Source organism: Diabrotica undecimpunctata, chromosome 8, assembly GCF_040954645.1.
Source record: "Diabrotica undecimpunctata isolate CICGRU chromosome 8, icDiaUnde3, whole genome shotgun sequence".
Lineage (NCBI taxonomy): Eukaryota > Metazoa > Arthropoda > Insecta > Coleoptera > Chrysomelidae > Diabrotica > Diabrotica undecimpunctata.
The window spans coordinates 84,824,928-84,897,016 of NC_092810.1; the positions used below are offsets into that span (position 1 = coordinate 84,824,928).

The window sequence follows — 72,089 nt, forward strand, 5'->3', positions numbered from 1 at the left end:
GTATATATATATATACATATATTTATATGTATATATATATATATTTATATGTATATATATATATATATATATATATATATATATATATATATATATATATATATATATATATATATATATATATATATATATATATATATATATATATATATATATATATATATATATATATATATATATATATATATATATATATATATATATATATATATATATATATATATATATATATATATATATATATATATATATATATATATATATATATATATATATATATATATATATATATATATATATATATATATATATATATATATATATATATATATATATATATATATATATATATATATATATATATATATATATATATATATATATAAAGAACGTCCAACCAACCACTACTGGCACTGAAACCATTTTTGTGGAATTTTTATGTACACTTTATATAATGGGAATAATGGGAAATTAAAGACTAATTGAAAATACATTATATTTGACATTTCAAAGGGCAATGGACTGCCTAAGCTCTGACGTTACAATGTGCGGGGATTTTAAAAAACCTTTCCGAAGAATAAATAAGAACTTTTGGTTGTGAACATTCATTCTCTGCGATTGGTATTATTTGTTGTTCGTTAATTTGTGAGGTAATAATATCAAAGTATTAAGATATTTACTATGAATGTTCATATTTTAAGGTTATGTTACGGTTTGATTAAAACTTTAATTATTTTTTTACTGTATTTCAAGGAATTTTGTTGTTGTTTTTATCAGGGTTATTTCAAAATTCAATTTCAAAGTTGAAAAATATTTAAATTGATGTTTTATTCTTTTTTAAGTGTTAGTGATTTTATCCCCTAAAAGACTAAATATATTCGTTGTCTCGTAGTTAATAGTAGTTTTGTTGTGATTACTGAAAAATTCAGTAATACTGAATATCTTCAACATATTTACTAACCAAGATCCAGATATAAAAAATAAACTCAAAAACTATTATAACGTTCAAAAAACATTATTTTAAACACTCATTATGGCAATTTGATAAAAAGGTTTTCACAGAATGTTATATTACAACATAAGCTACGAGAAAACGAATATCATTAGTCTTTTACAGGATAAAATCACTAGCATCGAAAAAAGAATAAAACATTAATTTAAATATTTTTCAACTTTGAAATTGAATTTTGAAATAACCCTGATAAAAACAACAACAAAATTCCTTGAAATACAGTAAAAAAATAATCAAAGTTTTAATCAAACCGTACCATAACCTTACAATATGAACATTCATAGTAAATATCTTAATACTTTGATATTATTACCTCACAAATTAACGAACAACAAATAATACCAATCGCACAGAATGAATGTTCACAACCAAAAGTTCTTATTTATTTTTCAAACAATTAAAAAAACCAATATTTCCAACTTGTTTTGGGACAAATACACATAAATTAGAAATGTTTGGAAAGGTTTTTAAAATCCCCGCCCATTGTAACGACATACTTAGGTAAGCCATACATGCCCAAAAACCTGGAAGATTCATAACGAGAAAAATACTTTTACTTAAAAGGAATAAACATTTTACTTAAAAGGAATAATAAACGGATCGAAGTTCTGCACTTAGTAGAGAAATGAGTTTGTGATGGGTAGCTCTTTCGGGGCGACAGACTCAGTAAAACACAGGTTTGAAATAAAAATAAATCTATTAATTTAGTAAAGTATATTCGTTTACCAAATTCCCATCAGTAAACATGAGCACGTGTTGATATTCGCCGTCTCATTCGTCAAGAGGCTATAAAAATTAATTTATTACCGTAAGCGAGACATATTTTCATGTTACAGATCCTAATTTGCCATCATTTTAAATTCAAATTGTATCGTGTTGATTTTTAAGTTAATTATATTGTGTTATATTTATGTTATAGTTATTGTTAAGTTATTTACTGGTCGTGTTATTTTTTAGAGTTTAGTTTAATTGTGATATAATGATTAAATTTCAAGAAATTCTTACACTAACAGTTTCAAAAGTAAATATTTTTAAAAATCATATGATACATAGGTCGTACATCAGTACGACCCTGTTTGGCTTACACGTGGTTATGTTGACGATTGGGAATTTGTAGAATGAATAGGGTTTATATATACAATAAATAAAAATAAAAAGGAATTCTACGTTGTATACTTATAGAACTAAAATGAATTCTACGTCCCCGTTTGGATCCCGCGATGAATGAAGTCCCCGGCGAACGTCTATAAAAGAAAAGAAATTAATTAGTACTAATAAGAAATGAAATGGGGGAAATCGATCGCGCGCAGATTTATACTCGCTTTCGCTTCAATTCAGCGAAAGCTCCGAATACACTCGAAAACAAAATATTTAGCTGTGCAGACCCATGGCAATGTTTAATACACAATACCGATGGGTTCCGCTTGGCTAAGGACAGAGTATGATCCTCAATACGGAAATCTCTCTGTCCGGGTTGGCTCGCAGGTTCACTACACCGGCGAGTCAGGGAGCCTAGAGCGCTAGCTACAAGACTGTCTAATTCCGATATTCACACGCCTTAAATAGCCGTTCTGAATCCCACTTCGCCGTCACGTTGTAGAAGTGGATGCGCAAATATTGACACTCCCACGGTTCGAACTGTTAAACGATCAGAACATCGTTACACGTTTGAAGGAATACGTATTTTGGTATAGTCGACACGTAATTTCGTGAGAAAATTTATAGGAACCAGAGGAGTAAAATACTAGTAAAATGGCAACACTGTTAGAGTTACCACCACTTTATTGAACAGCAGCGTAGATATCTAATTTTTAATTAAATAAAAGTTTTTATTTTTATTTAATTTTATTTAAGAAAAAGTTTCATTTTCTATAAAGTTTAAATAAAAAATATTGGTGTTGTTAACTTCTGTGATATATCTAGGAAATGATAACACTAATCGACTCGGCTAAATAGAACTTATTGTAAAATAACAATACCTATAAAAAATTGTTAGTAAAAGTAATTATCACATACAATTAAACAAATTTTTTATGTACAAGTATTTTAGTGGCCCAACACCGAAAGGTACAAATGGGTCTACTGATTAAGTAAGTAAGTAAGTAAGTATTTTAGTATACAAACGTTTTAATAACACAACTGCTCATAAGTTTAAAAACTTATGATCACATTTTATCCCTGATAACTTAGTTATTGTAATAAAAAAAAATAGAGAATTAATTTTTTAAATTATATACAGGGTATTCTATTAACAACTTTGGTTTGACACCGTGTGAGAGAAGACTTAGTACCTCAATAATTTAAAAATGGGTTAGAGGTCTAAAACTTTTATGAACATCTTTTTTTATATATCTAGCAGGTATTTTATAATAACCTAACCTGTACTTTGATTATTTTAAATTAAATTATGTTGTATGTTTTTGTTCTATCATGAAGTGTATTTGTACTCTATTTTCAAAGATATATAAGCAAAACGAGAATTTGTACAATTACAATAAAAATAAAGGTTTCAACTAACACCTAGTTAGAAATAACTTACTAATCTACTCAGAATCACTAGTATCAGTTGTATCTTCTATATTTATAGTTAATTTGGTTAATGCTGGTAAATATTTAACATAGTCATTTTCCACTGCGATTACATGTTTGATTACACTTTTCCAGTTGGTTGCTGTGATCTTTGTGACTTCTCTTCTAATTAACTGGAGAGCAGTAGACAAAAATTTAGGAGCCACGTTTCTTCTTCTTCTATTTCCTTTAAGTTGTGTCCATATTAACTCTATTGGTGACTTCTCTTCTAATTAACTGGAGAGGAGTAGACAAAAATTTAGGAGCCACGTTTCTTCTTCTTTTATTTCCTTTAAGTTGTGTCCATATTAACTCTATTGGGTTCAATTTACAATAGTAAGGAGGAAGTATTGTAAATTGTAATACTGGGCATACCAAGCACGGTATGCCCATTACTGCGAGTACAGTTATCAACAACATATTCCTTCTGGTACTACTGTAAACAACCTCCAACAATTGCTTTTTACTATATGATGCCTCAAAGTACAAATCTTTCTCAAATAAAAATTCTTGAATTTGTAATTTTTTTCAAGTAATATTTGGAATTTTCTCATTAATCTTGAATAATATGATACGTTGTCCATGATAATCACACTATATTTAGGTAATCTCGGAAGAAGAGGTTCTTCAAACCATGAATCAAAAATTAAACTTTCCATATCCTCATGATAACGCGTCTTTAATATTTTTTTGCAGATATTAATAATACATCATCGATCCATCTATTTTCTCCACCGCAGTGTAAAATTATAATTCTCTGTCCTGTCATGAGTATCACACTAGGTCTCATCTAAATAAACAACATTTCGTTTCATTTTTTGATACTAAGTTATCTATCTGATAGAAATGTTTCTTAAAGAAATAATTATTCTAGTACTTTCCATTATTGCGCTTGTCTATAGTTTTTTACTTAAAATTATGGGTTTTAAGAAATCATCAAATCGTTGTTGCTGAATATAAGAGAATATCCTTTCGAACCAGTTCGCTTCGAAGGCTTTCAATAGTTGAAAAAATATTAGCCGCATCCATTTTGTATATTGTTCTGATTATAGGTTTCTTTAGGTGCGGTTTTATTTGTGTGAATTTGCACAATCCTTTCTCCTCTGTCTAGAAGATGTTTCGCCTATAGTCTTGTAGCAGATTGCTTTGGACTCTGATAAACATGTTTCTACAATTGCTTCTGATTTAGACAATTTAGAACACAATTCTTCATAAACATGTTTCAGCATATGTTTGGATGGTATCATCAGAGAGGTATTGAAAATGTCGCTTACATTTTACTACACGGCTTTGTAAAAATATTCCAATTGATTAGAGGGTTCCACTGGCTCTTCAGCTGCAGAATTATTATCACATCACGGGTGCCACATTTCAAAAGTATTTTCGTAAAATTATAAGTTTACTGTCAGGGGCGGCTCGTGATAGTACAAGATGGTGAGGCACACTACACTTAAGGAAAATTATTATTATTATGGTTAGCTTCTCTTTGCTCCAGTCATACCCGGCTAAGGAGGCATTGCTCGCGCCAGCAAACAATGACTTGGCGTGAGAAGGACTTCTGACGATACGCGCGCGGGTCAACAAAAGTCATCCTCACCTCAAAGCTCTCCTAAGCCCTCCTCCACCCTCCCTTATGTGCACTGAAGGTGCAACATAAGGGCTGACTGCTTTTTGAAAAAGTCCGCGATTGAGCTGTATTTATGAGCACCATGTGTAATAGGGTGCTCATAAATGTAACTTAAATGATACCCAAGGTGTCGTTAAGCGACTTACTCCGGTTTATCATGAAATCTCGTATCGTGAGATAAAAGCGAACGAAAAACGAGGGAGCTCTAATCCTCGAGCCTGCACCTTGGTTAGCGGCCAAGTTGTAGCCTCAAGGATCTAGGTGGCCTCTCCCGTGGCCTTTTTTTATTTTTATAATTTTTTTGTGAATTTTTATTATTTTATATTTTTTTTGAATCTTTATATTTTTTATTAATTTTTTTGGGATTTTTATATTTTTTTGGGGGTTAGTAGGTATTTTTTATCTGGGAGATTTGTTAGTAAGTGTTATAAATGGCGACTGCTAATCTAGTGCCATCTTCTTCACGCTCTCACATATCCCTTCAGTTGAAGCTTCGGTCTAGCATATCTCCATTGATCGTTCTCGTCGTAAGATGTTAGTCGGAAGGTCGATTTTGTGACATCATAACGTGAGGCCGTTTACGTTAAATAAACTTAAACAAAGGGTTAAATTTTGTTTTTTGGTTTTTTATTTCACGATTTTTAAAAATTATAATTATTTTAGAAAAACTTCAAAAAATATAAATTCTAAAAGGAAAACTGAGTTCTAAAATTTAAAGTTTTTTATAAATTAAAGGAATTCTGCGAGACTTCTGTTCTGCAAAATGATCTATTACATCGTCTATAAAAACGTTCTCATCCTGTGATTTTATAAATGATTTTTCAATTGAGATTTTTGCCATATTACTCAATCGTGTCTGTCCAGTTGTATTTCTGATGTAATTTTTAATCCTTTTTAGCGCTGAGAAACTTCTTTCTGCAGAAGCACTTGTCACTGGCAAAACAACACAAATGCATAATAATTTAAAAACTTCTGGCATACAAAGTTTTAAATCATAATCGTGAAAAAAAGTTAACATTTCATAAGGGCTTGCGCAATTTTCTATTATATCATTCCCGTACATAGCGGATAACTCACTTTTTAGTTGATTTATATCAAAAATATTATACTGCGTTGTCAAGTTTTTTAATAGATCATGAGGAAATTCTTTAGCAAAAATGGGAAATTTTGATATATTCAACAGATCAAAGAAATGTAATTTTTCAACGTCGCAAAACCTAACCTCTATTTGGGTTGCTATAATGTCAAGAATTTCAAAAAAAATTTGCCTTAATTGTTGAGTTTTATCAGTCATTTCAACTCCCTTACGACGACGTTTCGAGTGTAACGCAGCGGTATCCAGTTTTTCATAAATTGTATCAAAATAAGTACTGTTACTCCTAAATTCACGTATTTTACTTAGGGTATTTTGAAGTAAATTTCTGGCCTTAACAATGTCTGTATTTCTATTTTGTAGAATGGAAAAAACAGTATCAGTTTGATGAAAAATCAACGAAAATATTTCTAAAAAAAATATGTTCTGAGGATCTTCTAAAAAAGCTTTTAAACCTACTGCTTCTCTTATTGTTTTGTCATCAAAATCGCGACTATTAATAATAAAATCAAAGGTCTCAAGTAATTTATCCTTATTATTATTATTAACTGTGAGAACTGCGCGTGAAGTAAAATTCCAGCGAGTTGCTACATTAGAAGGTATACGATTTCCTCCAATGTGTTCTAACACTTGGGTACGCTTTGTAGATTTAGAAAAATATGAAGAAAAACCGGATAAGGTTGAGAAAAAAACTTTAACTTGTTGAATTGAACTGCATGCGTTACTTAAAACTAAATTAAATACATGTGCATAGCAATGAATGAACATGGCTTGAGGCGCTATAGATTTAATTTTTGCCTGTAGACCATTCACTTCTCCCGACATTACAGAAGCTCCATCGTATGTCTGAGCCACTAATTTACTATGCAAGTTGAACTTTCGAAATTTGGTAGATAAAAATTCAAATAAATCTTGAGCAGAACGCCCGGAACTTACATCGTAAAATCCCATGAATCGTTCGACTGGTTTATCGTTTATTACGTATCGAAAAATAACGGATAGTTGTGAATGGCAGCTTATATCAGTAGTTTCATCCACCTGCCAGGAAAAGAATAATGATTTTGAAATTTCTTCCTCAATTTTTTTATTTATAACAAAAGCAATTGAATCGATTAATTCATTTTGTATGGTTTTAGATGTCCCAGAAAAAACTGATCTAGAGTCATTATCATGTTCTAAAAATGTTTTGAAATTAGTGTCAAATTTACTATCAAGAACAACTAGCTCTTTGAAATTCCCGCGATTTAAAGATTCATTAGATTCATCATGCCCCCTAAACGGTAACTCTTGCATACAGAGGTGTAACGTAATATCTATAAGGCTTTTTAAAATTTGCCGATTTTCTTTAACCCTAGCATTGAAATTTTCAATATCTATTTTACGCGAATTGTCTAGTGCTGTGGCGATATTTTGCTTTTGTTTTCTCATAAGAGTAAGCTTGCAATTCGATGTAATATGTTGAGAACTTTTATTGTGTAACAATAGACTCCGAGACAAATTTTTCAAATCAGTATAACCACTTTTGAACCAAACTTTGTCGCTAGTATTAGCTGTGGCAAATAAAATGCATGGCCAACAAAACAATTTATTTAATGTTATACTACCCGTAAGCCAGTCAAACTTTTCGTACCATGCATTTTGAAATCCCCGATTTGGTTTTCCGACGCCACCGATAGAAACAAGATGTTTACTTAAATCTGGAATAGGTCGTTTTACGACTTTAACTATATATAATTTATCTTCATATGAATGACTTGAAAAATTCTGCTGATTGACTAAAAAATTTACGAGATCACAAGTATTACGAATATTTACATTTACCTGGGAAAGTTGTGACGAAGTGCTCGGTGCTAAATCCATTTTTCACTAAAACCGAAAATCCTGCAGACAAAAACAAACCCACCAAAATTATTAAAAAAACTTAATTAGAATTGCACTGCACTTATTATATAACATGTAATCTTACTGTTTTTTTAATGAAAAACAACACGAGATACGTCAAACGTGATCCTGCCGCACAAAGAGGTCAACAGGAAGTAATTTAACTACTACTTACTCTTACTACAATTTTGCAGAAATGTTCCAAAATGTACCAATGTTGCCAATCTGGTAAATGCATAGAAAAAAAATATTTTTTGTTAAATCGGAAAACAATAGAACAATATGTATAGTACCATCTACTAAAGGAAAATACTCTACTACAACATAACACTGTTGTTACAATTTTCAAATAAAAATCTGTTTTATTTAAAATGTACTTTTATACCCCGAGGGAAAAAATGTAGCGAATTGGGTACCTTTGTACCCAAACGGCAACGCTGCTAATTAAAAGAACTACACCAAACCAGAGCGGCATGCCTCTCTTGTTCGGTGAAATCGTGGGCAGAAAATAAATAAATCATGTTGAATTTGGCTAGATAATGTGATGTCTAATATGTCAGACAGAGCAATGCCGTGAGGCTTGCCTCGGCGGCTATAATTTTTAAAGAGAGAATGAGATGCACAGATGATATATTAGAAGCTGGCGCGGAAAATGGAGCCGTTGTTTATTTAATATTTTGTGGTTTAAGCTTGTCCCTTGTCCGGCCCGTAGATTATGAAGAAATATACAAAGATAAGACATCAGGGGTGTACATATTTTAATTTTTTATCATAATGAAAATAAAGTTATTTAGAAAATTCCAAAAAGTTAAATTGTAGTTAAAGAACGTAAATAGTCGATTGATACTGGTGAGGCACTGCCTCACCTGCCTCATAGGACCAGCCGCCCCTGTTTACTGTTCTTTTACATATTTTCACGTACTTCCGTTCTTTGTGAGTTTTATAAAAACTAACTTCTGTTTTTTTTTCAAAAAAACATTAAACGTTTACATCTATGGTTCCTGAGTTGAACTTTTTTTATTCATTTCCATCATATTGATAGCTGAAAGCATTATAATTGACGCTCGAATATATATATATATATATATATATATATATATATATATATATATATATATATATATATAATTCTGGAAGAAGAGATTTTTCAAACCATGTCTTTAATTTTTTTTTGCAGATATTAATAATAAATCGTCGATGCATCCATTTTCTACACCGCAGTGTAAAATTATAATTCTGTCCTTTATTGGGCGGTACTGAATTAGAACACTTTTTGTTATTATTCGTCACAATTTTTTTTAACGGAGTACCATACCAGGTTTCATCCAAATAAACAATATTTCGTTTAAAAATAAAGTTTAAAATAATATAAAATATTTTACCTACCTACCCAAGTGTAAACCACTGGACGGTCGAAACAACATTTATGGGGATAAACTACTTTATGGTTTCGGTTGCTCAGGCAAAAATTGTTATCTTACGCAAAGAATGCATCGATGATAACTTTATCTGAGCGACTGTACATATTTTACCAGGCTCATCTAAATGTAAATATCGATGAGAATATTAAAACTTTGTATTATTATACATCTCAGTCATTGATAATTTTGCAGTTAATAACTACTCCTGGTAGAGTACTTTTATTTTAATTTTTATTGCCTGCTTTTATTACAGATAAAAATATTTTTACACAGTCTCACCGAAATACGAGGCGACTATATATAAATAATCAAGATTTTTTATTCCAGTAACGTATTCTGATCTAAACTTTAAATTGAAACACTTGCGTCTTTCAACCATTCCCCAGAGCCAATCAGCGCGTCTTTTGTTTATATACCTCTCTAAATTACAGACAAAAAGAACGTAGATTTTGTGCTCAATCCAACAAATAATATCAAAATATTCTTGACTTGTTGATCATCTTTTTAAAAAATATTTAGTTTGTTAGCAAAATATCATTTTCAGTGGACAATTGAAATAAAGTAAGCAATGTATATTTTAAATCGAAAATTATTTATTTTTATCACAATAAGAATTGTATTATTTATTTTTAATACTATAATAGTTGTTATTGAACTAAAAATAAAGTTTTATATATTTGAAACTACTTATTGTTTTATTCAAACCCACCATCAACGTTCTACTGTTGGGCGGAAAAATATTGAAATTAAAAAATTAGGTTAATTAGAAAGGTTAATAAAATAATGAAAGAAGTATTTATTTCTAAAAATAGTTTATTGTTAAAATTTTAAGTTAACAAAGAACAATTATAATTATTGAGTCGGAACAAACGGGTGGTGAGGATGTCCAAGAGCCCTGAAATAATAATTAAAGGTAAGAAACTACTGTAATATAGTAATATCGTAAATAATGTTACCATACCAACTTTTCAAGCATCTCCGATACAAATTTTATATGAACTTTCGACTGCATTTTCTTAGAGAAAATAGCTAAAACTTAAAACTTCAAACCAGTTTCGGAACAACGACAGAACTTGTTCCTTTTCTACTTTTTTTAGCAAGCTAATGCATAGTGTAAATGAAGTAGAGAATTACTTATTAAATTAATACCTCTTTTACGAATAATGGTTACTGAGACAATTTTTGTATTAATATTGGCAACATTTTTGTTACTTACGCATCAAGACGGATCAATCTTCCGTCACAATCGAAGCTCTCCAGCGTTGATAAGTCTTCTTTACTCAAAGAAAAATCAAAAATGTCGATATTCTGTTCCAATCTACCCTTGTTAACTGATTTAGGAATTACTATGACACCCCTTTCGACTTGGAACCTCAGTAAAATCTGAGCTGGGCTCTTGTTGTGTTTGGCAGCTAGATCTTTGAGTTTAGGATCGTGTAAGAGCTCTACATCGCCGGGTTTGGCGAATGGGCGGTCGGGAGATCCAAGAGGGCTGTATGCGGTGACAGTGATGTCTTTGGATCTACAGAAATCGATGAGTTTCTTTTGGTTGAGGTAGGGATGACATTCGACCTACAAATATAAAAAATACAAAAGTTTTATTATTTTCATTACAAAAACGTGAATAACAACTAAACTTACTTGATTGTTGACTGGCTTGATCTTTGCGATTTTTAGAACTCTTTCGATCTGTTTTTCGTTGAAGTTGGACACGCCAATGGACTTAACGAGACCTTTCTGATGTACTTTTTCCATTTCCTTCCACGTGTCTACATAATCTACATCGCTAAAGATGATTGAACCATCTTCTCTTCTTGGAAAAATGTCAAGGTCTTCCTGAAAAACAATTTAAATTATCTAAATTTGAGTTTTTACCAAAAAATACATGAGAATGTTACATCAATATATTTTTATCCTAGGAAGGTTGCTGGCCTGACCTAGGAATTCAATTCCTTTATACAAGTTTGGGTCTAGCAACTGTGTTTATTTTCGTTTGAGCTGCACATGCTAGTTATAAATACATCAATACATCAGGAAATGTGTTCTCAGAACCTGCATATACAATTTTACAGTCTAAAATCTACAATTTATATACATATACCTACCTTGTATGCCATAGGCCAGTGGATCAAATACAGATCCAAGTATTGTATACCCAAATTACTTAAAGTCTGTTGCAAGCACTTTTCAACCAAATCGGGTCTGTGGTACGTGTTCCACAGTTTGCTGGTGATAAAAAGATCTTCTCTTTTCACAGTACCATCGGCGAATTTCGCGGCCAAAGCTTCACCTACTTCTTTCTCGTTGCCGTAGACAAAAGCACAGTCGATGTGTCTATAGCCGATGTCGATGGCATCTTTTACGGCTTGAGCTACCTCACCAGGTTTTGACTGGAAATAATAAACAAAAAAAAAATGAAAGAATTGTTAGTGAAAAGTTCACTTCTGAACATGATTATATTATACTTAACAAGTCTGTATTTAATTTTCGATATATTTTTTTCTAATTACATAAAATTCCCGATTAAAATATCAAAAACACACAGATGCGTATAATAATATGATAAGCCGTCTTATATTAATTATTGTCCTTGAATATGTTACATAATATTATTTATAATTCTCCTTTATATCTATTAAATTAAACACTTCACAAATATTATCAACGATTGGAATGGTTTACTTTTCAATTAAATTTTATCAGATATCAATTTATATTAAAACATGAAATATGGCCAAAACTTAAGTTTTTAGAAAACTTACTAAATTTTTTTAAATATATTGGTAGTGCATTTTTATTTTTGTCTGCCTAATTCTTGTTTTTGTAAAACTGGATTGTTTTGAAAAAAGATTCGCTTAGCTTACACAAGTATGTGAGTTTTGAATCGAATTTTGAATTGAATAGCTAGCAAAAGACAGAAACGTAAAAATGGGGATATCAATCTAAAGAGATGTTTAAATGAGGAGGTTTTTGTAGATGCTTTTGGCTTGATTGGTCCGGGATGCGAGAATGTGCGTGAGTTAATTGATGGTCTGAGTGATACACAGGAGCTGGCTTGTGTAAGATCAAATGGGAGGTATGAAAGAAAACAACCATACTGGTGGAACGAGCAGCCTGAAAATCTGAGGACAAATTGCATGCGAGTGAGCGCTCAGCAATTTGAGTGAGCAATTGCTGTGAGCGACGGCTGGAAGTCACATGTGAGAACCGGCCTGACTAGCCCAGTAAACCCAGTACATCAAATAAGTCTACTAGCGATTAGGTACCCGTGTGCCTACTATCGTGACACTTAATGTATATATATATATATATATATATATATATATATATATATATATATATATATATATATATATATATATATTTTCCTCTTCTTCTATGGCTTCCTTTATTTTTTGCCTCCACCCTTGCTTGTCTGTGGCTGATCTTCTCCATACACGGACTCCTAAGAGGGCAGGGCTTGTGCGTCGCTGTTTACTATGTCTTCTCAGCGCTTTCTTGGCTTTCCAACCGGTCTATTTCCCTGCATTCTAGCATTCAGTGCTCTTTTTGATAGCCTATTCTCTCCCATTCTTATCATATGCCCGGCCCATTGCAATCTTTGTATTCTAATGAAGTCTGGCAGTGGTGCTTCCTTATAAAGTTGATAAAGCTCGTTGTTGTATCGACTTCTGAAGATTCCGTCTTCCCTCGCAGGTCTTAATATTCTATAGAACAAAACAACTTAGAACGAGATCCTACAGCATATGCAAGGAATAATACGAGGAAAATAACAATACCATACATAAAAGGATTATCGGAAAAGCTTAAAAGGATAGGAAATAAATTCAACATTTCAACAGCATTCAAAACAACAAACACGTTGAGATCTATTTTGTCCAAAACCAAACCTAACAATGAACAAGAAAGGACAAAGAATTGCATTTATAAAATACCTTGTGAATGCGATCAGTTTTATTTAGGTGAAACATCAAGACCATTAAATGTTAGAATAAGTGAACATCAATCCTATATTAAAAATAGAGAATTTGATAGATCTCAAATCTGTTATCACGCATGGGATAATGAACATAGGGTTCAACGGAATGATTTAAATATAGTCCTAAAAGAAACGGATGGTAAAAAGAGAAAAATCAAAGAAGCGGCTCTAATTATGCTAAATGAGACCAATTGTGTCGCGAATTCCTCGGCAGAATGTAGTAGGATCTGGTTACCCATATTGAAAGAGGAAGTTATTAAAAGAAAAATACCAGTATTGGTAAGTCAGTAACATATAGAGAATACATCATTTATGTTTTTTAAATAACAAACATATAAAATCGGAATTTGGTGTTTATTGAAGGTAAACTAAATGCACGATCAAATACTTACCATGTCGGGATAGTATTATGAGGTTTTTTTTCCTGGTTTTTCCCTCATAATTTACTATGGAATCACTAACAGGAGAATTTTACTGTCATCATGGCATGTATTTGTCTTTTTAAAGACGAATTACATGTTTTGATCTTTTCTGACGGATATTCTTAAGTTAAAGTTGATTTCATGTAATCGAATGAACTATCTTATAAGTAAAGTCGTCCCAGGAACGCAACTCAACAATATTGGCAATATCATTTTAAAGTCGTCTACTTTAAAATATATAAGGTATGTCTGAATTGTCAATATAGATGAGTCAGATAAAATTAAATTATTAGAATTTTTCACTAAGTAACAAAAAAACAAAATTTGTTTAATTTACTAATGTTTGTATTTTGAGAACGATTTCCGAAGTGGAAATTGAAACGTCAATAAACGTATTTTAACCTTTAATTGTGGCTTATTCCCATTTAAATATAAATTAATTTAAAATGCCACAAGAAAATAGCTTCAGAACAATATTAATTCTTTTTTTGTTCTAGTCATTTCGGCGCTTGTTTACAGAAACCTCTAGACCTGAATTATGATGAGTCATCCACGACTCGAGGTTTCCAAGTAGTTGAAAAACTAGTTTCAGCCGTCGACCGCCTTCTAGTTCCTTCACCGAAATACCAGTCTATTCAATGGGGTCCCGTTCTAATGGGGAAGGTCATCGATCCTTCTAGATAACGGCATTTTATATAAATGGGACATTTTATTTGGAAAACAGTTAGTTAATATCTGAAGATCGCGCGTCGCGTTTTTAATTGTAAAATAATTGTAAAATAAATTAGTACAAATAAAGACTTTAATAAATTTGTGAGTGTTATAAATAGAACCTTTAATAAATAAATAATAAATAAATTAGAATTTATAAAAACATTACAATATATATATATATATATATATATATATATATATATATATATATAATATATATATATATATATATATATATATATATATATATAATATATATATATATATATATATATATAATAATATATATATATATATATATATATATATATATATATATATATATATATATATATATATATATATATAGATCATTCAGAACGGATTGATTAGATAAATGAGAAATGCCAGAGAATTCTCTGATAATGACAAAGAGTAAAATCAATAAGAATCATTAGGTATATTTAAAACTTTTTGGGGGGTCTCACTAAGGAGATACAATACCAACCTGTTTTTTTATATAGGACACCCTATACAAGGTGTTTCTAACAGACTATATTTCAGAAAGTAATGAATATTTTTATTTGAAAATTGGGAAATACAATACTATCAATTGACGTATAAATGGATCATGAAGGTGAAGGTTAGGTCAAACGAAAGTCTTTTTTATTCCAAATGCAACGCTTATCACAATGAGGGTAAAAATGTTAACAAACAAGCTAAATTTTTAATTTAATGGCGCATTTATCATCTACAAATTAACCTGAAACTAGCATGTTTATAGTTTTTACACATTCATGAGAAAAGCAAGTTGTCCATGAGATTTTATTTAAATCATTTTTTGACAACTACAAACAGTAACAGTTTATGTCATTTCTTGTGTTCACACACTAATGCGTGATTTGTAGTTTTAAAATAGAATTTGGAAATATCGTGAGTTCATACAGTAGTAAAAATGCTCAAGCCTGGACACGGAATGCTTTCCCGAAAGAAGAACATCGTCTTATGTAACTTGTGCTATAGTTGAGCAGAAGATGCGGCAAGGTTTATTTATAGGAAACATTTTATGTTAAACCAATACAGGCCGAACAAAACTTGGTGAATGTTTTAACATATCGTCACCTGAGAATTATGTTGAACCATGTCCCAAAATGTTAAATGCGTAGAATTTGAATTAGAAGGTTTATGTACTTTTCTTTATTTCGTGTAAGGGACTACAATTGTTTACAATGTTTTGTAGGATGTTGTTACGGGTAAATAATAATGTGCTTGTATTTTCCAGGAAAAAAATATGTAATTTGACTTTTGAAAGATGGACATGGTTTAAGATGATTTCCAGTTTTTTTTACAAATTTATCTGCAATCAAAATTATTAAACCATGTCCACATGACTAATACTGATAATACTGATAATACAGACTTTTAACGAATGTACAGTTCATAGAATTGTTTATCCACCTGTGGCATATACTTTAACATTGAGATGATGTCGGCCTTCTTCTTCGCTTCCAGTGATGGCTGTTGGGTGATCTGCTTTACATTAACCATGTATTCAAGAGTATTATTACTGCTTCTATCGGGATGGGTCCGCTGATTTCTAGTAGTTCCATCCACTCTTACTTTGCTCAGATTGCCCGTAAAGGAAGTTTTATAGCTAACATACATACTAGAATCAACTTCAATAAATTTAACTTTTGTGTATGGGATTTTACTGTATCCTAATTTCTTTGCCAGTATCTGAAAATTTAAAAAATCTGTCGGCTTCATTTGCAATACAATAATTTTTTTTGAATGACTTGCAATCTGCACTAGGGTTCTGAGCAAAGACACTGGACTGTATAATTCTGAATAGCGCATTTTTCTCTCAAGCAAGCTATGTACAGCATCTACTTCCTGTACATTGCTGTGCCCGGGCTCTGAAAATTTTTGTTGGATCAACTGTATTTGAGGATGTTTCTTGATGAAATGCTGTAATCCAAAAGTCATGATGCTATTCCTATTTTGGGGGATACAGGAATCCGACCAAATTACCAATTTTGTTAACTCAGGGAAATCTGACACAATTTGATCCAAAATTTTTAGAAGACTACTGCAAATGTGATTTCCAGTTCTTCCGGATATCATTTCATGCCATACTCCGCAGTATGTCTTGTTATTCTTTGAACAATATCCCGTTAAGTTGTAAACACTGAATTTACGTTTATAAAAAAAATTTGATACATTTGCTTTTGGTAGTGAATACACATTCTGCAAATCAAATGATATAAACGCAGTGTTTTCTTCTACTGTTTCCCTATCCCGGTTCTTTTCCATTTTGCTTTCTTCTTTTCCTTTCACATGGTTCTGGAATTCTTCACGCCTTTTATCTGTCACATCAGTATAATTTTTTATTTCTTCGCAGAAATCACATCTATCTTTTTTAGGTTTAAAGAACGAAATGTTGAAAGATGTATTAAAAACATTTCGATATACATTTATTTTGATCTCAGAATCGGGGTGTTTTTCCTTATAGAGGTCAAACATTTTTTGTAGGGTTAAATCTTGTTCTAAATATTCTTTACTTGTATTTGCTCGGCAGTAATGACTTTCCATTCTCGGAAACGAATTAATATGCTCTTTAATTTTGTTAATTTGATCCCCACTGGTTACTCTTTTCACATGTTTTCCATGTACGTTGCTTTTCGGTGTGCCTGTTATTTGGTACTTATTTTCAAAAAAATAGGAAATCCGCCGAGAGCTAATATGCAGGGTATTTAAAAAAAAAGTTTTGCAAACTTGTACTCTGTTATTATTTAATTCGAAAAAATATTTCAGAGTATACTTTTTGTACGCGTCTTTTGACTGTGGCTGTGGAAAAACTCTCGGTCTGCTTCTATTTTTTTCAGTTTTTTGTACAAACTTACTGTAAAAATGTGATTTCTCTTGGTCTTCTAGTTGCCAAAAATGTTTATGTATAGATGTCTGGTCTTCAATGCTTATTTTAAGTTTACATTTTAAACGACAATCACACTGTCCCTTCACTGATTTCATTTCCACAGGTTCTCCTTTGGTATTAATATAATCCAACCCAGCTTGTCTACGCCTTTTTCTTACATTTTGTTTCCATTCATTAATATCCTTTTTTCGCTTTCGAGAACGCTCTTTATTTATTCTGTTAGGCTCCGCACTATAACAAAAACACACTATTACTTATCGAATGTGTAATAATGTGTGTGACTTGTGCTAACTAAACTCGTTTCCCTCAAAAATACAAAAAACACTTACCTCTGATTGCTTTCGGCATCTGCAGTATCATCCTGTAACACATTATCTGACATCATGTCATCGTCATGAATGTGCTGATCCAAATTAAACAGAAGTTTATCAACGTCTGGCCTATAAGTTGGATCCTCTATATCGCTTAGATCACTTAACTCTTCAAGTAGACTATAAAATAAAGGTTATGTTGTATTTTTAATACTGAATCAACATCATTTCTAAAATCAAACAACACTAACAACTACTATTTAATCATTATACTTACGTCAATTGTGATGGATTCATATATTAAGAACTGTTTTTCACAATTTTTAAAACCTTTAAACACCTTTAAAATGTAGATTAAAACATTCACTAACGAACACGTTCGTTGTTTTGTTTAAATACGTTGGAATCATGCTGGAATGCGATATTCGATTATTATTATTGTGTACCATGTCCTATGACACGTGTTAAAATAGCCCTTTATTATTGGCTGTGGACTTGATACAGAATAATTCTCAAAAGTAGTACACTTTGGGACTTGGTTTAATATAATTGTTCGATTTTGTCAATGAAAGAGCTTTATTGAGTACATCTGAGAGCTGGACATGGTACATTTTAATACCTAAAGTGTGTTGTGATTAAATCTCACATTTTCAAAAAAGTGGACTTGGTTCAACATAATTCTCAGGTGAAGATATGTAACGATTAATCCACTTGTGTTGATAAGGTCCATTGCTGCAGAAATTTGAGTGTCTTCAACTACAGTTCAAAGGTCTAAAACTAAACGTTACACATTTAATGTATAAATCGATTGATAGTATTTTAGGTCCAATTGACATTTCCAAATTCTCAAATAAAAATATTAATTACTTTCTGAATTATACGCTATTAAAAACATCTTGGAACACATTGTATATTTTAATATTAATAATAATTTTAATAAAACGTTAGATGTGTTATTATTAGATATATTATATGTTATTATTAGATATTATAGATTATTTTTGTTTTTTTGTTGTTTTTCTCTTTTGCGAGATATGCCATTACATTTTACTTTTATTATTTACTCGAATTAACCTTTTCTATTTGTTTTAAAGGTTTGGCATTCCTTTCCTCAGGTAGCTGTAGCTTCCTCCGTGGTTACTGTTAGTTGTTGCCCTGGAAATCATCAGGGTTTTCTAACTCGAATGCCATAAATTCCTTTCCTAAGTTAACATGCTCCTTTTCTAACTTGACTGTACCGTACTGAATATGAACAATGGAAATACGTACATACGGTGGCTTGGTTGAATCACATCGATTATCATTGCGCCGAGTTTTCGACATCCTCTTCGATGTCTTCTTCGGGGCTTCTGAGGTTTCAGTCTCCCGAGTCTCCAGACACTACTACACTGATCACTAACCAATGCAACACTCAGTTGCAATTCATAAACCTATGTGTGAAAATTTCCAATTTCACACATAGGCCAAGAATAAAAAATATTGTATGATAATTATGTAATATTATTTTCTTATTTAATACATGACATATTATATCTTGCTACAATAATTTTCGTCCGTTGTTAAAATAAATTTTGAAATATTTCCGTACCTCTTTAGCCTCTCTTCCATAGTGTCTGTTGTGATTTATTTCTAATTGTACAAATGATACCTCAGAATTTCGCCAGTCACCTTGGGTTATAGTTCTGTTTTAAGTATCTTCAATATCTAAACTTTGAACGGGAGTATACGTTTGTCTGGAATTTCTACGTAAAAAATTAAGCAAAACGCAAGATTTTAAAACGGAGTCTTTCATGATAACAGGTTTTGCATTTATTGATGTATGATAAATTCGAAATCTTGCAGCTAATATTCCAAATGTATTTAGTATTATTCTCCTTGCACCGCTCGGACGATAATTAAATATATAAATATATAAAAAGGTTTCATTATGTTCTTTGACAAGGGAAAAACATCACCTGCTACAAAGATACACGGAATCGAAGTTTTATCGCTACATTCAAGTAATGGTTGTGCAGTTGGCAAATTGATCTGGCCTGATTGTAGTTTTCTATTAAATGTAGTGTTTTCCATAATACCATCATCACACACTCTGCAACAACAATTAGGAAAATAACAGGATTGTTGAAAATTTCTGGAAACTGTAATCCACTCTTGTTGACATGTTGAAAACTGAATCTTGAACATGTAGGTTTCTCAAGAACCACAGCAAACAGCGACGACTAAAAAAGGAAAATAGAATCGTAAAAACAAATTTCTATTTTGCAGAAGGCCTATGAGGTGATAAACCAAGTGGATGACGAGTATACTGGATTTGGAAACCACAGCGCATCAGTTAAGATCTATGGCTAAAAACCAGCAAACTAAGACAAAAAATATTAACGAAACTTTGTTTTTTTGAAGAATGAAACTAAATTACTTTTGTAATAAATACAACCAATATAGTATATTCAAAAGTTACCTGTAAATATACATTTTTCTTAAAGACTGGTTAGATATAACACAGCTAAATTTTAAATCCTCATAAGATATTCCTATCGCAAGAAAACTTAGCTAACTGTTAATCTTTACTTAGCAGTGATCGCTTGTCTCATTATAGTATTTTGTTTTGGTATTCGATTAATTTTAAAATAAACCTAAATTGGTACATTACATACGTAAATAATTTTTTAAATCAGATATTTCTAAAACCCTTAAACATGTTTTCACGATTTCACGTCTAGGCGACCAACTTTCTACTGACACTGTGTTCTATTAAAATCTAAAAAATATATTAAAACCATTACGTACCCTACATTATTATACATATCTGCACAAATATTTCACTCAATCTTGTCACCATACACTTATCATTATGTGTAAACCTTCGATTTGTTTTTTCAAAAATTATATGTAGTATTTATCCCTATACATTCAAACTTTGTTGATATACCACGTTACACATACATTTTTTATAGCAAAATGAACTGTGTATGGGACCAACTTGTATATCATACTTAACTGTACAAACTGCTTAGTTGAACAAATATGTTTCTAGACCCTCTTAAAAAAAGTGTTTTTTTTTAATTACTACCAAAAAACCTCTCCATATTTATTGGTTTTGACTACAATATAAAATGATGATTTTAATTATTTATTCACAAAAGGGCTTTTATTTTCATGTACATGGCAGATATGAAATTTGATACATAATTTAAAAATTAACAAAATTAATTCAATATTCTAAAAAAGTTAAAATATACATTTGTAAATAAAGCTTTCATGATGGAAAGACTTAGCCCGACACAGCGTCTAGAAATTATTAAGTTTTATTTTGAAAATGGGAGTTCTGTGAGGAATGTGTTTCGTGCGCTTAGAGCAATTTATGGTCCACATAATCGGCCTACCGAACGTACAATTCGCTTTACGATTAGTAAGTTTGAAACCCAGTTTTCATTATTGGATAACACGCGACCAAATAGACCACATTCAGCACATACTGAAGAAAATATAGCGGCGGTAACGGATAGTGTACTCGAAAATAATGAAGAATCGATTCGTCGCCGTTCTCAACAGCTTGGCTTGTCATATGCAACAACTTGGCGTATTTTACGTAAGGATCTTGGTTTAAAAGCATACAAAATTTAATTAGTGCAAGAGCTGAAGCCGGCCGACCTTCCGAGTCGTCACCGTTTCAGTCGATGGGCTCTTGATATGCTTTCAGACGATCCACTGTTTTCGAGAAAAATTTTGTTTTCAGATGAGGCCCATTTTTGGCTTAATGGGTACGTTAATAAATAAAATGCCCGTATTTGGGGTGATGAACAACCCAAAGAGGTTCAAGAGTTGCCATTACACCCTGAAAAAAACAACTGTTTGGTGTGGTTTATGGGCTGGTGGAATCGTTGGTCCATATTTCTTTAAAACAGAGGCCGGCCAGAATGTTACTGTGAACGGAGACCGTTATCGTGCCATGATAACGGAGTATTTGGTACCTAAAATTGAAGCTCTTGGTCTTGGCGACATTTGGTTCCAACAAGATGGCGCCACATGCCATACAGCTCGTGAAAGCATGGCTTTACTGCGAAAACGGTTCGGTGAACAAATTATTTCACGCTTTGGACCAGTGAATTGGCCGCCTAGATCCTGTGACATCTCACCTCTAGACTCTTTCTTTTGGGGCTGCTTAAAGTGCAAAGTCTATATGAATAAACCAGATACGATTGAGGCATTGGAGGCCAATATTACTCGAGTGATTGGTGAAATACCAATCGAAATTCTGGAACGAGTCATCGAGAATTGGAACTTCAGAATGAACCAACTTAACCGTAGTCATAGCCAACATTTAAAAGAAATTATCTTTAAGAAGTAATTGTAAAGAATGGTTCTTTTGTATGATAATAAATATTTTCAAATAAAATTTATTTTTTCATTGTTTTTTCTTGTTGAAAAAAGTACCTCTAAATGAATCACCGTTTACAAAGAATATAAGTAAATTCAATTAGGTAAATCTTTAATTCTCCCTCAATTAGGAATATTTTGACATAATAGGCATTTTTACCTTAGTTCAGTCTTAAGTATTAATTTCTAGCGCAACGTCAAAATAACAGCAAAAGTTAAAATACACATTTCAAAGTCCTCCGCGAATTTTTGTGAATTCTTCTTCTTCTTCTTCTGGTTCCTATCCGTTTCGGATGTTGGAAATCATATTGGCAATCATGACCTTGCTCGCTGTGGCTCGAAACAGCTCCGTTGAGGTTTTCTTAAACCATGTTCTTAAATTCCGCAGCCATGATATTCTCCTTCTACCGGGTCCTCGCTTACCTTTGACTTTACCTTGCAATATAGACTGCAGCAGGGAGTAACGGTGCTGATTTCTCATAACGTGTCCCAGATATTGCAATTTTATGCGTTTGATCGTAAACACAATCTCTGGTTCCTTCTTCATTTTTTCTAGAACTTCGTTGTTCGTGATCCTTGCTGTCCATGATATTCTCAGCATTCTTCTATAAAGCCACATCTCAAATGCTTCAAGTTTTTTAATAGTGGTGTCTGTAAGCGTCCATGCCTCCGCCCCGTACAACAACACAGAGAAAACATAGCATCTCAAATGTCTCATTTTTCTATCCAGGGATATGTTGTGACTTTTGAAGATGGCGCTCATTTTGTTAAAGACCGTTCTTGCCTTTCCTATGCGGCACTTTATTTCCTGTACATTGCTCCACTGTTCGTTTATAATAGTTCCCAGGTAGCAATACTGTTTTACTCGCTCTACCTGCGTCCCATTAATGTATAGATGAGCCCCATTTATATTCTCCTTGCTGACAATCATTTGTTTGGTTTTGTGGGTATTAATGTTTAGTCCGTACTGTTGACTGTACTCGTTTATTCTGTCCATTAGCCTCTGAAGTCCCTCTAAACTATCTGCTATCACCATGGTGTCGTCGGCATATCTAACATTGTTTACTCTTTCACCATTTAGAAGGATGCCTTCGTCTATTCCGTAAAGAGCCTCGTTAACTGGTGGGTAAAACAAGATTATGCTGAGAATTAAAAAAATATTGTGATATGTTTAATAAAAAAACAGATAAAGATCCAAAATTACCATCATCATATCGACCTATATCGTTAATGTCTTGTCTGACCAAGACTTTTGAACTCATGATTAAATTTCGCCTAGAATATTTTATTGAAAGCAATTCTCTCCTACCCACGAAACTGTATGGATTTCGGATGCCGTAGTACTATAGATGCATTGGCCCATATGGTTACAGATGCACACATATGCTTATCTGATAACAAATACATGTTATGCCTATTTAAAATTTATGCCTAAAATTTATATTCGTGATCACAAAAATGTACTCCACGGACCAAGAACAGTATATAACGGTTTCCCGCAGGGATCAATATTCAGTCCTTTTATTTAATATATACACAGCAGAGCTGCATAGTTTGATGGATGACACTATAAAAGTTATTCAGTACGCGGATGATATTTGTTTCTATACTATCCATATTTCATATGAACGATGTATTACTGATTTAGAGTATATATTTTGCTGCATGCGTGATTGGTTACATACTATGGGTTTTAGTTTTTCACAGCAAAAGACAGCGGTTATGTGTCTTACTAGGCACAGACTTAAAACCCCTGATTTGTATACCATAGGTGATTTTACTATACCCATAGTGAAAGAATATAAATATCTTGGCATCTATATTGATAATAAACTCCTATGGACCAGCCACATAAAACATGTAAAGCAAAAATGTGTGAAAGGGCTTAACATTCTGCGTGTAGTTTCCAAATATAAATGGAGTGCAGATGTTAAAATATCCATTATATTTTATAAGTCATACATCCGCTCAATAATGATCATCTTCTTCTTCTTCTTCTGATGGCGCTACAACCCTTTGTGAGTCTTGGCCTGCTTAACAATGTTCTTCCTGTCGGATACTTTCCTTCGCCACTGCCTGATGTTCATGGTTTTAAGATCCCTCTCTACGTCGTCTATCCATCTTTTACGGGGCCTTCCTCTTGTTCTGTTTCCTTGGGGCTTCCATCTCTGGACTACTTTTACAGCTCGATTATCTGGCATTCTTTCTAGGTGACCAAGCCAGTTTAGTCTTTGTGACTTTACAAATCTGACAATATCTGCGCTCTGCATTAGTTCATCCAGCTCGTGGTTCATTTTAATTCTTCACGAACTATCGCTGCATTGGGTTGGTCCAAATATCTTCCTTAGTATTTTGCGCTCAAATATTCTCAGTTGATTTTCATCAGTGGTTGAGAGGGTCCACGTTTCACACCCATATGTGACCACTGGTCTAATTACTGTTTTGTAGATTCTCAGCTTAGACTCACGATTCAGTAACTTACTTTTCATTAAGTCTTTGTATGCATAAAAGCACTTATTATCGCTAAGAATCCGTGCTTGTATTTCTTGACTGATGTTGTTGTTATCATTTATTATTGAGCCTAGGTAGGGAAAAGTGGAGGCATATTTGTAGGTATGGATGTCTACCTTCAGATTCTCATGTTCGATTTTGTGCACTCCATATATTTTGTTTTGCTTTCATTTATATATAGACCAAACGTAGCAGCTTCTCGTTTCAGTTCTATAACTTTTTCGCTTAATACCCTTTTGTTGCGGCTTATTATGGCAACATCATCCGCATATGCGCATATTTGCATAGATCTTGTATTAATACAGCCGTTTATATCCAGTTTTCTAACAACAGCTTCTAAAGTTAGATTAAAAAGTGTTGTTGATAAGGCATCCCCTTGTCTAACTCCATTTTCAATATCAAAGGCCTGCGTCATATTTCCATCTATTCTCACCATAGCTTTGGAACCCTCCAGAGTCATTCGTATAAGTTTAACCAACTTATTAGGTATCCCTAACATAGATAGTTGCTTTAACATCTTTTGTCGATCTACTCTATCAAACGCCTGTTTGAAATCGATATACAAGTTGTAAATAGGTATGTTATATTCAACACATTTTTCATGTATACCTCTTAACATATGTATTTGGTCTATAGTTGACCTCTTTGGTCTGAAGCCACATTGGTATTCACCAATAATCTCCTCCGAAAACGATTCCAGGCGGCTGTATATAATTCCTGATAATATCTTGTAGATGACATTTAAAACTGTTATGCCCCTATAATTTTTGCAGAGTCGTTTGTCTCCCCCTTTGTACATAGGAAGTATGATTCCCACTTTCCAATCTTCTGGGATGACTTCTAGTGTCCATATGCGGTCGATTAGTCTATGGATACGCCTCCATAGCGCATGTCCACCATTCTTTATCAATTCTGCAGTTATTCCATCTGTGCCAGGTGCTTTGTTATTTTTTAGATGTTTTATGACGTTTATCGTTTCTTCCAATGTTGGTTGCTCAACTAGTTCTGCTGTGTGGTGAATTATCTCTTCATCTTCGTTTTGTTCTTTTTCTGGGTTTAACAGCTCTTGAAAATGCTCCTTTCACCTTTTCATTATTTCCTCTTTCTCGCTGATAATTGCCCCATTTTTGTCCTTGCAAACTGTTGATCTTGTTATGTATCCTTGGGTGCATTGCTTGATTTCCTTGTAAAATTTTCTAGAAATCTTCAATAATGATCATATTAATAGCAAATCAAACTTATTAATCTTAGACAGAATTCAATATAAGGTAATTAAAATAAGTCTAGGAACTATGATGTCACCTAATTGTGCAGTTCACGCTGAAGCACAAGAACCGCCTTTGTGCCTTCGAAGAGAGTATTTAGCTAATAAACAGCTAATAAAATACAGGACGTTTAGTACATTTATGGTCAAATATAGCGGCAAATATATCAAATATAGCGGTCCAGAAGCTTACAAACAAATATTGGAGAATTAAAACGTCTTCCCCGCTTGCTGATGCTTGTATTGACACAGAGACATAAAGAACTAATACATAGTCAAAACAAATATCCTGTTTACGAAATTATTTTTGAAGCCTTATTATTTAAACCAACCATTATAATTTCAAAGCTTTAGATTGGTGCGAGATGAATTTACCTTTATCTGTGGTAATTGTAACAGACTCTCAGTTTTGCACGCCATTAAAAGTCCTCCTTTTTATCATTATAACAACACTATTCTACTATCTATAAAAAATAGTATACTGCAGGAGTATGGTGTACGAGTTACATTAGTCATTCAGGGATAACTGGGAATGAAGCAGTTGATCTTGTAGCTAAAAAAGCACTTGACTCAGAATTGAGAGTAAATATGTGCAACTCATCAGATCTTATTAATTTATATAAGGCTGATGTTAGGGTTAGAAGGGAAGCTCAGTACAGAAAATTTTGAACTACATCAGAGTCTCTATTTTAAAATTCATCAGGTTTTACCGACGAACATTCCTCACATCAATTTGTGGGATTATAATAGATATGTCATCAATTATATCACGTTTGAAACTTAATCATGGTCGCTTTAAAGCACATTTGTTTTGGATTTGTATCTTAGATTCTCCTTGTTGTCCTCACTGTCCAGAAAAACATTTAGCCGATATAAATCACATTTTCTTACGAGTGTCAAAAATATACTGCACATACAGATATGCTGTACCAAGAACTGAAAAATTCTGTAAGTCTACCAACTAACATCTCTACTTTATTAGCACAACAAGAGAAAAAAATATACAACATTTTAATCATTTAGAAGTTTGTTTCAATCGTTTGTTTTAGAAGCAAAAATAGATATTTTGCTCATATATTGTTAAATATATGTGTATTTACAAACATTATGTAATTAGAATCCAAACCTCTGTTTTACCCCATTTGTTAATATCTCCTGTCCGTGACCTAGTCTAGTTTGTTTTAATAAAAATGTCTTGATGGGTCCCTAGACAAGAAAAAAGTAATAAAATCCTTGATAGAGACAGTTATAGAATACAACAAGTCATTGATATTAATATTTATAGACTTTGAGAAAGCATTTTACTCAGTCCATCATAGCTCCATGTTAAGACCGCTTACAGAGAGCAGTATTGATCATAGGTACACAACTTCAAGGAGACACCATCGCTACTAAACTATTCACTGCTTCATTACAAAGTACCAGGAGAAACAATAATTGGGAAAATATTTGAGTCAACATAAATGGGGAAGTTTCTGAACAACTTGAGGTTTGCAGATGACATAGTTCTTATTGCAGACAGGGTATATTATACCTGTCAACTGTTCCACAACACAATACATTGCACCAACCTTGTACTGACCAAAAAAATTTCAACTAATGGCACGCAAAGTGAACAAGTTTATACCTATAAGTATCTGGGCCATGAGATTAAATTAGGAAGAGACAATCAAACATCAGAGTTAAAGAGGAGAATAGGACTAACACAGAAAACTTACGGAAAACTGTGGGAAGTCTTTAGATCAGATATTCCCAAGTGCTTGAAAAGAAAGGTCTTTGTGATCAATGTGTACTTCCAGTTCTAACGTATGGAGTAGAAACATTGACCCTTACCAGAAAAAAGTAATCAATAAGATACAAGTGAAAATATCCCTTAGAGACAAAGTTTCAAGTTAAATAGGAGAAAAACTGGCGTTACGGATGTAGTTAAAAGAATTACAACGCTAAACTAGAACTGGACAGGACATGTTGCCAGAGTCAGAGATGAAAGATGGACCAAGAAAATTTTAGAATGGAGACCTAGACATGATTCTTATTGTATTCGAGGATATCCTCCAATACAGTCAGATGACATCAAGTGCATCCAGCACAACTGGATTCAGGATGCTCAAGATCGGATGCAATGGAATTATGTACGGGGGCCCTATGAATAGAATAGAATAGAATAGAAAAAGCTTTATTCTCAGGATTCACAAGTTACACACAAATATATTGTCAATAGAGAGAATGGTGTCAAATACAATTTATAATGGTTGCTGTAACAACCTACACTTAACATAAAAGTAATATTAAAATATAAGGATAATAACAGTGACATTTAGATTCAGATAAGAGCCCTCAGTCTCCCTGCAGGTCAGCTTGAAGGTATTCTTCCACTTTGTACGGTTCAAGGTGTATGAGGAACTGTTGAACAGACTTTCTATATTTATTTATGTCAGTTTCTATTTTGATGCTGTAAGGTAGTTTAAAGAATTTAATACAGGCATATTCTGTGGTTTTCTCAGATGCTGTTAGTCTATGTATTGGTATATTATAGTTTATGAGATTGTTTCGTGTATTAGTATTATGGTTTGTTATTTGTTTCAAGAATTTATGTCTATTTTTAAAAATGAAAAGTAAGCATTCATATATGTATGTTCCAGCCATTGTTAGTATGTTTAGTTTTTTGAAATTACCTCTACATGACTATTTCAAGTTAAGTAGAGTTCTGATTGCTCTTTTTTGTAATATAAAAACCTGTTCAGCGTTACCACTTCCCCCCAGAAAACTATTCCAAATCGCATTATAGAATGAAAATTTGAAAAACAGCTCGTTTACATTTTTCGTCCAAATAATTTGCTGTTATTCTGAAAGAGTAGCAGATAGATGCTAACCTGTTACATATCTCATTTATATGCACTCCAAAATCTAAATTTTGGTCAATATGTACTCCCAGAAATTTTGTGCTTTGGTTTAGAGTAACCATTTGCGATTGAATTGAGACAGTTTCTGGTAAGGTACTATTATTTGTTTTAGTGACGAAACAGATATAATTTGTTTTTTCTCTGTTCAGTATGAGTTTATTCATATTGAGCCATCTCTGTGCTTTATCTAATCTATTATTAGAGATATTCAATAAATTATTCAAGGATGAACCTATAGTTAAAATGTTAGTGTCATCTGCAAATTTCACAATAAGAGTATTCTGATTGTTATCTGTAATGTCCAAAGCTAAATCATTTACATAAAAAACAAAGAGAAGAGGACCCATAATACTTTCCTGAGGAATTCCTACCGAAATGAGTCCTTTATCAGAAAAGCAATTTCTTCCCTCATACTCAAATTTTACTTTCTGTTTTCTGTTTGATAGGTATGACTTTATCCAATTATAACCTGGCCCTCTAATGCCATATCTGTAAAGCTTTTCCATTAGTATTTTGTGATTTAAAGTATCAAATGCCTTTGATAAATCTAAAAATATGCCCATGGATATATCTTTGTTTTCATAACCCTCATTTATCTTTGTTATAAAATCATAAATGGTAGTCTCTATAGATTTTCCCTTAAGGTACCCATGTTGTGCATGGCATAACAGTCCCTCACTATAGAAAAAACTGAGAAGCCTGACACACATGACTGTTTCAAAAACCTTAGAGAATGATGGTAAGAGGCTTATCGGACGATAATTTTCTAGTAAAGTGGCATCACCTTCTTTATACACTGGTTTTACTAGAGCTATTTTTAAGTTGTCTGGAAATATCCCATTTATGAAGGTATTGTTTATTATATGACATAATGGTATAGCTAGCTCATATGCACACAGTTTTATTATATTTGTAGGTATCCCATCATAACCTGAAGTGAATTTTTTTTCAATTTTCTTATTAATTCAATTACTTCATTTATAGTTACTGGCGTTAGAAAAAGTGAGTTTTTGTTAAACTGTATTTTGGTGCTGAATTCTATTTTTGGTATATTTTCTAAAAGATGTGTAGCAGCATTTAAAAAATATTCATTAAAATTATTACTTACCATGACTGGATCTCCTAGTATAGCTACATTATTATCGATACAATTTACCTGTGTGATTTCTTTAACGATTTTCCATAGGCTTTTTGACTTATTTTGACTATTATATATTTTTTGTCCATACTGCATTTTTCGTGAATCCACAAGCATTTTATTATACTGACGTTTTGTTTGTTTGTACTCATCTTTGTAATGGTCATCTACTCTACATAACATTAGCAAAAGGTCTAAGCGACTTTTATATTGATTTATTTCATTTGTATTATAGTATTTGATACATTTTCTATGTTTATTTATATTTTTTTCTGGAAAGCATTGGTCAAATAACAAAGAAATGATTTTCATAAATACAACCCATTGCTTTTCTATATCCCAATTTGGTACCGAAAAAGCTCCTCCCAGTCTTCATCTTGCAGCATTTGCCTAAAATTTTCTTTACTGTGGGAATCAAAAATTCTTTTCATAATTTTTATATTTTCTTTTTTGTTTACATTAATACTGAAAGTTATTTTTTGACCAAGATGATCAGAAATATGAGTATCTAATACTTCTGCTACATAAAGTTCACAGTTTGTAAAAATGTTATCAATGCACATCTTTGTAGCTCTACATATGCGAGTATATTCAGAAACTGATGGCAATATATTAAATGTTTGTAATAAATAGAGAAAGTCTGTTTTATCTTTAGTTTGACTCCTCAAATCTATATTAAAATCACCTGCAATAAAAACTAGAGAGCTCTCACCTGAATATGTTCAGCAGTGGACTTAAAACAGCTGATGATGATAAAAAAGCTGTTCATAATAGGAGGTGACTTCAATGTTCATTACATTGCCTGGGGATTAAACAAACATACAGATATGAAAGGCAAAATCTTAATGGGCTGTGTAGATGATAATAATTTGATATACAAAATGATGGCTCTCTTACTTTTTTTGGGAACTTTTCGAAATAAACAATAGACCTGACCATTTTTTGTACTTTTAAGTTAATCCATCTGATCACTCGGAAAACACTTTAGGACCTGTTTGGTTCGGACCATGCACATATAAGGATGGAATTAACCTGTAAGATATCTTCTCCCAATCTAAAGATATCAATTCATATGAAAAATTTTTACACAATATAAATACAACTGCATCCTACTTTATCCACATATTTAAAATAAAAAAACCACTTCCAGAGGAAAATGCTGTTGAGATTTAGAATGTAAGGAAGCAGTCAGAAGATGGGAAAGTTTTTGTATATTCAAAGATAATCTAAACCAAGAAAACCTACTTAAGTATAAAAAAGATGATGCCCACATCAAGATCACTAAACAAGCTAAAAGAAATAGCTGAAGAGATTATGTCGGGTCCTTAAATAGGTCAGTCTCTATTAAAGATGTAAGGTCAAAAGTTAATCGACTAAAAGATAGAAAAACTACGAACAAAGTCCCTAGAATGCTGTAGGAAGCTTCATGGATAGAAGAGTTTCACCAAAGTATCACTACACCCAGATGATCTGACTAAAAAGCAACAATGAAGGAATCCACTCTGCAAATCTATCAACTTTCTATGAGAGATTTGATATCTGTAATCAGATCTCTCAAACAGACGAAATGGCAGGGACACTATAACAATTCAGAGAAAGGCAAATATAAAAACATCCAACCTACACTTCCTGTCAAGATATGGTTTAAGCAACTTTCCAACAGGGGCTTCATCAAAACTATTTGTTGAATAAAAAGCAATCATTGTATGACTCCAGTCTACAAAAGAAAAATAGGATTGGCAAATAAGGATGAATGTATATGTGGGGAGCTATTTGATCTACAACATAATTTGCTCTTAGAAGGTCCTTTACATTTTATTGAAATATCAAATTTTTATACCAATCTCTTCCAAGTTAATGTTTACTTACCTTCTAATCTAACACATCTTTTAGAGTCAAAGGATCTAGATGTATATAAAATTTTATAGTCATATAAATTGTTTAAAATTAAAGCTGACAAAAAAATTTAGAATAACATTAGAATAAGTGTCGAATCAGATTTATGTCTTAATATAATAAAAAAACACAGTAAAAGCAAATTAAACAATTAGTATGTAAGTTTCTAACATTTCGTGTATTAACTGTCAATGCAATACAATAGGTTTAAATGTAGATACTAACCCTATCTTGTGTAAAGACAAAACTCAAAACAAATTGGCTGGCCCGTTGGTTGTTAAAACCAGTGCCAATAAAACACACACACACACACATTTGTAGCAGTTTTTTTACTATAGTTTAGTTTTAGTTGTATAAAGTAAAGTAAACATGCTTTGCAAACTCTCACTGTCCAAAATCATTGACCTTAAAGTAGACTTACTATTGAACACAAACCTCAGTTCCCCATTATTGTGTGCTGCAAGTAACATATTAGAATTGTACATATTTTTATACAAGTCGGGCTGTGACATATTTGAAATGAGTTATCCACTCTCTTGGTTAAGTTTTAGCATTTATAGTAGTCTTTTTATTACTTTCAATGAGTATTCCATAAATATATTGTTGCTTAATGTTTAGCTTGTGTCCTTCTATTTATACTCCCAGATATTCATTACCTCAAGATAGTCACAAAGGATGTCTTATATTTCTTTCAAAGTAAGTTTAGTACAGCACTTGGATTCTTTTAAAACAATTTAAAATCAATTAAAGTAAGTGAAAAGCCACCTCTTCTATGTTCTTGCTCATACTTATGATGAATTTGAATGATTTACACCTTCATAAAACGATTAATAATTATATGTTAATAAATATAAATAATAGTAATAAATATATGTTAGTTACCTTCCATGTTCCTAGGCCAAAAATAGGAATTTCCTTTCCATTGTTGAATTTAATAGTAGGCACTTTGACCATTTTGATATATTTATTATTTACCTAAAACACTGTAGGTGCTCGTGGAAAGTGAAGCAATTGAAATTAAATCACTGCTTTATAAATTTTTGCTAGATAAAATTCTAGTCAGTCATACAGTCTTATCAGTTTGTTTAAATTCATAATGTAGAATCACGTAGAATTGTAGACAAAAACGTCATTCTGAAAAAAAAAAAAAATAGTTATTATCATAGATAAAGAATATATCAAAGAATATAGACGCTTATCTATATTCTTTGAATATATGATAGGAAACTGTGTAGGTTATTTCTGGACAATGCGCCATCTGGCGGCCTTAGGAAAGCAACATCTTTTTAAAAAATCTTCTCGTAATTCTTCAAATATAAAGATTAATATTGAGGGTTTGATTACAAAAATAAAACCAAAGAAGATAGACGCTTATAGCCTAGAATAACAGAGACACATAGAAGCGACATAGCGGTCCAAAAGCGGGTACCATTTTTGTATACGCATGCCCGATTCTGGTTGTATTACTGTCAAAAACACCTGCTTATTCTTTAATTCTGGTTGTTTTCGATAGTCCGTAGGCGTCTATGGTAAATACTCGACACAACAAGTGCATTTGACCATTTATATAATTTATTTATAGTTAAAAGGTTATAGTTATAGTTTATAGTTAAATATATAAGTTTATAGTTATAGTTAAAAGTTTAATTTAAAATGTCTGGATATATTTGTGCGATTCGCGGATGTTCATCTGTGACAGGAAAAGGAATAAGTTTATTTAGATTTCCTAAGAATAATAACAGGTAATTACTATTGCTTTGTAATTATTATTAGTTATTACTAATTACATAATAGTATTGGTTTGACTTTCGAACAGTAAGCCGACGCCGACGTGTCTGTCCGAGCTATAAAAAAATAAACTTTGGTCTGCCAAGGGATACCTAGTTCAAAATAAAAACATTAAATTTTAAATTTGGTGTCAGTGCTATTTCTTTTATTGAAAGACGCAAGTCTCCGAAGGCTCAGGTCAAAAAATCAACAGATGGTGGCCAAATGTCGGCGCGCTCGAAGACAACAATACGAATATAGTATTTTTAAGAAATAAAAATATATAGAGGGTTTTATACACGAGAATATTTGATTTAAGAGCGTAGGCGCAAAATTTGGGGCAAATGTTTTTTAAATGTATTCATTTTTTTCGAATCCTGAAAAAACTAATAAGTATTTTTGAAAAATTTAAACGCAGAATGAAAGACCGCATTATTACTGAGGGCCAAAAGTCCCCGAAAACTTTTATAATGTTTATTTTAATAAGTTACAGGGGTGAAAAAAAGAGAAAATTTAGTGTGATTTTTAATTTCAAATATCTCATTCAAAAAAACTTTTTGTTTATTCTAAGGGACTTTCGGCCCTCGGTAATAATGTAATCTTTCATTCTGTGTTTAAATTTTACAAAAATATTTGTTAGTTCTCAGGATTCCAAAAAAATGTTAAAAAGCATTGGCCCGAAATTTTGCGTCTACGCTCTTAAACGAAACAAAGAAATTACTAAAATGCTCAAACTAAAAATTGTTGGAAACATAATTAGACCGATAATTGGGAAAATCTTAAAATTCCAACAGAACAAGACTTCAAAATTGCAAAAACATGGTTGCAAATAAACAAACTTACATTAAATTATGAAAAAACTAAATAGGTACTCATCTACTTTTTGTAGGCATCAGGCATCATTTGGTGGCATCAGTAAATTACCTTTTGTAAATAAAAAATAATTACACCATTAAGAATGTCAACAAAAGTCGGCCCTGCAGGTAACTATTTAGTGCAATATTTCTTATTTATTGAAAGTCAACATAAATGCTCAATTTGATTTAAGAGCGTAGGCACAAAATTTCGGGCCAATTCTTTTTAAATGCAATCATTTTTTTTTCGAATCCTGAGAAAACTAACAAATATTTTTGAAAAATTTAAATACAGAATGAAAGATTACATTATTACCGAGGGCCGAAAGTCCCTTAGAATAAACAAAAAGTTTTTTTGAATGAGATATTTCAAATTAAAAATCACACTAAATTTTCTCTTTTTTTTTCACCCCTGTAACTTATTAAAATAAACATTATAGAAGTTTTCGGGGACTTTCGGCCCTCAGTAATAATGTAGTCTTTCACTCTGCGTTTAAATTTTTCAAAAATACTTATTAGTTTTTTCAGGATTCGGAAAAAATGAATGCATTTAAAAAACATTGGCCCGAAATTTTGCGCCTACACTCTTAAGAATTTATATTGTGTGATATGCCCACTGACTATTAATTTTCTGGTTGTTAGCTGTCATTGGCGGCTTGGCCACGTAACTTCAAAGAACTGTCGCTTCTCTGTGTTGGGTTGTTCTCTGCTTATAGCGTCTATATTCTTTGATAAAACAAACGTTGGTTCTTTTTCTACTTTATTTTCTTTTTTTACGTTTTTATATTAACATTAATTACATGTATTTAAATGTAGTTGGTTAAACAGTGGCTATGCTGTAGTTTCTATAAATTACAACACAGAAACAGAGAAGGAATAGCATCACATTTCAAGGTGGACTTATATCTCAATCCAACATAGCGGGCTTCTGGTCCAAAATGAATTGTGCAAGTCTTCTCTGCCAATTTTGTTAATCCAAATATCATAAAGCTAAAAAATAAATAGTTTGTTTTTAATATTTTCTGTGAAATAATGTTACATAGTATATTTCTAGAGGTGCTTTACAAATGGACAAATAAACAAAAGTTTTGTAGAAAAAGTTCTTGAAACATTGAAGAATTGCCACATTTTTAATGGCGATAATTTTAATTCCTAAAAAACTTTTACCTAATTCGATATCGGCAACAATTCTAATACACATCATAACATGAAAGAAAGAAGTTTGGGACAACATCGGACATTTTAAGGCAATTATTAAAAAATAAATAAAATCTTATATCAGCATTTTCTACTTACCGCCCTATCTTTTGGAAAAATATGCATTTGAGTATCCTTATTGTAATTATTACAACCATTAACGCAACAGTTAAAAACCGTAATTATTTAAATATGATGGCAAAAAAACAAACAATTATTTAATCGCAAATAATACAACTCAAAACACTGTGTCGAAACCACAATAAAAATGGCGTACTTGTTTTGTTGGTTGCGGTATTGCGCAGTCACGAAGCTTTGCTATGAATGCTACGCCCTCTGGTGTCCTTAGGAAATACAAATTTCAGAGGACTGTCACTCCCATAAGAGATACCCGGGCGTGAAGTTAGTTATAAAAGATTTGTAGTTACTTTTTGACAGACTAGAAGTGGCTGGAAATTACTATACAACCAAGCATACGTGCCCATAGCGTATTTCATTAGAGTATTTCGTCGACCTCTTTTGCAAACTTATAAAGTCGGGTCCATCGATATCTCGTCAGTCGGCAAATTCAAGCATAATATTTGTATGTTTGAAATTCGAGTAACCGATGTTCATGGACGTATAGCGATATTGGTTGTTTCACCGACACAAATTTTTTGATACAAGTATTAAATCATAAAATAACAATGTGTAATGTGTATATTATAGTAAAAGAGCAGAAAATCTGATTTTGGAAAAACTAACAAAACGTTATATTTCTTTGTTTTTGAAATGGTTAAAAGTGAAACGTAAAAAAATTATCATTCTACCTGTCGAAAAAAATACTAGGTGAAACAACAGCATTATAAGGCTTTTTAACGCTTCTCATTTTTTCAGGCACTTGTTATATATTATGTCATACAATTTTAAGATATCTACGTCATACGTCTTTTGTATGTATAGTTATTGGTACCAATAACGTATGAAGTAGATATATTAAAATTATACGACATAGGGGAGACCGGGGTTGGTTGGGCATAGGGGTTGGTTGGTACATTTCTAATATTTCGGCATCCGTTCGGGTAAAACCGGCGTTGCTCTTATTTTTCGGGAGGTGTTGTTGACGACAGTTATCGTTGGTGTGTGGGCGTCGTTTTGTGAGTTTTACTTGGTGCACGTGGTTTTGTCAGCCGTAAGTAAATATTCATGTAGTTGAAACATTTGTGTTATCAGTTTTATTGCTTTGCCGATAACAACAGCTTATATACATTAAGAAACTTTGTACTTTTGTCAATACTTACCAAATATAAAACCTTGATTAATGCTTTAACATGTAGTTTTGGCATGTTTAACCTAAAAAAGTGCATTGGGGATGGTTGGTTCAGATTGTGAAGGTGTGGTTGATACGGTGTACCAATCAACCCCGGCGAGCTACCTTTACGCTTTTTTTTTTGTTACATTTCTAGCTGGCTTTTTTCTTCTTCTTTTGGTGCCTATTCGTTTCGAATACTGGCAATCATTCTGACTATAGTTATTTTATTAACTGATGCTTTAAATATATTAGTTGCTGTTGTGGAGAACCATTTCCTCAGCTTTTTTAAATATGACATTCTTCTCCCAGTTTTTCTTTTTTAGTAAACCTTTATTATAATGCGTATCTTTAAAAGATAATCAGAAAGAGAGCCAGATACTATACCCCCAGATACAATACCCCCAGATACTATGCTAAGGGCTGCTAGAACCGTAAAACTGCGAGGGCAATTTCTAAGTTCTGCTGCTGGTGACTTTAAAATTCCTTTTAACACGTTAAGAAGATTTACGATAGAGGAACTGCAAGCAGAAAGGGAAATGTCTTTAACAATTGTTGGATACTCTAAAAATAGACAGGTAGGTTTTGTAAAAAATAGTATCCTTGATGGTCTGCTTACTAATAAAATATTTGGTTTTAGATTTTTACCGAGATTCAAGAGTCCAACCTTGCAGATTACATAAAAATATCTGCAGATATTTATTATGGTCTTACGCCGAAAGAAGTGAGACGATTAGCTTTTTTATACGCAACTTCTTTGAATTTGTTGGTTCCAAATAGCTGGAAAACGAATGGGATGGCAGGCCCGATTGGTTTACATCGTTTTTACAGAGAAATGCTGAATTGGCCAAAAGGACGCCTGAAGCCACCAGTTTGTCTACAACGATGAGTTTCAACAAAACAAATGTAGAAAGATTTTTCAGCAATCTAGAAATTGTCCTTAGAAGATTTAACTTTAGTCCTGCGGACATCTGGAACATGGACGAAATTGGGATTACTACAGTTCAGATACCTTCAGATCATATTGTGGCTAGACGTGGTGTTAAACAAGTGGGAAGAGTTACTTCGGCAGAACGCAGAACGCTTGTAACTTTAGCGTGTGCTGTTTCTTTTACTGGAAATACTGTGCCACCTTTTTCATATTTCCTCGAGTACATTTTAAGCTCCATTTTCTCACAGATGCCCCGGCTGGAAGCGCTGGAAGTGCTAATCCGTCAGGCTGGATGAAAGAAGTTCATTTTATACAATATATCCAGCATTTTATTAAATACGGCAAGGCATCTAAAGAAAATCCTCTCCTACTTTTGATATACAACCACGATTCGCATTTGTCTCCTGAGGCACTAAACATCTGCAAAGATCACGGCATAACAGTGTTATCTTTTCCACCTCACTGCAGCCATAAGCTCCAACCACTGGATCGCAGTGTGTATGAACCATTAAAAAAGTATGTCAATACTGCGTGTGACTCTTGGATGACTAATCATCCTGGTGCAACGATGACCATTTATGATATACCCAGTATAGTTCGTACTGCACTACCATTAGCGATAACTCCAAACAATATTACAGCTGGATTTCAGGTTACCGGAATTTATCCATTTAATAGAGATATTTTTTCGAACAGTGAATTTATGGCTGCTTATGTCACAGATAGACCAGATCGTGAACAAGATTTGCAAGCTATCGAGCAAAACTCGAGGCAAAACCCGAATTACACCCATCGAAGTGACGTGTCGATAACCCATTGCCAGACCAACAAACTAATTCTAACAAAGACACGCAGCATGTAACAAAAATATGTTAATGTAGCAACAATTGTGCTAGAGGAAGTCTGGGTGACTCTATCCAGTGTAGCAAAAGGGTGAACTCTAAAATGCACCTTGATACACCAACGAACTAATATGGGGAATAACGGAAGATGGAAGGGATTAGATAGAAATAAATTATGTAAAAGAAATAAATATGAATTTTATGAAGTAAATATGAATTTTAAAATATAACAGAATTAAGTGTTGGCTAGCGACTATGCAGGAGAATGACCACTTGACACTCAAAGAAGGATTCGGCCAATTTGCATGCCCTACAGAGACCGTAAGATATAAGAATTAATGACAAGAAAACCACCAAGAAATAAACAGATGAAAAAAATAAAAGCTGCTCTAGTGAATGGTTGGGCGCCAGGAAGTTAAATGTTTTCTTCCGAGATATCTTGTATTGCTGAAATATGAAAGATAGGTATTAATTGAAATATTGAATTGTTTTAACCCAACTTTAATAAATACCAATTTTATGTACAGACTATTTTAAACACTTATATATGACCCATCACCTCTTATATACAATTAACTTATCTATATTTACAGTAAAATCCCTGAATAATTATAAAACAATTTACCCCTTAAAAATTTCAAATTGTGACAAAAGTTAGATCCAAAAATAATGTATAAATAATAAATATAATTATATACTACTCACTAATAGTTAGTTTTCGTTCAAAAATTGTTTAGGTTTTTAAGAAAAAAAATTCTCTGGGATATGTGTGCACACAATAACCTAACAAAGAGAAATTCAAGGGAGAGTTATAACCTCATCCCTTGGTAAACAATAAATAATTAAATTAAATTACAATGATAAAATGTTTTTTTTTAGGAAAAATTGAAAATATTTATTATTAAGGATAGTTTTTGTTATTAAAAATTGAACCAAAAGTTAAACCTTGAAGAGGACATAAAAAAATTATTTAAAGTAATTGAATGATAATAAAAAAAAATAAGTCAGTTCTTCCTGTCGGTTTCCCTCGAAGAGTGGAGAACTGGACTCAGGTGGTAACAAGATACCAAACCTGTATTCCCTGGATCAGGTACTATTGGACAAATACGTCCCTTTAAACTGCTTCTTAATTTCCCATAAAAAAACCAACTTGAAACTCCTTCCCCTTATCTTTATTAAGTATAACCCCAACTAAAAAATAATTCTTCTCCTGACTTGTAACTGGATTCTTGAGTAGGCTAAAAAAACAGTTGTGTTACTCCAAGTTTTTGTACATACAAAAGTTAAGGAAAAACACAAGGGTTATCAACCTTGGAAGGCGATACAAAAAATGTCAGCAAGTGACCTTAAATTGAAATAAAAACCTTAATGGTTTTCGGTAAATAGTGACCTTCGAATGGTGTGACAATGTTTTTATAATGTATGGATATATTAAATAGATAATTTTAACGGAAAACATGATCTTTATATTAAATAGAATAGAAAAAAAAAGAAATATTAGCCGGTTTAAATGGTATGAAATTGAAATACATAATTGTTTACTTTAACTCTTGAAAGGAAATAAAAATTTGAGATAGATATAGAATCTAATACTTATAATTTATTTAGGTATAAAACTTTTCCTTAATGAAATAAGGTGAAATATAACATGTATCAAATATATGGGATACCTATCAAAGACGAAATTAAAATAAGTCTGAATTTTACTAACAATGGCGGATGGTATGAAGGATTTTTCCTTATAATTTATTTGTAATGTTATCTTACCGGCTAGGGTGATCCAACTGAAAATATCCTCGTACAAAACAACAAAATAACTCAAATGGTTTCTTCTAAAATAACAGCTCTTCACATAAAAAATAAACTTAAACTAAATTCGGGAAAAAAATGGACTCCCAGCCGCTCTACTCTGAGATGTTTATTCACTCACATCCAGTTAACAAGTGACAAGTTGAGATTTTACACGTCGCAGAATAAATGTACTTTCAGAATTTCACCGCTGAGGGCGCAGTTCAATGCCAATATCAGAAAATAAAATTTACTGGGAGTTATTTAAATATTTAGTTTAAGAATATTTTAATATGAATTTAATTTAGAATTAAATTAAAAGATTCCAGTCACAAAAAGAAGGTAAACGATTATTTAAGTAACGGACTCGTTACATTTCCCTCTTACTTGGAGAAAAAAAAATTTTTAGTGAAAATTTTTTTTTTTTTTTTTTTTTTTTTTTTTTTTTTTTTTTTTTTTTTTTTTTTTTTTTTTACTTGACTGATTGGTTAGATGTAGGTTAACCAATACTTTAACCATATGTGGAGCAATCAAGAATCGAGAAGAAAAAATAAACTTATATATATAAAAATTATAGCCATGGCAACAATTTTCCAAGTACAGCTATAAACTATATTAACTCACTAAAATATTTCCAAAACAATCTACATCGATTCACACGATTATCATTAACCACAGATTATGAGTGATGTAGAAACAAAGATATGGTTTCATATAAAGATACCCACATGTAACTAAGTACAAAGTCACATACTATCTAGAGTAAAATTAAAGTAAAGCTTTAACATAGCATAGTATAGACTAGTACTACAAATACTCAATGCAAATAATCCAAAATAATGTGCAATCGGACCCTGGTTCCAAAATTGACTCATCAATGGACAACAGATTTATAGAAGAGCATATCCAAGGAATAATCAATCAGGCAAATGGGTGGACCGATACACAATAATAAGTAATAATAAAAGTACCAACATACTTATATAAAACAATATAAGTAACATTAAAAAATACCAAATGTATAGACAACAATATAAGTGTCGAATTGGATGGTAAATCCAAAATTGACCATACAGTGGACAACAGATTTATAAAGTAGCATATCCAAAGATAATCAATCAGGCAAATAATGACCCAATTCACACTATAACCAAATAAACCAAATATGGTAGGTCCACATATACCCACATCCGGTAATATGTGCCTAACCTTAAAATTCATCAAATAAATTATTGGATCAAAATGTGGGACTAACGGCTTAAACAAAAGGACAGCCATAAAATCGATTCCATCCTGATGATCTGCCATCAGTACATTTGGGATCCAAAATAAAGACCAAAAATAAAAACTAGAAAAAAAACAACAAAATTAACTTATGCTGATACTCGATAACTATAGCAGGTAGCTACAACAAATTTACAAGAATATCTAACATAAGAGCACTAAAAAGGAGTTTAATGTGCCAGTAACTCTAACAACCATAGCAAAATAGTAAGAGTTAAGGTAGGAGTAATAACAAAACAGAACATCAAGAACGAGTAGACCAATTTCTGAAGAAACTGCAGATTTATAATTCGTTCTGATATTAATAAAAGAGAACAGGATAATTCCTAATTCAATATACCAAAATATAGATAAGTGCCTGAGGAAAGAAGTGAAAATAACTATAAATGGCCTAAACTATAAATAACTATAAATATCATTTGTTGCCAAAATATGGAATCACTATCCATAACTGTAATCTAAACATGTTAGCTGTAAAGGGAGCAATCCATGACTTGAATAAACTATTTTATAAGTAAGAATAATAAATCAGCTAAGGAACAACAATTCTTATATTAGACCAAAGTCTGAAAATATTAAGGATTAAAGCTAAATGTTCAAATCCTAAGACGTTCTACTGCCTAGATAACTGTACAACTTGTCATGAAAATGGTGAATTCCGAAATTCATTGCACAACTGAGGCCAACAATTGAACTAAAACTTCGAACCCACATATTCAGTCACATATACACAGGCAGAATAGTCTATATAATATAGAAGTGTACTAAAATTATGCATACTGATTATCTATATAAATTCCTAATGACATAACAAAAAACCATCCCACGTAGCACATTCAGATACATGTTCCTATATAACTTGATCATGACCAATAAACGGAATCAAATCCATAAAAAAATTACAACATTCTTTCCAACCTGGCAAAACAAGTAAGCAAAATGGGAACATAGGTTATACACACATAAACATATAGCACAGTATAGTAGCATTACAATATTTAGTTCCATACCAATGCAACATCTAATATAAGTAAACACTCTAATGGCCTTAATAATTTTAACTAATTATAAACAGATACTAATCAAAGTATAAGCTGTAGATATATCAAATCTGGTGATTAATAACAAAAATCTAAGAAAATATCAAATCGTAACCAAACCGAGCCAAAACAATAACACTCATAGGAATAAGTTAACTTAATAGACATTAAGTTAATCTTCCTCTGAAGATGAAGATGTTGCCTCATCTGTTGTATTATCAGGGAGTATATCCTTTATATGAAATTGACCAATTCGTCTATTTGTCGAATTGTCTTTTAATTCATATACTAAAGGAGATATTACCCTAACGACAGTACAGGGAACATATTTCTGACAAAACTTAGCAGAAATGGCATCACCTTTATTTGATTTTACAAAATTCCGTTTCAAAACTCGATCGCCCACAAAAAATCGCAAATCTCGTTTCCTCAAATTATACTGATGCTGATTTCTATGGTAAGAAGCTTTCAACTTCTTCCTAATGTCAGCGAATATTGGAGGTAAGTTTTGGAGATCTTCCATACGGTGAAGTTTCTCAGAAATTTGAGGAAGAGTTGTTGAATTTTCAGAAATTAAACCGAAATAATCACCTGACAATGGAACATGCCTACCAAAATTAACATAAGCTGGAGAGCACTGAGTGGTTTCATGAACAGAAGTTCGAATGGCTTGAGCAACTGAATGAATGTACTGATCCCAAGCTCTATGATCAGTGTAAGTGTAAGATCGAAGAGCAGTAACAATGCTACGATTTACACGTTCAGTGTGGTTAGCTTGCGGATGATAAGCTGCATTGTAGAATATCTTTTGGACCTTATATTTACTTAAAAGATCTTTGAAGGCTTTAGAAATAAATTGTGGACCATTATCACATGATACTATTTGGGGAATACCAAATAGTAAGAACACTTGCTCCTCTAAGAACTTCAAAATAGCTGGAGTTGTAGCCTTACGAAGAGGGCAAACTAAAGGAAATTTGGTGAAGTAATCTACAACTACCAAACAATACGTATTACCTGAATAACTACGGGGATACGGTCCAATAAGGTCTAAAGAGATCATTTGCCAAGGAAAATTAATGTTCCTAAACGAACCCATTAATCCAGCTTGAGGTAGGTTACTCGGCTTGCATGTTGCACAAACTCTACATCTAGAGATGTATTTCTTAACTGAGTTGCGCAGACCAGGCCAGTAATATAACTCAGCTATTTTACTAAATGTTTTATAAAAACCAAAGTGACCTGATGTCACATCATCATGAAAAGTTCTCAAGACTTCATCCCTATTTGCTGTTGGGACTACTATTTTCCAATCAGACATATTCGATAAAGACTCAACTGGACTGATTACATGTTTATACAGGATATTATTCTCTACCTTGAAATCAGGATATCTAGTAGGTTCTTGGGTGACATTATGAATCATCTTTCGATACCAATTATCTGGAGATAAAGTGGACAGATCTAAAAGATTGATATCGAATGTACGTGACAACGCATCTGCAACCACAACACCATTGGCTTTGCGATGAACAATATTATAATCAAAGACAGAAAGCCTACAAATCCAACGGGATAAACGTTGTGACGGATTTTTCATGGAATGTAACCATAATAAAGAACTATGATCTGTGATGATAGTAAACTTACGACCCTCAAGATAGTACCGAAAGGCATCAAGACCATGGATAATTGCAAGAAGTTCTCTCTCTGTGGTGGAATAATTTTTCTGTGCTTTATTGAGCTTTTTGCTGGTATAAGCTATTGGATGTTCCGAACCATCCTTCATTTGAAATAGTACACCACCTGAAGCAGTGTTGGAACAATCTGTCATGAGATAGAAATGCTCTTTAAAATTCGGAGATGTCATGACAGGTGCACTAGTAAGAGCTTCTTTTATACGCCGGAAAGCATCATCGGCTTCTGAAGTCCATGTAATAGTTTGGCCTTTTTTCCTATTTTTAAGGAGATCTGTAAGTGGAGACAACAAAGTAGAATAAGACGGCACAAACCGACGATAATATCCACACATGCCTAATATCCTACGGACTTGAGTGGTAGTCTTAGGTATAGGAAAATCTTTGATAGCTGTAACTTTATCAGGGTCAGTCCTTAAACCTTTACTATCGACTACATATCCTAAAAATTTAAGACTAGGACGACAAAACTGACATTTATCTAAATTAATAGTTAAATTAGCCTCTTTGAGACGTAAAAACAACTTATCCAAAATTTCCATATGAAGAGAAAAATCAGGAGTGACAACCAAAATGTCATCCAAATAATAAAAAACATAGGGCTCTAACTGAGGACCAATGACTAAGTCCATCAGACGACACATTGTCTGAGGAGCTGAAACAAGACCAAAAGGCATAGTGACAAACTGAAATAATCCTTTCCCACTAACTGCAAAAGCTGTATACTTTTTACTTTCCTCACTCAAAGGAATCTGTAAAAAAGCTTTAGATAGATCGATAGAAGAAATATACCTAGCATTCTGGAGTTTACTTAGAATGACGTCTATTCGGGGAATAGGATAAGCATCCCGATTTGTAGTAATATTATTCAACTTTCGACCATCGAAGCAAACCCTAAAAGATCCATCTTTTTTCTTGGTTAACCACAAAGGACTACAGTAAGAAGACGTGGAAGGTTCAATGATCTTCAACTCTAACATGGAATCAATTTCCTTTTCCAAGTCAACTTGCCAAGCCTGGGGAATAGGATACTGATATTGTCTAAAAGGTGTGGTATCTCCCACTTCGATAGTGTGAGATATTAAGGATGTACGACCTAATTTGTCTTTTGACGAAAGGGTTGTAAATTTAGAGATCATATTCTCTAATTGACTTTGTTCTGAACTAGATAAACTAGTAAAATCCTGAATAGCACTAAGTAAGGACAGATTAAATTGAGAAATAGAAAAGGAAAAATTAGAACAATTTAGTGTGCTATTAAAAGCATTTAAGAAGTCCATACCTAAAATTATAGAATTCTGAACTGAAGGAATAATATAGAATGTAATTTGTTTACATAAATCTGCTACTGTGATTTCAGTTTCAAATTTGCCTGTAATAGACTGAACTGTACCATCTGCAGTAGACACTTGCAGAGAAGAAATGGGCCTAATAGAAATCTCAGCATTTTTCAGTAAAGCTAATGAATGTGAACCTATCACAGAAATGTTCGAGCCACTATCTAAAAGAGCTAAACAAGATTGTCCTAAAATCTTAATAGGAAGATAAGGTCTATTATCATTATGTTTTCTCACTAATAACGAATTCAAATCAAAACAACAATTATCTGATTGATCAAAAATTTTAAATGGTACTAAACTAAACTTATTATCTCTACCTACACAATCAGAGGATGCAATAGGCAAACAAGAAGAATCAGAAATAAAAGAATCCTCCTGAATTGTGGTAGACTCTGGTATAGATACTGGAACTACTACACTGCTACTATTATGTTTATTACTAAAATTTGGGAAGATATTTGGGGAAGATAATCTATGCGAATCAAATGTATTATATTGAGAAGTTACTTCTTGGAATGACTTGGTGTGGTGTGTGTTGGTTTTTTGGGGACAACCCCTTTCCCTTTCCGACTGGAAGACGGGTTTGGGTGGCTTGACGTGGTTGGACCAGTGACTTCGTTTGATGTAACGGTTTGATTCCCTGATGGGGGTGTGGACGGAGAAACGCTCAGGGGACGGACCTCCGATCGTTCGTTTCCCGAACACCTAAAACAATTGCGTTTGAGGGTATTTTCTTTACCACAACCGTGGCAGAAAATACGGGTACGAGGGATGCCGCAATCATAAAAAGTGTGGCCAGACTCACGACAATTCCAGCACACTACAGAACTTACAACTGAGATATTACGCTCAGGGCCCTTAGATTGCCAAGAACGGTGCCTAAAAGAATTTTGGTGACCGAAAGAGTCAGAAGAGTGTTTGGAAGTGGTGGGAGGTTGAGAAGACCAAGATAAAGTTTCCTCCAAACGTTTACATTTCTCGGTGATGTCTGCTATACTGGTGATGTCTACTAAAGCTAATTGCTGGTGATAAAAAGGCAATAGACATTTCAGAATAATCTTAATTTTTGCAGAATCTGTTAAAGGAGTCTCAAGGCGACTACACATACCCAAAATGTTATTGATAAACATCGTAACAGACTCATTTGGCTTCTGTTTACGATTTTTGATTTGGTCTAGAAGGTCATCTTGAAATGAATATGGAAGAAAATCAGATTTAAGTTTCTGAGCCAAATCAGACCAATTAGAAAAATTATTGCGGTTGTTTCTAAACCACGTAAAAGCTGCGCCTGTAAACAATTCAGCAGAAGCTGCAAAAAGATCATCTTCACTTACTCCTCTCGATACTCGAAGACATTCCACCCTATCCAAAAAAGAAATTACTTGGTCATAATGACCTTCACCAGAAAATGTAATGCCCCATTTATGTACCTGAACAGGTTTGGGGTGTAGAAATGAGTTAGCTGCTTGGACAGAAGAAATAGGTGTTGAAGTAGCAATTGGATTTACTCGTGAATCAAGTTCACCCTCTAGGCTAAGAATTCGGATTGAAATTGAGCGTTTATAAGATTGCTGCTCCTCATTCGAACACGACAATAAATGAACACGGCCTGAGATATGAGCTAGACGTGATATCAGCCTGGAGTATAGGCTATCTTGGACAGTCCCTCTAAAATCGGATATCCTTTTAGCCAAATCATCCACAGTCTCATCAATCTCTTCTTGCTGCTCTAGAAAAGGAATACTTGTGGCAGAAATTTGTCGAAAGCTTCTGTTTCCTTCTTCTTGCCTTAAAGCTCCACGCAATAGTTTGCGTTTTAAATCCACATTGGAAGACTCATCAATATTGATGTCCCTAATTCTCAACTCATAATCTAATTCCTTGACTAATAAATGTTCTACCTTGAATGCAGACATTGTGAAAAAAAATAGATGAATAAAGGAATAGACAAAGGAAATAATGTATTACCACTCCACAAAATCAATCGAAGAATAATCTAAAGTTTTCAAAAAAAAAATATGAATATATATGTACCAACACACCACAAAATCAATCCAAGAATAATCTAAAGTTATTCACAAAAATTTTAAAATGGTTAAGTAAATATAACACAATCCTTGAAGCAACACACAATGGTTTCAACAAGTATATGATTAACAAATAATTGAATATAAAAAACCCACCAATATTGGCTAATATATATATAAAAATAGTAATATCTAAATTATTAAATTCTTATAGTTCAATAATTAGTAAAATAGATTGTTAACTGTACACAATGATTAAGAAGGTGAGGGTTTAAATATGAATATAAGTAAACTGCAGCAATACAAGTATACCTATAAATGTAAATCTAATAAGAAAAGATAAATAAATAAGGAAGTTAAAAAAAATGAACAGAGAGCAACAGGAACAAATTAGAAATAATAAAGAATATTTTGCAAAGAGAAATATACTACAGAATGTACGGTCTGAACTGAGAAAAGGCACCACGTTGGGCTCGCCAATGTAACAAAAATATGTTAATGTAGCAACAATTGTGCTAGAGGAAGTCTGGGTGACTCTATCCAGTGTAGCAAAAGGGTGAACTCTAAAATGCACCTTGATACACCAACGAACTAATATGGGGAATAACGGAAGATGGAAGGGATTAGATAGAAATAAATTATGTAAAAGAAATAAATATGAATTTTATGAAGTAAATATGAATTTTAAAATATAACAGAATTAAGTGTTGGCTAGCGACTATGCAGGAGAATGACCACTTGACACTCAAAGAAGGATTCGGCCAATTTGCATGCCCTACAGAGACCGTAAGATATAAGAATTAATGACAAGAAAACCACCAAGAAATAAACAGATGAAAAAAATAAAAGCTGCTCTAGTGAATGGTTGGGCGCCAGGAAGTTAAATGTTTTCTTCCGAGATATCTTGTATTGCTGAAATATGAAAGATAGGTATTAATTGAAATATTGAATTGTTTTAACCCAACTTTAATAAATACCAATTTTATGTACAGACTATTTTAAACACTTATATATGACCCATCACCTCTTATATACAATTAACTTATCTATATTTACAGTAAAATCCCTGAATAATTATAAAACAATTTACCCCTTAAAAATTTCAAATTGTGACAAAAGTTAGATCCAAAAATAATGTATAAATAATAAATATAATTATATACTACTCACTAATAGTTAGTTTTCGTTCAAAAATTGTTTAGGTTTTTAAGAAAAAAAATTCTCTGGGATATGTGTGCACACAATAACCTAACAAAGAGAAATTCAAGGGAGAGTTATAACCTCATCCCTTGGTAAACAATAAATAATTAAATTAAATTACAATGATAAAATGTTTTTTTTTAGGAAAAATTGAAAATATTTATTATTAAGGATAGTTTTTGTTATTAAAAATTGAACCAAAAGTTAAACCTTGAAGAGGACATAAAAAAATTATTTAAAGTAATTGAATGATAATAAAAAAAAATAAGTCAGTTCTTTCTGTCGGTTTCCCTCGAAGAGTGGAGAACTGGACTCAGGTGGTAACAAGATACCAAACCTGTATTCCCTGGATCAGGTACTATTGGACAAATACGTCCCTTTAAACTGCTTCTTAATTTCCCATAAAAAAACCAACTTGAAACTCCTTCCCCTTATCTTTATTAAGTATAACCCCAACTAAAAAATAATTCTTCTCCTGACTTGTAACTGGATTCTTGAGTAGGCTAAAAAAACAGTTGTGTTACTCCAAGTTTTTGTACATACAAAAGTTAAGGAAAAACACAAGGGTTATCAACCTTGGAAGGCGATACAAAAAATGTCAGCAAGTGACCTTAAATTGAAATAAAAACCTTAATGGTTTTCGGTAAATAGTGACCTTCGAATGGTGTGACAATGTTTTTATAATGTATGGATATATTAAATAGATAATTTTAACGGAAAACATGATCTTTATATTAAATAGAATAGAAAAAAAAAAGAAATATTAGCCGGTTTAAATGGTATGAAATTGAAATACATAATTGTTTACTTTAACTCTTGAAAGGAAATAAAAATTTGAGATAGATATAGAATCTAATACTTATAATTTATTTAGGTATAAAACTTTTCCTTAATGAAATAAGGTGAAATATAACATGTATCAAATATATGGGATACCTATCAAAGACGAAATTAAAATAAGTCTGAATTTTACTAACAATGGCGGATGGTATGAAGGATTTTTCCTTATAATTTATTTGTAATGTTATCTTACCGGCTAGGGTGATCCAACTGAAAATATCCTCGTACAAAACAACAAAATAACTCAAATGGTTTCTTCTAAAATAACAGCTCTTCACATAAAAAATAAACTTAAACTAAATTCGGGAAAAAAATGGACTCCCAGCCGCTCTACTCTGAGATGTTTATTCACTCACATCCAGTTAACAAGTGACAAGTTGAGATTTTACACGTCGCAGAATAAATGTACTTTCAGAATTTCACCGCTGAGGGCGCAGTTCAATGCCAATATCAGAAAATAAAATTTACTGGGAGTTATTTAAATATTTAGTTTAAGAATATTTTAATATGAATTTAATTTAGAATTAAATTAAAAGATTCCAGTCACAAAAAGAAGGTAAACGATTATTTAAGTAACGGACTCGTTACAAGCAAGCTGGAAAACCTGGAATTTGAAACCGTTTCCAAAAGACGCAGAAAGAAAAAAGCAACATGGTCGCAAAAAAAGAAAATCTGAAATTTTGACAGATACTCCTATTAAAGATGCCTTAGAAGAAGAGAAAAAGAAAAAAAAAATAAAACGAAATCAATTAAAAAACAGGTATTTAGCAAAAATAAAAAGAACACGGAAAAAACAAGCCAAAAATAAAAACGATCCAAGTAGTGATGAGGACACCTTCTGCCTGATTTGCGTTGAACCCTGGTCAAATAGTTTGCCTAACGAGAAATGGATTCAGTGCAATCAATGCAAATTGTGGGCACATGAAAAATGCGCAAATGCGGGCTTGTGTGTCACAATTGCGATTCGGATGGATCTGATTAGATTATTCGTTTTTTTTAAGAATAGATTTTTTTATAATATTAACTTTTTGTAGGCTGATTTGTATATGAAAATATTAAAAATATTCATCAATCTCCTAGTTTCTGTCTTGACCAACCAACCCCAAGGTGTGTACCAACTAACCTCGAATACGGGGTTGCTTGGTACACTTGCATCCTTAAGGAAAAAAATAAATTCTGGAATTAGGATAAGTCCGAACATTACGTAATTTGAAATTTATGTAAATAAGACAATACTAATCAGGAAATTAAACATATTTTCTTACCATCTATCAATAAAAAAATATGGGCGCCTTAATTTGAAAAGTGTACCAACCCCGGTCTCCTCTATCACAAGTGCCTAAAATATATGAGAAGCGTTGAAAATCCTTATTATCGTTTAACGATGACGTACATAGACGAAACTGTGGAAAAGTATTTTACATTTAAGAAAATATTGTTTTAAACAAAGTTAGCAATTTATAATGAAAACATGAGTTGTTTTAACTGAAATAATCATCATGTTAGCGTACCTTGTCTAAAATATTTCTCCTGGAGGCGAGCTCTCATCATCGTCACTATCCACCAGATTAATAATAAGTTGTCCACTGTTTGAAAATAATTGTCCTAGTCTTCTGTACTCATTTTCTACTTTCACTACACAGTTTACTGCTTTTTTTCAGTCGGCACTTGTAATCTCTAATAGTTCATATCGAATTAAATCGACCACTTTCGCGTCAAATTTTGGAAAACTATTTTTCCTCCGAATCCGTTTTTTTACTTGTTTCCAAATAAGTTCGATAGGATTGAATATGCAAAAATAAGGTGGTAACCTCAAAACAGTATGGCGATGTTGTATTGCAGTAGTGTCCAGTATATATTGTTTCTTATAAGTTTTAATACGAAGCACTTCAAGTAACTGTTTCTTATTACAGTTGTCTTCAAAATACATATCATTACCTGAGAAGAAATCTTTTAGTTCCTGTTTTGAAGACGAACTGTTAGGATTTTTTTTAAGAAGCCTTGAGTGGTACTAGTGGTAGCTAGCATTGTCCATAACTATCACACTGCCTTAAACGTCTTATATTGGGAAGTAGTGTATTTTTAAACCACTCTTCGAATATAGTAGAATTCATATTCTGACGATAATCTACACTACATTTTTCTACTTTTTTTCCGCAAAGCATTAACCCATTTGGCACCCAACCATTTGCAGATCCACAGTGCACAATAGTCATTCGAGAACCTTTATTCGGAGGTATTCCTTTCAACTGGCACCTAAGTGAACCATCAGTCCAACCCTTACTAGCGGTATCATGCGTGTCATACAATGTCTAGTCTAAATAATATATAGTCCGCTGTTGGTCTCGATATTCTTGAATTTTTTTTAAATAATCTAGACGCCAGGGGTAGAATACGGAATTCCTGTTAGAAAGGCGGCTTTTCTTATAATACTGCCTTTACAACTATTTTCAGGATCATTTTGAAAATTTTTGTAAACTTACAAATTCTCTTAGATTGTTCATTCAAAACATTGTTCCTTTTCTTTGGAAGTCTCAAACACTATTGTGGTGAATTAAACAAACAATGAATTATTACGACAATTAATAATAATTAAATTAACACCAACTATATTTCCTTCGATAGCCCTAGCGAGATGAATGAACTTTTACTCATAGGTGCAAATAATTATCAAAATTTAAATGGTTGCAATAAACAATCAAAAACAATTTATAGTTTCAGGTAAAACTAGGTGAAAACTTACCGCTTAGTCTAATTACCATGGTTTGCACTACTTTATGAAAACAACGAACAAAACGAATTCAATATTAGTGCATTGGTTCACTGTCGGGTTGCGTCTTTCCCTCTTAACGATTTACGCTCTTGTGAGTTAAGCGAGATGAATTCCCCGAGCGGTACTATAGAGATCGTAGGAATACAGGGAGGACAAATGTATTGATTAGTTTACACAACCATATTTGAATTTAAACATTCTCCCCCCTTTAAAGGCCATAAGGGCTTTAAAAGCAAAATGAATTCTAAATACTATCATTACTTAAACAACAGTAACAAGAAACAATAATTAATACAAACTATACAAAATGAGCCTTGGCCTCCTTTATCTTTTGCCTCCACCCTTCTGTGTGTGGCTGCTCTTCTCCATAAACGGACTCCTAAAAGTGCTTGTGCGTCGCTGCTTACTGTGTCTTCCCAGCGCTTTCTTGGCTTTCCAACTGGTCTCTTTCCCTGCATTCTGGCGTTCAGTGCTCGTTTTGGTAGCCTATCCTCTCCCATTCGTATCACATACACCGTCTCTACCCTCATGAAATTCAACAAGACGCGCGAGAGGCCACTTACACGGAGCCAAATTATCCTCCTTTAAAACAACTAAGGCACCGATTTTGGGTACAAAGCCAGAATCTAACCATTTGGACTTTTGTTGCAAGGTGTGCAGATATTCCTTTCGCCATCGAGCCCAAAAATTTATAAAATATAAAATTCTTCTATAAAAATATACATTACTTATATTTATTACTAATTTGGCCACCCACTCTGTGGTGTGAATCTGTGGCGCACCCAGGGGGGGGTTTGGTAAAGTAAAGTAAAGTAAAGTAAAAAATATATAAAGAATAGTAGGAAAATGTAACTTGTCTTTCACACACAATACAAAAAATCCAAAACGCCAATTGAATAATTAAATTACCACTTTAAATATTGTTGAGTACAGCTGGCAGAAATCTACCTGAAACGGAATACTCCAGAAACCGGTCGGACGATGACCCGGATTTACCTTCTAGTATAACCAGAGGGATTCTCCTGAATTCTGGACCGGTTGTATTTTTATATATAATAACGGAGTTTTCATTGAAGGGAACAGTTAATTTTGACGACCCGCGCCCGCGATTTAATTGTATCGTTCGTATAGATAAATTATGTATTATTAGTGGTTTAATAAATTGATATAAATTATCGCGCTTTTTAATAAATTAAAATAAGAACAATATAATAAATTGGTAAAGAATTAATAAATAAAATGGAATAAATTATAAATTAATTAAAATAAAACAGTGGTGTGCAGAAGTGAAATCAAAGTAAATTAGACTTAATCATAACAAGCGTTGTTCCGAAGTGAATATTTTTAAATTGTGAAAATGGCTACGATTTATGAGCTCACAGTGACGAATTTAAAAAGACATCTCGAGGATAGAGAATTAGCTTCTACCGGAAAAAAGGCTGAGTTAGTCCAACGACTAAAGAACGCTTTGGAGGAAGATGGGTTTAATCCAGAAACGTATATATTTGAAGATAAACATGATGCTTCATCTCGTCGATTTTGAAATTAGAGAACAAAGTTTCTGACGATATTTCGAAAGTTTCTTCTGATGTAGCCAAAGTTTCTGGTGACATCGCATCATTAGAGAACAAAGTTTCTGGTGACATCGCATCATTGGAGAACAAAGTTTCTAACGAGATTTCTTCTCTGGAAAGCAAAGTTTCTGCTAACATCTCTTCGGAAATATCTAAAGTCACTTCTGAGATGTCTGCCCTGGACGATAGAATGTCTTCGTTCAAAAATCAAGTTGCTGCCGAAATGTTGGCCTTCGAAGAAAAGATGAAAGAGATGGAAAGGAAGATGGAGGAAACAGGGACAGCAGAGAGAGGTAACAATCCGATTACAATAGAGACAAAAGAAGACGAGACGAAATGTAAGTTGGAGACACGGCCGAAATTTGAAGGAAGTGGAGGTTCTGTTCATGTTAAAGTCCCAACTTTCGACGGAAAATCATCATGGAACAACTACATGAAACAGTTCGAATCAGCCGCAAGAGCGAATGGATGGTCTGAAAAAGAAAAGGCTGTAAACCTGACTATCGCTCATCGAAAAGATGCCTTAGATGTGCTTCAAACCATAGCCGTAGAGGAGATCGATGATTTCGAACAACTCAAGAAGAGGTTAAATATGCGATATGGCCACGAACATTTGGAGCATGTATATCAGTCGCAGCTTAAAAATCGTAGACAGAAGAAAGATGAGGCTCTTCAAGAATATGAGGTAGATATTGCCAGATTAGTACGATATGCTTATCCAACAGCTCCCGAAGACATGATGGAAAAATTGGCCGTTCAGACGTTTATTGATGGTCTTCGTGATCATGAAATGCAGAGAACACTGCGATTAGCTCGTCACAAAACGCTGGTTGATGTCATATCCGCCGCCCTCGAATACGAGTCAGCTACGCAGGCCTCTGGCGGGCACAGTAAAGTTAGAACTGTAAAAGAGGAAGGAGATGAAGATAAACTTGACCAGCTTGTTAATATGATGAAAAGCATGGCATACAAGAAAACGAAGACCATCAGATGCTGGAATTGTGGCGAAATAGGACACGTACGAAGCTCCTGTAAGCACCCTAGGTACGAAGCAAAACAAGAAACTCACCATCAGGAAAACTAGAACGGGTCAGCCTTAGGGGGGCAGCCTCGACCCAGAACTTTTCCAAAGACCCTCTCATACTAATAGCTTCTTTGAAATGTCGTGAAGATAGTGTATATGTAGATGGAGACATAAATGGTAAAAAGCATACGTTGTTGGTGGATACCGGAGCGACCAGAACCATTATACGCCCGACAGTTATAAACAGCCGTAAGAAACTGTTACCAACGAAGTTGCGACTTCGGACCGCTACAGGTGAAAATGCCAACATTCATGGAGAAATCCAGGTACAATTGGGAATTGGGGCAGAAAAGTTTGTCCATACTGTTATAGTTGCTGACATCGAAGAGGATGTTATATTAGGAATGGACGTAATGAATATGCATGGATTCCAATTGGATTTTAAGAATAAGGTAATCAAAGTTGGCAACGAGGAGGTATTTCTTCATCCACATAATGACAACACCGTGCAAGCAGCCATTACAGAAGATACAGTCGTGCCTGCGAGAAGCGAAACGATCATAGTAGCGCGGCTACAGGGAATTGTGGACGAAGGGAGACCTGTTATGATGGAGCCTTGGAACCACGACGATGAGGTTGGCCGTGGAATCATAATTGGAAAGGAATTGGTGACTTCTGCTAAGGAAATTCCTGTGAGACTTATCAATGTCAACGACTACCCAGTGACCATAAAGAAAGAGACAAAAGTAGGAACTTGTGTACCTGTGACATCCATAATCCGTCAGGCGACAACATCTTATAATTCCAACGACAAATTCGACCAAATGGTTCCAGTTGCAGGACAGTCTCTGAATCAGATTAAGAAAAGGAAATTAAGGGAATTTCTTCGGCAGTATCGTGATATTTTCGTACCGAAAGGAGGAAAGACGGGAAGAACTACCGTTGTTAAGCATAAAATTGATACTGGTAATGCTAAGCCAATTCGTCAAACAGCTCGACGATTACCACAGGCGAAAAGAGAGGAAGCTGAAACGATTGTTAAGGAAATGAAGAAAGACGGGGTGATATAACCTTCTACGAGCCCATGGGTCTCTCCGGTGGTCCTGGTTAAGAAAAAAGACGGAACGACGAGGTTCTGTGTGGATTACCGTTTGCTGAACAACGTTACCAAGAAAGATAGTTATCCTCTGCCTCGGATCGATGACACATTGGACACATTGGCTGGAAGTAAATTGTTTTCTACTTTGGATTTTAAGTCTGGATACTGGCAGGTAGAAATGGACCAAGTAGATAAAGAAAAGACAGCCTTCACCACAGGATCTGGATTGTGGCAGTTCAACGTTATGCCATTTGGACTCTGTTATGCTCCTGCGACATTTGAGAGGCTTATGGAAAATGTGTTGAGAGGGTTATCTTGGAAAACATGCCTGGTTTATTTAGATGACATAATCGTCTTGGGGGAGACATTCGAAGAACATTTGAAGAATTTAGAAAACGTTTTTAATCGACTTAAAGCTGCCCAATTGATGTTAAACCCCAAGAAGTGCCAGCTATTTCAAGGTAAAGTCAATTATCTGGGTCATATAGTCAGTAAAGAAGGAGTGGCCGTGGATAAGGGAAAAATCGATTCCATTAAGGAATGGCCAAAACCAACTGACAAACACCAAGTGAGAAGTTTTCATGGACTATGTACTTACTACCGAAGGTTTATTAAGAATAATTGATGGATTCGACCGTTACTTGATGGAAATTCATTTTATGTAACAATAAAACACTGAAAACTTTGTTTTCAAAACTTCCACAAAATTTATTTTAAATTCTTATCACTACAGCTGTTTCGGCTAATTGCCTTTCTCAAGTGATCTGTTTCTGGCATGAGTTTATATATAGTCTCTAATGAAATAGGTTGAGGAGGGGAGAACTGTTTGTTTCAAGCTGGTCATTCAGAATTATATCTGTGTTTTTTAATTTGTTGATTTCCATAGATTCTAACAAAGATAGCTTAAGGCCTTTATCTTGAATGTGTAGAATTTTAAATTCGTCATTAAAAGAATGATTATGATCTAGAAGGTGAAGTGCGTATGTAGAATCTGTTTTTCTATTATTGAAAGCCCTTTTATGTTCTGCTATTCGTTTATTAAAATTTTACCTGTTTGACCAATGTAAGTTTTTGGGCAGTCGCCACAGTTAAGTTTGTACACACCACTGTGTAAGTGTTTTTTATGTTGGCTCTTGTTGTTTTTAATATATTTGCCTAGGTTGTTATTTGTTCTGAAAGCTGGTGTTATTCCTTTCTTTTTTATGTGTTTGGCTATTTTTGTTGATATTTTGCCTGTATATATAATCGAGCAGAAGCTACTGGGTTTTTTCTCTGGTGGTGGAAATACTAAGTTTTAAATAATCAAAACATTGAAACGTTACACAAAGATCCAACAGAAAAGTATCAAAAACAAATTAAGCTAGCGTTAGAAAATTCAAAATCAATAGTAAATCCAAGAGAACAGAAATACCTCAGTATCATGAACCCACAGCCTCCTAAATTATACTCTTTCATTAAACTACACAAACCGGATCACCCAATAAGACCTGTAGTGTCTTTTTATACAGCTCCGTCATATAAATTTTCAAAAAAACTGTTAGAGATTATTTTAGAACACACTAAATTTTCACCTAAATTAACCATAAAAAATACAATAGAACTAGTTAATAAAATACAACATTTTCAGTTACCTAACAACTCCCAATTAATTTCATTTGACGTAAAAAATCTTTTTCCTAGTATTCCTCCTACAGAAACTTTTATTCTAGTAAAAACCTTTTAGACCTAAATAGTACAAATCCAATCATTACATCTGAAATTTTACATCTTCTTGAAGTTTGCATAAACCAGGACTACTTTGAATTTAATAATGAATTATATACAAATAACAGTACAGGATTTATAATGGGCAATCCTCTAAGCCCATTGCTATCAGATATTTTTATGGATCATCTAGAGACAAAGATTTTAAAACATCCCATATTCAAACAGTTTTTATATTGGTGGAGATACGTAGATGACTTACTGGTATATTTCACAGGAACTAACAGGCAACTCGACCAATTTTTATCGTATATTAATTCTCTTCATAGTCATATTGAATTTACAATAGAAACAGAACAAAATCAATCCATAAATTTTTTAGATTTAAAAATTACCAGACTTAAAAACAAACATGACTTCTCCATATTTCATAAACCTACCCATACTGACACGACTATTCACAATTCATCATCCCATCCCACACAACATAAACTGGCAGCCTATCATAGTATGTTATATAGATTAACAGCAATTCCTATGTCAAAATACAATTTTGAGACAGAATTAAATATCATTAAGCAAATAGCAGTAAACAATGGATACAACGAACAAACAATTAATAAAATGTTAAATCAAAAACTACACAAGAAAGCCCTGAACTTAGTATTTCCACCACCAGAGAAAAAACCCAGTACCTTCTGCTCGATTACACATACAGGCAAAATATCAACAAAAATAGCCAAACACATAAAAAAGAAAGGAATAACACCAGCTTTCAGAACAAATAACAACCTAGGCAAATATATTAAAAACAACAAGAGCCAACATAAAAAACACTTACACAGTGGTGTGTACAAACTTAAATGTGGCGACTGCCCAAAAACTTACATTGGTCAAACAGGTAGAAATTTTAATAAACGAATAGCAGAACATAAAAGGGCTTTCAATAATAGAAAAACAGATTCTATATACGCACTTCACCTTCTAGATCATAATCATTCTTTTAATGACGAATTTAAAATTCTACACATTCAAGATAAAGGCCTTAAGCTATCTTTGTTAGAATCTATGGAAATCAACAAATTAAAAAACACAGATATAATTCTGAATGACCAGCTTGAGACAAACAGTTCTCCCCTCCTCAACCTATTTCATTAGAGACTATAAAGTGTAAACCCATGCTAGAAACATATCACTTGAGAAAGGCAATTAGCCGAAACAGCTGTAGTGATAAGAATTTAAAATAAATTTTGTGGAAGTTTTGAAAACAAAGTTTTCAGTGTTTTATTGTTTATTAAGAAGTTTGCAGATATCGCTAAGCCATTAACGCGACTTACGGAGGAAGCAAGAGATTACCGCTGGGATACAGACTGCCAAAATGCCTTCGAGACCTTTAAAAAGCATTTAATAACAGCACCAATTTTAGGGTATCCACTGCCAGAAGTAGAGTTCATCTTAGATACAGATGCAAGTAATGTGGGAATTGGAGGAGTGCTGTCTCAGATTCAAGGAGGACAGGAACGAGTCCTCGGATATTTTAGTAAAGTTCTTTCAAAACCTGAGCGGAATTATTGTGTCACGAGAAGAGAACTTCTAGCAGTAGTGAAATCAGTAGAGCACTTTTATCAATACCTTTACGGAAGAAAGTTTTTAATCCGAACCGACCATGCCGCCCTTAAGTGGTTGATGCAGTTTAAGAATCCAGAGGGTCAGATAGCCAGATGGATCGAACTTCTCCAAGAATACGATTTCAAGATTGAGCACCGGGCCGGAGTTAGCCACAGAAACGCTGATTCTCTTTCCAGGAGGCCATGCCCAGCAGAGTGTTCCCACTGCAACAAAACGGAATCCAAGGAAGCAGCAGTGCTAAGAACAACGATGGTCAACGACGACTGGACGCCTACTAAGATCAGAGAAGAACAAGAAAGAGATCCAGTTATACAGAAAATTCGAAAATGGAAAGAGCGTCGACCACCTTGGCAAGAAATATCAAACCTATGCTCAGTAGTTAAGACGTATTGGGCCCAGTGGGACTCATTTATCATGGAAGATGGCTTGCTCAAACGAGTCCTGGAAGATGATGACGGTTCAGAGAAGAGAAGACTGTTGGTGATCCCAAAGAGCAGAATAGCCGAAGTACTTCGTCAGTTACACGACAGTCCATCAGGAGGGCATTTTGGTGTAAAGAAAACCCTTCAGCGAATTCGGGAACGGTTTTATTGGATGAACAGTTCCGACGACGTAAAAGACTGGTGTAAGAAATGTACTATTTGTGCTACGAGTAACGGGCCTTACCGAAAAATAAAGCTCATATGAGACAATATAATGTTGGAAGCCCGTTTGAAAGAATAGCTTTGGATATCGCTGGGCCATTTCCTTCTTCTTCTTCTTCCTTTACCCTATCCGTTTCGGACGTTGGCTATTAACAAGGCTATTTTGACTTTGTTTACGGCACCTCTGAACAGTTCGGTTGATGTTCGGGCCATTTCCAGAAAGTAAAAATGGAGGCAAGTACATGTTGTAGTAATGGATTACTTCACTAAGTGCACTTTTACGCACTTCCAGACCAGAAGGCCGCCACCGTTGCAGATAAGTTAATCCAAAAATATATCAGCCGATTTGGAGTGCCTTTGGAGATCCATAGTGACCAAGGCAGGAACTTCGAAAGCGATCTATTCCAAGGAATATGCGATAGACTAGGCACGAAGAAAACAAGAACTACCGCGTATCATCCGCAATCGGATGGTATGGTAGAACGAATGAATAGGACAGTTGGCAAGTATTTGACAAAGATGGTGTCCGATCATCAGCGAGACTGGGACCAATACCTTCCGTTCTTCACAATGGCCTACAGATCTGCTGTTAACGAATCAACAGGCCAGACACCAGCCAGAGTCCTATTCGGACGCGAAATGCGACTACCTTGTGATCTATAGTTTGGGTGTCGACCTGGGAAGATGTAGCAGGTGAAGATTTTGTGATCGAATTACGAAGAAGAATGGACAATGTACACGAGTTGATCCGTTCCCACCTCCAGATCGCTAGTGACAGAATGAAGAAACGGTACGATACGCAAGCCGAAAAGGGATGTTTTAAGAAGAACGACAAAGTCTGGCTCTATAACCCCAAAAAGCGAAAAGGTTGTTCTCCCAAGTTACAGCAGTTTTGGGAAGGTCCATAGCTCATTATGGAGAAGATCAACGATGTCATCTACCGAATAAGCAAGATTCCGAGGGGAAAGCCGATGATAGTACACCATAACCGGCTGAAGTCTTTCGAAGGTGACCACGGCGTAGATGAAGAAGTGAAAGTAAACCAAGTCCAAGATGTGTCTGACCTCACGTTTGAGGAATTCATGGGTGCCTATGGAGGTACCGGTAAAGCAAGACATGGTGTTACCACTGAAGAAACGGAAGATCTACTCGCTCTCCCCGATGACTACTCGCTGGCCCTTACCATCCCGGCCAGTATCAAAGACGCACCAGGATTGGCATCCGTCTTTCGAAGGAAGTTTGGTCGAGTTGCAGAACTTCAATGCCAAGTGCCAGCTCCCGGGAATGCCTTGAAACTCCTAGATGCATCACGTTACCTTTTCTACCTGGTAACAAAAGACACTGCCTACCGAGATGTATGGAAGCCTTACTTCAATTGAGAGAGCACGTACTAGAGTCCGACGTACAAAAGTTAGCCATGCCAAAGTTGGAGTGCCGTCAATTAGATTGGAGGGTTATCCGAAATATGGTGGAGGAGATCTTTAAAGACACCAAAGTCCAGGTGTTAGTCTGTTGCAATCCGCATAGTTACTGGTGCGGAGAGAAAACCGTCCCTTGTCATTTTTATACAACTGGAAGGTGTAAAAGAGGGTCTAGTTGCCGATACCAGCATACCGTTCCAGTTCCAGTCCCGACAAGGTTCCAGGAGGAACCATCTTTTAAGAGGGGGGCAATGTTACGTAAAAATATGAGCAATATTAAAAACCTGTAAACATCTTGTTTATTCATGTTGTAGATTTTACGAGACCCTTCGATCAGCTGGGAGAAATCTACCTGAAACAGAAGCTTCCAGAAACCGGTCGGACGATGACCCGGATTCACCTTCTAGTATAAGCAGAGGGATTCTCCTGAATTCTGGACCGGTTGTATTTTTATATATAATAACGGAGCTTTCATTGAAGGGAACAGTTAATTTTGAAGACCCGCGCCCGCGATTTAATTGTATCGTTCGTATAGATAAATTATGTATTATTAGTGGTTTAATAAATTGATATAAATTATTGTGCTTTTTAATAAATTAAAATAAGAACAATATAATAAATTAGTAAAGAATTAATAAATAAAATAGAATAAATTATAAATTAATTAAAATGTAACAATATGTAGAACACAATAATTATTGTATAAATACACAATAATAATACACAATAATTAATATTATTTTCATTACATTTAGATGTAGATACCTAATATTAGGCTTATGACAAAAGTAGACAGAACGAGTCTGTTGCGAGTAGCATGCGCCTTGTGGACTGTCACGTATTGTGTTCTTCTGCATGTGTTAGCATTAGAAAAGAGACATCTCTATGAGAGAAGAGAGCATTTGACAACAGCTATAAAAAAAAGAAGAAAGAGAAAGATCAATGGAAAGATGGCAAGAAGAGTGGAACAACAAAGAAGATGTTGCCCAGTGGACCAAGATGCTGATCCCGAGCCTAAGGGACTGGGTAGATTGTCAGTTTTAGGACGTATCTTCATAGGTTCAGAAAGGCAGATACATATAAATGTCTATACTGCGAATATTCCGACATTGTTACTCACACCATGCTGGAGTGTAATAGATGTACAGTGGATAGACACATAATGATATGAACAAATAAGTATAAACCCTGTGACTGTAAGAGAGATGATCGTGAATACGACGGGAAGTACGGAGGGATGGAATAGTGTTCAACGGGAACAGCAACCGGGTCAACGACAGAGATAAGATCTAATTACTATTTTAATAGGATTAAGCCGCAATTGAAGGTTAAAATAAGTTTATTGACGTTTAAATTTTTGATCTTTGATCTTACACTGATAACTTGTTTATACTCCAACAATTAATAGAAAAAAGAATAGCGGTTGGTACATCTAGCCTTCATCGTCCTAGAAAAGGCGTATGATACAGTTCCAAGACTTAAATTGTGGCAAGCTCTATACAACAACTCGATATTAGTCCATACCTCTTAGGAATAATCACAGAAGTATACAGGGATAACGCTTCTTCTTCTTTAAGTTCCATCTTCTATCGAAGGTTGGAAATCATCATGGCTATGCGGACTCTGTTGACTGCCGCTCTAAAAAGTTCTGCACTACTGCATTCAAACCATTCTCTTAAGTTCTTAAGTCAGGATATTCTTCGTCTTTCCACATTTCGCTTTCCTCGGATTTTGCCTTGCATAATAAGTTGTAATAAAGCGTATTTTTGCCCTCTCATCACATGTCCTAAGTACTCAAGTTTTCCTCTTTTGATAGTTAATATTATTTCCGCCTCATTTCCTATCCTTCTAGTTACTTCCACGTTTGACATTCTTTGAATCCATGATATTCGTAGGATTCTTCTGTAACACCAAAATTCAAAGACGGCCAACTTATTCAGATGGACTTGTTTTAGTGTCTACGCTTCCAAGCCATAAAGAAGAGTGAGAACACGTAACATCGAAGCCTTCTCAAGCGTAGTTCTAACCTTATATCCCAACAAACAAACTTTTTAAGTTTAATGAATGATGCACGTGCTATTTCATTGCGTGTCCTAATTTCTTTAGTTTGATCTACATCTGATGTTATCCATGTTCCTAAGTATTTATAGTTATTAACACTCTTAATTGCAGTATCTTCAATAGTCAATTGGATATTTGCATGTGCAGATTTAGTCATGATCATGCATTTAGTTTTCTTTAAATTTATCTTCAAGTCGTACTCATGACAGCGTTCATTAAGGCGTTGCATTACGTTCTGTAAATCATTGTTGATATCCGTCATTATTACTGTATCGTCTGCAAAACGTAAGTATGCACGCAACTGGTGGACTCCTCTCTGTATTTTGATATTTTGGGTGTACTGGTTGTCAACTCTGACCTTGGCAGTTTGATTCCAATATAACTTAGATATAATTTTCATATCACGACTGTCAATATTTTTGCTTTTTAATATATCTACAAGCTTTTTATGTTGAACCTTATCAAATGCCTTTTCAAAGTCTACAAAACATAAGTACATGTCCTGATTCATGTCCATGCATCGCTGAGCCAGCACATTCAAGTCGACCAAAGCATCTCTTGTAGTCATACCATTTCTAAAGCCAAATTGTGTGTCACTAATTTCATATTCAAGAGTTTTAACAATTCTGCTGTGAATTATTTTCAAAAATGTTTTAAGTGTGGGACTCATTAAAGCTATTGTTCTGTGATCTGAGCAAGTTGTTGCACTTGGCTTTTTGGGAATTGCTACAAAGGTCGATTGCAGCCATTGTCTGGGGATAACACTACTTACCTAAAACTCGGAAATAGACTATCAGAGCCAATAAAAGTAACTAAAGGACTAAAACAAGAATGCACTATGTGACCCTTACTGTTTAATTTATATATTGAGGCAGCCCTCCAAAATTGGAAAAACCACTGCCAGGGAATGGGAATCACCATAGGAAATGACGTACTGTTCTCCCTGAACTTTGCGGATGACCAAGTCGTCCTAGCTCAAGATTCTTATGATCTAGAATTTATGATAAAGCGTCTATACAAAGAATATGTAAAATGGGGGCTACAAGTCAGCATGAAGAAAACATAATATTTAGTTATCAATTCAGATGCAAGGTTTGAAGTGTTGATAGACGAGGACGTGGAAATCAAACAAGTGGAAAAATTTAAATATTTAGGTGCACTCATTGCTAAGAACAGCTTTGGAGAAACCGAAATTAAACACCGAATTAATCAGGGACGTAAAATTGTAGGATGTCTGAACTCCTTATAGTGGGATCGCAACATTTCCAAAAGGAACAAAAGAAGAATAGGACAAACCATGGTTGAATCCGTTCTTTGATATGGCTCTGAAGTATGAACAATTAATGCAGACCTGAAGAGAAGATTGTTGGCACTTGAAATGGATTATTTGAGAAGAAGTGCTAGAACACCAAGGCAGGAAAGGAAGACCAATGAATCTATAAGAAATAACATGAATGCTACAGAAACGGTCATTGACAGAATAGAAAGAAGAAGTTCAAAATAGTTTGGACACATTGAGAATGCCTGACGAATGTTGGCCTCAAAAACTTTACAAATGGAAGTCCCCTGAAAGAAGAAAAAGAGGTAGACCACGACACTCATGGAATGAAGGAATTAGAAGAGCGATGGAATCGGGAGGTTTGGAGGAGGAGCATGCCTTGGACCGGGAGGATTGGTGGAGGAGAACAGGAATACGGTGATAACCGTCTCCAAAATGTATTTTATTTACAAGTTGGATTAATGTCAAACGTTTTTTACACTTTAATTGTGGCTTATTCACAATAAAATAGTAATTACCTTAAAATGCCACAAGAAAATAGCTTCAGAACGATAGATAAGATCTAGATAAGAGAAGGGAGTGTTCCACAAATGTCATCAGCCTTACAGCGGCCACCCCACTTTCGGAGTACGGTACGTGCGACAGTCAACTGCGCACAACTAAGAGAGGGTGGTTTTAGTTGGTAGGCAGAATATATTATAAGGTACCTGAATCTTTGGCACTGCTATCTTTAGTACTTTAAATTAAACTAAAACCCAAATGTTAGGGATTCAAAATGGAGATAGCATAAAAAAATTCAAAACCCATCACCTCTCAGACAAATTCTGGGTGCGCCACTGGTGTAAATGCAGTTAAATTCTATGTTTAACAAGTAGATTTTAAATAGTGTGCGCACAACCAAATAATGTTTGTCAGTAATTTGTAGTTTTGTAATAGAAATATGTGGTACGTTTTTTATTTTATAAAGAAACCTATTAACAGGCGAGAATACGCATACTGTCGAGTAAATACTTAACGTTTATTTTAAAAATCCCATAATCAACGTATCGTCCTTCGGACTGAGGGCTGGTGAACACAATTAAAATTTAATGACTTATTTGTCTGAGAATGTAGGAGTATCGAATATCATATAAGAATATATAAAATTGCGTAGATATAGTATTTTTAATATAAAAATGCGTGCACGTCACAATTTATATAAAGTGACGTCACTTATATTTAAAATTTCCAGAACGTCAACCTTAGAGTTCAAATTTTCCTAACACAGCTAATAATACGAAACCCATACCGAACTGCTCGATCTTTCATAGGCGTCAACATGGTGTAATAATAAGAAAAATGTAATCATCATTATATTGGGAATTTTAGAATTATATTGATTAAATAACCAAACACATTTGTTATTATTAATAATATAAATTTTATGAAATAACTCTAAGTCTAATATTCCACAAAATAATAATTTTAATTAAATATATTAGACAATTCTACGCAACTGATATGGGAATACTTCAAATTTTTTGACAGTTCAGCGTGTGGCAATATTGTTTAAAGTGTTGCCGCTTTTTTAGAGTAAGAGTTTTGTTTACGTTTTGATTTCTTACACAATTTGATCATAATATATTATATATTAATAAATTGTATTTATAAATACATATTAAATTTAGATTAATAGGTTTAAAAACTAATTATTGTTGTGTATTGTGATTGTGCTATGCCACAACAACTAAATAGTCTGTAGAAAGCTGATAAGCTTTCATATAAGATAGCTTATTTCGAACAAGAAATAATGGCGGGACGTTTTTACTTTTAATGCTCTAAATAGAGGTAAGTTTAAAATTTAGAATATATAATTTTGTATTAAAATGTTTTCTTATGTATTTTAGTGTGTTGCAGTAGTCTTAAAACTAAGTGTATTTACTGTTATATAATAGTTTGACAAATAGTTGACATTTTAAAAATTCCTCACTTACTAACTATTCTGATGTTTTGGCAACGCTGTGGGGTTCTGACGTCGTAAATCTTGAATGACGTGCACGCATTTTTATTTGAAAAATACTATAGTTAGAAAAAGAGGTTTAATTCTTTGTAAGTAGGTATATTTAAAAACCCTTAGAAGGGCTACATTAAAATAACAAACGTTTTCGGAATAATAATTTCATCATCAGGTTAAAAGCAGGTTAACATGCCTGAACCACCAAAATATTAGGGTAAAACCATTCACAAAAGTTAAAGTAGCCAAAAATGTACATATTGTTGTTAAAAATGAAAGATGTTTAAGATTTTATTAGATTTAACTTCAGGCAACATATAACCATGCCTCACGTGAGTACCAGCGTCGGGAGGGTAGACCTCTTCAAACGCTGAAAATCATTTTATTCATATATTATATGAATAAAATCTTAAATATCCTTCATTTTTAACAACAATATGTACATTTTTGGCTACTTTAACTTTTGTAAAGGGTTTTACCCTAATATTTTGGTGGCTCAGGCATGTTAACCTGCTTTTAACATGATGATGGAATTATTATTCCGAAAACGTTTGTTATTTTAATGTAGCCCTTCTAAGGGGTAAATATACCTACTTACAAAGAATTAAACCTCTTTTTTGTGATACATGGTATACAGCCAGCTGCAGGAATTTATTTTCCTTGTGGATTTTACTATAGTTAGAGTTTAGGCGAGTCGAATTTGTACCACCGAGGGAAACTGAATTCAATTAAACTCTTAAAGTCACATTTGTGTATTTTAATACAAAAGTAATTTTTTTGTAATAGAAATTTAATTTGTATTTTTTCGAGCCAGGAGTCTCATACGAAAATTAATCGTAGGACATTCCTAACGTAATATTTGGCGACCGTGACAGGACTTATATACGGGTGTACTTGAAAGTTAGTTATTTTCGCTTATTTTAGTGCAAACTAAAACTTCGTTTTTGCTGTGAGACTCGGCCAAAGTTAACCTTTTTAAGCGAAAAATTGAATCGGATAAAAAACGCAGAACGGTTCTTCGTAGTGCATTTACGAAAGTTGCTACTATTTTGGACAGTTTGTTAGCTGAATCGGTGGACACTCGACCCTGGCAGAAAATTAGCGTACAGTAGGAACTTTTACATGTAAAGTACAATGAGCTCTGTGAAGTGGAAAGTGCGGTACTTGAAAGTATATTGGAAGAAGCTTCCGAAGAAGAGTTAATCAGTGAGATGGAGGCAAAAGATAAATATAGTGCAAGGTACTTTGAACTTAAGTACAAATATGATGACAGACCAGATTCAGTAAGTTCAGAGTCATCAAGTATAAAAGATAAGCGCAAATTTAAATTACCTCCAATCGAGTTCAATATTTTTAATAGAGACTTGAAAGATTGGCTTCCTTTTTAGTCACAGTTCAAAGTAGTGCATGACGATCCATCAATTGATTTGACTGATAAGATAGTTTATTTGAGACAAGCCACAGTAGAGTCTAGTAAGGCCAGACGATTAGTGGAGAGTTTTCCTGCAGTAACAGACAATTACTCAAAAATTATTCAGAGTTTGCAGTCTAGGTTTGGCAGAGAGGATCTCCAGATTGAAATTTACATTAGAGAGCTCTTAAAGTTAATTTTGAGTCGAGTTTCTAGTAGTTCTTGTAATATTTCTGCTCTTTATGATATGATTGAAAGTCAACTTCGTTCAATTGAGACCTTAGGCATAACTGTTGACAAGTAAAAGGCGATATTATATCCTCTTATTGAGTCATGTTTGCCACAAGATATGATTCGACTATGGCATAGATCTTCACAGTTTTTAAGGCCTTATGTTTTTGTGTCCGTGTTTTTACAGAGTGAAGTTCAAAATGAACAAAAATTGATTTAGCAACGGAAGGTTTTGGTTTACCGACTGAAAATAAATATAAATTCAATAGCCTTGTTGCCAAGAAAAACGTAAAATTACCTAAGCAAGGAACTGATCAGCCCTTAGCAATCGTTGCTGGGTTAGTAAATTATGAGGTTTACAGGTGTGTATTTTGTGAAGGGCAGCATGACAGTACAAATTATTTTAAAGCACAAAAATTTACTATGGAGCAGAAACGTCGAACATTGTCAGAAAAGAAAGCCTGTTTTCGATGTCCGAAAGTAGGACATTCTTCTAAAAAGTGTAGAGGACTTTTGAACTGTATATTATGTTGTAAATCAGATGCTGTTTTGATGTGCCCTAATTTGCCTGTTAGTAAAATTGATACATTGACCTCAAGTACTACCCGTTCGGAAGAAAATATAACTGAGGATCAGACGCTTGCTAAATTGAATAATACACAGGTTTTTTTACAAACTCTGCGAATAAACATAAGAAGTGCACATTGTACTAAACAAGTAAGGGCACTTATTGACACTGGATCGCAGAGGACATATATTTTACAAAGTACCGCGCAAGAAATGGTTTTTTCTGCTAAGGGAACGGAAAAGATTTTACATGCATTATTTGGCGGTAGAAGCACTTCTGAACAACGACATAAATTGTACGAGGTAACTGCGTGTAAAGGAACCTACACTTGTTCATTTGATGCCCTAGATCAACCAAAAATTTGTGCAGATGTCTCTTCTATTTTTGACGGCCCTTGGATTGAGGAGCTCAGTGACATCCATATTTCACTCAGCGATGTCGGAAAGACAGCACCAATTGAGATTTTGTTTGGAGCTGATATTGTAGGCAAATTGTATACAGGGAGGAAATATCAGTTACACTGTGGTCTTGTAGCAGTTGAAACTTTGTTAGGTGGACTCTTATGGGCAAGGTGCCAGCAGTTGCTTTTAATTTTAGTACAAGTATGATTACATTTTCGTGGTTTGTTGATAATTCTTCTGTAGCGAAACTCTGGGAGCTTGATGTTATTGGGATAACCGAGCCTGTAGAAAAAATGACACGAGAGGTGGCGGCCAAAGAGGCTAAGAATTTTTTCTACGAGACTGTATGACGTGTCAGTGAAGACAGGTATGAAGTTATGTTACCTTGGTTGAACGAGCATCCTTTAATTTCAGATAATTTAGTTGTCGCTAGGAGAAGGTTAGATAATACTTTAAATAAGTTGAAAAGGTCTAATTTGTTTGAATCGTATAACTTTATATTCAATGAGTGGGTGAACGAGGGTGTGATTGAAATAGTGAATAATCCCGAAGAGAATAATTGCGTGCATTATTTACCTCACAGGTCCGTTATTAAAAACATTAGTGAAACCACAAAAATTAGGCACGTTTTTGACGCATCATCTCATAAACAGGGTTGTCCTTTCTTAAATCAGTGTTTGAAGGTAGGAACTAATCTTATTGAACTTATTCCTTCTGTTCTATTACGATTCAGACAACAAAAGGTAGGAGTTGTGTAGGATATTCGAAAGGCATTTCTTCAAATTTCTATACATTCAAAGGACAGAGATTTTTTGAGGTTCCTAAGGGTGAACGATGAAGGAAAGGAATTTGTATTTCGACACAAGAGGGTTGTTTTTGGAGTCAATTGTAGTCCATTTCTTCTGGGTGCCACTATAGAGTTTCATTTAACAAAGGCGCTGGAGAAACGTTATAATGATAATCCGTATTCTAAAAACACAATTAAAAAGCTTATGACTGGCTTTTATGTGGATAATTGTGTGACCAGTGTTACCGATGAAAATGACTTGGGAGTGTTTGTATCAAAAGCAACCGCCCTTATGGAGGAAGCTAAGATGGACTTAAGAGGGTGGGAGGCCTCTGGTAATGCAAGAACAGTTGTCCCTGTTTTTGGTCTTCTCTGAGACTCTTCAAGAGACACTCTGAAAATCAATAGTGAAACTTTTCAAGGAATGAAATTGAAACGTCCCATAACTAAGAGACTGATGCTTTCCATAGCTCAGAGTATATTTGACCCTGTTGGTTTTACCTGTCCAGTAAAGTTCCCCAAACTCTTGCTACAGAAACTTTGGGAGAAGCGCCAGGGATGGGATACTCCAGTCGAGAATGATATGGCTGAAGAATTTTGTAATTGGGTTACTCATCTTCCTGAACTGTCGAGTATTGAGATTCCTAAAATAAGAACAGGTGCTGAACAGATATATATATATATATATATATATATATATATATATATATATATATATATTGTTATGATTGTTTATTTTGAGTTCAAACTTAGTTTATTGAGCCAATAAAAAAATTATAACTTATCTGTTATCAAAAGTAAAATAATCCTTATATTACCTGTGTTCGATGGATTCAAAAGATTTTCTAGTTGTCTTTTATCGGGAGAGAAGAAAGGATAATAATACAAATATATTATATTACAAAGATTTACGTTTCTTTATTTTATATGAACGAATAAAACAATTATTAAATTCTGTCGTTATCTTATCAATCAGCATACAAGAAAATAAATCAAATTATTATGATACTAAGATTATAAAGCTACATACATTTATATTACGTGAAAAACCAATTTTACTTAAAATTTTCTTTACTTGAAAAAAAGAAACCACAAAACTTTAAACTTTTGATTAGCCTAACAAAACCTCAATTCTTAAATTTGAATGCTAATGACCATGATGTCGAAACGATCCTTCACAGATATAAAATTCAATTGTACAAACACTTACAGTTTATTTTCTTCTTGAGTTGTATGTTGGAACATACCCAGAAAAGTCCAGTCTCCTCAAAGATGTGATCTCCCTTTTTTGGCACCTCGGCTCCTTCTTTACGTCTCTGCAAACCTCCTGCAGACTACACAAAAAACACCTGATTCACTTCTCC

The 72,089-nt window shown here is 33.5% G+C and overlaps 3 protein-coding genes and 1 long non-coding RNA gene across 4 annotated transcripts; 1 reads left to right on the top strand and 3 right to left on the bottom strand.

Annotated features, from left to right (window-relative positions):
- Positions 1–10,397: 10,397 nt before the first annotated feature.
- On the bottom strand, positions 10,398–33,176 carry LOC140447727 (aldo-keto reductase 1B-like). The gene is made up of 5 exons (XM_072540544.1): positions 32,914–33,176; positions 11,708–11,992; positions 11,244–11,438; positions 10,819–11,174; positions 10,398–10,497 (listed from the first exon to the last, which is right to left on the bottom strand). The coding sequence occupies exons 1-5, from the start codon at positions 32,983–32,985 to the stop codon at positions 10,455–10,457; spliced, it is 951 nt and encodes a 316-aa protein (XP_072396645.1). The 5' UTR covers positions 32,986–33,176; the 3' UTR covers positions 10,398–10,454.
- LOC140447724 (uncharacterized) lies at positions 15,082–27,095 on the bottom strand. The gene is made up of 3 exons (XM_072540542.1): positions 18,220–27,095; positions 17,961–18,122; positions 15,082–17,862 (listed from the first exon to the last, which is right to left on the bottom strand). The coding sequence occupies exons 1-3, from the start codon at positions 18,237–18,239 to the stop codon at positions 16,119–16,121; spliced, it is 1,926 nt and encodes a 641-aa protein (XP_072396643.1). The 5' UTR covers positions 18,240–27,095; the 3' UTR covers positions 15,082–16,118.
- A 4,374-nt stretch (positions 33,177–37,550) lies between the features above and the next one.
- Positions 37,551–38,930, top strand: LOC140448962 (uncharacterized). The gene is made up of 4 exons (XM_072542103.1): positions 37,551–37,715; positions 37,778–37,861; positions 37,918–38,223; positions 38,301–38,930. The coding sequence occupies exons 1-4, from the start codon at positions 37,551–37,553 to the stop codon at positions 38,928–38,930; spliced, it is 1,185 nt and encodes a 394-aa protein (XP_072398204.1).
- Positions 38,931–49,036: 10,106 nt separating this feature from the next.
- On the bottom strand, positions 49,037–50,704 carry LOC140447725 (uncharacterized). The gene is made up of 2 exons (XR_011951630.1): positions 50,320–50,704; positions 49,037–49,789 (listed from the first exon to the last, which is right to left on the bottom strand). It is a non-coding gene; the product is annotated as an uncharacterized lncRNA (long non-coding RNA).
- Between the last annotated feature and the right edge of the window lie 21,385 nt (positions 50,705–72,089).

Coding starts and splice junctions, on each gene's coding strand:
- LOC140447724 (XM_072540542.1), bottom strand. CDS start 18,239: ATGAATCCATCACAATTGAC. Junction 18,123..18,219: donor ATGAATCCATCACAATTGAC/GTAAGTATAATG, acceptor TTTATTTTATAG/TCTACTTGAAGAGTTAAGTG. Junction 17,863..17,960: donor GATGCCGAAAGCAATCAGAG/GTAAGTGTTTTT, acceptor TTTTTGTTATAG/TGCGGAGCCTAACAGAATAA.
- LOC140447727 (XM_072540544.1), bottom strand. CDS start 32,985: ATGGTCAAAGTGCCTACTATTAAATTCAACAATGGAAAGGAAATTCCT. Junction 11,439..11,707: donor ACTGGCCTATGGCATACAAG/GTAGGTATATGT, acceptor ATTGTTTTTCAG/GAAGACCTTGACATTTTTCC. Junction 11,175..11,243: donor TCAAGCCAGTCAACAATCAA/GTAAGTTTAGTT, acceptor TTATATTTGTAG/GTCGAATGTCATCCCTACCT.
- LOC140448962 (XM_072542103.1), top strand. CDS start 37,551: ATGCTAAGGGCTGCTAGAACCGTAAAACTGCGAGGGCAATTTCTAAGT. Junction 37,716..37,777: donor GATACTCTAAAAATAGACAG/GTAGGTTTTGTA, acceptor ATTTGGTTTTAG/ATTTTTACCGAGATTCAAGA. Junction 37,862..37,917: donor ATGGTCTTACGCCGAAAGAA/GTGAGACGATTA, acceptor GGTTCCAAATAG/CTGGAAAACGAATGGGATGG.